The sequence below is a fragment of the Momordica charantia genome (genome assembly GCF_013281855.1).
Source record: "Momordica charantia cultivar OHB3-1 chromosome 9 unlocalized genomic scaffold, Mcharantia_2.0 BLBB01000009.1, whole genome shotgun sequence".
NCBI classification, from domain to species: domain Eukaryota; kingdom Viridiplantae; phylum Streptophyta; class Magnoliopsida; order Cucurbitales; family Cucurbitaceae; genus Momordica; species Momordica charantia.
The window spans coordinates 16,139,747-16,211,835 of record NW_028275167.1 but is presented as its reverse complement, the minus strand read 5'-3'; the positions used below and the strand labels follow the sequence as shown (position 1 = coordinate 16,211,835).

Sequence of the window (72,089 nt, the reverse complement as noted above, 5' to 3'; positions counted from 1 at the left end):
ACAATGTTGTATTAGTTAAAAAATCTAACGGCAAGTGGAGAATGTGCGTAGACTTTACGAACTTAAATAAGGCATGCCCGAAAGATTGCTTCCCACTGCCGAGGATTGATCAGCTCGTGGACGCCACAGTTGGGCACGAACTGCTCACTTTCATGGACGCCTACTCTGGGTACAACCAAATCAAGATGCATGTCCCAGATGAAGGTCATACCGCTTTCATAACAGACCAAGGTCTGTACTGCTACAAGGTCATGCCCTTCGGGTTAAAGAACGGAGGAGCGACCTACCAGAGAATGGTGAACAAAATGTTCGCCAAGCAGATCGACCGGAATATGGAAGTGTATGTGGACGACATGCTTGTCAAGAGCAAGCAGTCTATGTCGCATCTCTCCGACCTGGCCGAAGCCTTCGAGGTTCTGAGGGCATATCAAATGAAGCTCAACCCTGCTAAGTGTGCCTTTGGAGTCTCCTCGCGAAAATTCCTTGGCTTCATGGTAAACAACCGGGGAATCGAGGCCAACCCTGAAAAGATTAAAGCCGTGATCGAGATGGAGGCACCTAAAACGCTGAAACAGCTTCAGTGCCTCAGTGGCAGGATTGCGGCCCTGAACCGGTTTGTTTCAAGGTCAACGGACAAGTGCCTCCCTTTCTTCAAGGTCTTACGAAAGAAAGGGCCGTTTGAATGGCCGGCGGAGTGCGAGCAAGCGTTTCAGCAATTGAAGAACTACCTCTGTTCGGCACCCTTGCTTGCCAAGCCTATGCCGGGGGACAAGCTCCAATTGTACCTAGCAGTGTCTGACAGTGCCGTCAGCTCGGCCCTAATCAGGCAAGAGGAAGCGCGACAAAACCCGGTCTACTACACAAACAAGGCTATGACCGAAGCCGAGACTAGATACCCTCAGATGGAGAAGTTGGCTCTCGCTTTGGTCACCTCGGCCCGACGACTTAGACCATACTTCCAAGCCCATACGGTGGTGGTGCTCACTAACTTGCCCCTTAAGAGTATCTTCCACAAGCCGGAAGCTTCCGGACGCCTAATGAAGTGGGTAATAGAGCTAAGTGAGTACGACATCCAGTTCGAACCCAGAACTGCGTTGAAAGGGCAAGCAGCGGCAGATTTCATAGCCGAGCTCACACCACCTTCCGAGCTGAGCGGGTCCGACCTGCCTTAGACAGTTTATGTCAACGGATCCTCCAATGAGAAGGGGTGCGGAGCCGGGGTCCTCTTGCTCGGACCAGGGGGTGAACGATTTGAGTATGCCTTGCGGTTCAGCTTCCGGACTTCTAACAACGAGGCTGAGTATGAAGCATTTATTGCCGGCCTGCGAGTCGCTCAAGCATTGGGGGCCTCTTGTGTTAAGGTCTTCAGTGACTCCCAGCTGGTTGTGAGCCAGATCAAGGACGAATACCAAGCCAAAGACACCCGAATGGAGAAGTATTTGGGCAAGGTCAGATCATACCTCGCCCAGTTTCGAACTTACGAAGTAAGCCGGATTCCGCGGGCAGAAAATTCTAATGCTGACGCCTTGGCCAAGTTAGCATCGGCGTACGAGACCGACCTGGCCAGGTCGGTCCCCGTCGAGATCCTAGATAATCCCTCGATCTTAGAGCCAGATCTGATGGAGATTGACGCTCCAGAACCCTCGTGGATGGACCCGATCGCGGACTTCATTAGGGGCAACTCACCACAAGACCCTAAGGAGCGCAGAAAGTTGGCAAGACGGGCAGCTCGGTTCGTGGTCCGAGATGAAGCATTGTACCGACGTGGCTTTTCCCTGCCTCTGTTGAGATGCCTAACCCCTGAAGAGGGCCTGTACGTCCTCAGAGAGATCCACGAAGGAGTATGCGGCAATCACTCAGGCGCCCGGTCGCTGTCAGCCAAAGTGATCCGACAAGGATACTATTGGCCGACCCTCAGCCAGGACGCCAAGAAGTTCGTTAGAACTTGCGACAATTGCCAACGCTACGGAACCATAATCCACCAACCTCCCGAGCTGCTCACCCCCATCTCGGCCCCTGGCCATTCGCGCAGTGGGGGGTAGATATCATTGGTCCTTTCCCTTTGGGCAAGGGCCAGACCAAGTTCGCTGTGGTTGCTGTGGATTACTTCACCAAGTGGGCCGAGGCCGAAGCACTCTCCCGCATAACGGAATCCAGGGTCACGTCTTTCGTATGGACGAATATCATATGTCGCTTTGGTATACCACAGGCCATAGTGACAGACAATGGGAAGCAGTTTGACAACGCCAAGTTCAAAGACTTTTGCAGCAAACTTGGCATAAGTCATCTCAGCTCGTCCCCCGCACATCCGCAAGCAAATGGGCAGGCGGAGGCGGTCAACAAGATCATCAAGCGAGGCATCAAACTTAGACTGGACTCCAAGAAAGGCAGGTCGGCCGAGGAGCTACCAGAAGTTCTATGGTCGTACCGGACCACCCAACGGGGGTCGACGGGTGAGACCCCGTTCTCCCTGGCCTTCGGCTCCGAAGCTGTAGTCCCGGTTGAGATCGGCATGCCATCTGACAGAGTAGAGCATTACGAGCCTTCGACAAATGAGGAAGAGCTGCTCCTCAACCTCGACTTGTTGGAAGAAAGAAGAGCAATGGCCCAGCTACGCCTGGCGGAATATCAGGGCAAAATGGCCAGACATTACAATGCCCGCGTTCGACCTCGGGCCTTTTAGGTCGGACATCTGGTCTTAAGGAGGGTCCAAACGCATGTGGGTGCCCTTGATCCGGCCTGGGAAGGCCCATTTGAGATCAAGGGCATAGTCCGACCTGGGACGTATGTATTGGCCGATCTGAAGGGAGATGTCCTCGCGCACCCGTGGAACGAGGAACACCTGAAGCGTTATTATCCTTGAAATGCCAAAAGGGTTTTCAATGAATTTGTAACTACTGTTCCAAAAGCATTATGATCGGAATAAATGTGATGATTTAATTTCATGCTTCCGAGTTCGACCAGAAATTAAATGGAGGCCACGGACTCCCACGCGATCGCATTCCAGCAGTTGGTTCAAATTCAATCCTTCGAAACCTAAGGATACAAGGAACGATATGAAGAATAGCTATGGATTTTAGCCTTTTTACCTTTTTAAGTTAAGGGTGAAATGTTAAAAATCCAGAGTTGGTGCAATGTGTTGAACATTAAGAGATTCAAACTCAAACTTTCAAATTATTTTAATTAAAGGCGCGACCTCGAAAGTAAAGAGGTGCGAGGTGACATTAGCTGCAGTTCAAAGGAAAAGCAAAGAAAAGAGGTCACTAACAACAAAGTAGAAGCGAATGGGAGTCTCTTTATTGAATGAAGAGCAGACCCAAGGCTTATAGACCTTGCAGCTCTGCCCTGTCACTTACAAACAAAAAGAAAAGGGAGGGAGAACAGCGAAAAGCCTCGTGAAGGGTGGTCGCCTAAGAGCCTACTGGGGGAGCGCCCTCCTGAGTGGAGTCGACCTGGTCCTCTTCGGGATCGGAATAGTCAGAGTCCAGATCCCTGACATACTGATCCACCAACGCTTGGGGGCCAGGGGTGCCGCTAGGCCCAGACGCCCACTTCTCGGCATACCTCCTTTTCAGACCACTGAAATCGATTTGAAGGTCGGGCATGTCGGAAGCAATGCCCTTCATGAGGAACTTGAAGCCCGCGTCAGAAAAGTCTTTGGCAAATCCATCGAAGTCAGGATGTTGCCTAAACGATTCCTCTAGCAGGACTCCATTGCTGAGGCGCTCCTTCGCCGTCTCCATCTCGGCAGTCGCATGCTCCAACTCCTTATCCTTCGCTTCGAGCGCCTGGAGCATGTCGTCCTTCTCCTTCAGGAGCTAGAACTTCTCCCTCTCCAAGCCCCTGGTGATGGCGTGGGCAGCTCGGAGTTGAGCCTTGCGCCTGTCCTCCTCCTTCTTCAGTAGCTCGGCCTGAGACTCCACCTCGGAGTGAGCCTTCAGCAGCTCATCCTTCATGGTGGAGGAAGCAGCCTCCAAGGCAGCGGAGAACTCCTCTTTCTCCCTCGCGGCCAAAGCTTCCCTCCTATCCAGCTCGGCCTTTATAACCAGAGCCGATTGAATGGAAGCAACAAACGCCTGAGAAATGGTACAAGGAAAAAGTTAGATCGAACTACCTGTTGGGCGAAATCAAGCAAAAAATGGGGCACTAGTCTTACCTCGGCGGCGTAGTCAATGGTCCTCTGCAGAACGGACCCAGGGGCGCTCACAAATTTGGACGCCCTCCTTAGGCAGCGGTCCAAACTCGCAGCTGAGATGCGGGTCACCTGCTCCCTCACCCCGAGACTTGACGGCTCAATTCTGAACCGCGCCGTCACATCGGACGTCCCGCCCATCCTGGCCGCAGGATCGTCCACCCGATCAGCCCAACCTGCAGGCAAGACCCTGCAAGCTCCGACCTCCGAGGGAGAGATCGCCTTCTTTTTCTTCCTTCTTCGCTTTAGAGGGGCTTCCTCCCTCGCCCCCTCGCCCAAAGGCGGGGCGTCCGCCGCCTCGGTCTGGGCGTCCGCCGCCTCGGTCTGATCCCTGGGGCGCTTCTCCTTCGAGGGACCCCCAGAAGACTCCAGCTCGATCACCGGGGCTGGATCTTCCGAGGCAGGCCCTACCACGGCAGGGGTGGGAGGTTTCGAACTCTGGGCAGCCTCAAAAGCATGGGCTCGGCCCTTAGACTTGCGCTTCACGCCGCTTGCAAATCTGCAAACCATGGCTACAAGATAAAAACAAGGGTCAACACAAGGTTAGAGGAAAAAGGGGGAAGGCAAGTTCGGCATACCAAGTTCAGAGTTCGGCCTTGAGGATTCGATGAGACGAACTGCAGGGTTGTAATCTAGCAGCCCAGACTCAAGCAGCAGTTCGTCAGTCACCAGGGTTCCGACCTTCCTACCCCTCGGAAAGCGCTCCTTGTAGTATTTCAGAGTATCGAAGGAGGCCTGCGTAAGCTTGGGGACTGGTCGGATTGAATCTGCACGAAGACAAAATCCGAGTTAGACCTGAATGACAGAAGAAAATTACGAAAAGTAAGAACTACTCCGTACCTAGGTTCCCAAACCTAGTGGGGACGTCAAAGAAGGAACGACCTGACTCGTCCTTTGCGAGCCATTCCCCCGAAGCGTAGAACCACTTCCTCACCCATCCCTTGATGGAGGTCGGCCCCTTAACTATACCGCCTGCGCCTTTCCTTGCGCACATATAGAACCGACCAGGCTTCTTAGCTATCCTTTTCGCCTCGAAGCACGCGAGGTTCTGGTCTACGTCCAACAGCTCGGCCTCCTCACTATCCCGAGCTCGAAGCCAAAAGAGGATGGCCAAAGCGAAAATGACACCCCACCCATTGGGGGCCACTTGAGCCGGAGCCAGCCCAGTCCGGAAGAGAAATTCTTGGACAAAAGGGTGAAGGGGAAGTCTGAGGCACTCAAACATTTTGAAGTAGAGAGTGACCAATCCCTCTGGAGGATGGTCAGCTCTCTCCCCCTCCTCCGGAAGCCTGAGGAGGATGTTCTCAGGGATAGCGAACCCCCTACGAAGGGATCCGAGGTAGTGCTCAGGTATCCTAGAAGGGTATTCCAAACCCTGACCTGAAGTGGAGGCGTCGCTATCCTCCCCGTCATCGGAGATTCTAAAGTTTTCTATCTCCTCGAGCTCGGACTCTAACCTACGAGCTAAATCGGATCCTAGGTTGCTGCTAATAGAGGACGACATGGCAATTATGTTCGAAAGAGAGAGGGAAGAGACCGACCTACCAAGGGTTCGAGCTGCCTTCAGATCGAACTCCAAGAATTCAAGGAACGTAAGGTATGATCTGAAGGATTGGGGGCATTTATAGCCCGTCGGAAGAATGTCCCCACCGTACACGTGTAATCAACGAGCGGCTGGGATCCTCTCTGAGATCCGAAGCGTCGGAATATCTGAATATTCCGACGATAAATCTCCCGCGACGGTTGTATTTTCCCACGAATAGGAAGTCGCCACGTGTCCAAAGCAAGTCGAATGAACTTCTCTGCCAGGTCGAGATCGGACCAGACAGAGAGGGGGCCAATGTTTGGGGAAGGGAATACTCTAGACACGTGGAAGACCCCTATTGGTGCTCCAAGATGACTCATGAATCATGCCCAACTCGGAAGGCCGAGATGGCCGCCACCAACGCCGATAAATGCCAAGTGTGAGGGCCGAGGTGAGCCTGGCTCAGGTCCGACCCACCGGGGAGCTCGGTATGGGTCGAGATGCGCAACTGTCTGCGGCGTGATTATCGGGCGTAACCGTCGGTCCGGAGATTACCGGATGTAACCGACGGTCCCGAGATTACCGAATGTAACAGTCGCTAGATTAGCGGGACCACCACCCATAAGTAGGGGACCTCACTCCCCGATCAGGTACGACGATTTCTGGCTTCGAACTAGACTTGGAATCCGACCTATACTGACTTGATCGTCGGAGTGCTCACCTTTTTGTGCAGGTCCGCCCAAGTGGTCAGGTCGGTCCGGAGGCCGGGTTCGAGCTACAACCAGGAACACACTGTTGTGCACATCTTTGCATAAACATCGATCTTGGAATATAAGATTTGATACTACAATCAAGTCTTATGGTTTTGACTAGAATGTTAATGAGCCTTGTGTATACAAAAAGGTCATCAACAAAACTGTAGCTTTCTCGGTGTTGATGTGGATGATATCTTACTCATTAGGAATGATGTCGGTTTCCTAACTGACATTAAGATGTGGCTAGTAACTGAAATCCAAATGAAGGATTTGGGAGACGCTCAGTTTGTTCTAGAGATTCAAATCATAAGGAATCGAAAGACCAAAATGCTAGCCCTGTCTTAGGCAACTTATATTGACAAAATGCTTGTCAGATATTCGATGCAGAATTCCAAGAAAGGTTTACTACCTTTCAGACATGGAATCTCTCTGTCTAAGGAACAATGTCCTAAGACACCTCAAGAAGTTGAGGATATGAGACGCATTCCCTATGCTTCAATAGTGGGCAGCCTGATGTATGCCATGTTATGTACTAGGCTTGACATTTGTTATGCAGTAGGGATTGTCAGTAGGTATCAATCCAATCTAGGATATGATCTGGACTGCCGTTAAGGGTATCCTCAAGTATCTTAAGAGAACGAGGAACTATATGCTTGTGTATGACGCTAAGGATTTGATCCTTACCGGATACACTGACTCTGATTTCCAAAGTGATAAGGATTCGAGAAAATCCACTTCGGGATCAGTGTTCACTCTTAATTGTGGAGCTGTAGTATGGCAGAGCATTAAACAAGGATGCATCGCAAACTCCACAATAGAGGTCGAATATGTTGACGCTTGTGAAGCAACAAAAAAGGCAGTGTGGCTTAAAACGTTCTGAACTGATTTGGAAGTTGTTCCAAACATGACTTTGACCATCACACTTTACTGTGATAACAATGGTGCAGTGGCGAATTCTAAAGGACCCCGAAGTCACAAAAGAGGCACATCGAGAGGAAGTATCACTTCATATGAAAAATAGTGCAACGAGGAGACGTGATGGTCACGAAGCTCGCTTCAGAGCATAACATTGTTGATCCGTTTACAAAGGCTCTTACAACTAAAGTGTTCGAGGGCCATCTAGATAGTCTAGGCCTATGAGATATGTACAATATAGTCTAAGGCAAGTGGGAGACTTGTAAAGGGTATAATGTATGCCGTAGTTTATTGTATTTGTACTATATTGTATAACCCACTGTTGCTTTTAGCTTTTGTACACCACACTAGAGTTTAGTTCAAGTGGGAGATTCTTGGGTTTTATGCCTTGAACTCATGGTTTGTAAAGATAAAACAAATATTCATTCAATAAAGTTGTTATTGATAGAATTGCATTAGCCCAAATCCAATAAACTAACATCCTAGGTTATGTGATGTAACTGGAATAGTATATGACAAATATACAGTATATATTTCATATACAGCATATATATTTGATCTACAGTGTATATATACACAGTATATATTCGATATAAAAGTGGATATTGTTCCAGTAGCAACTTAAAGGGTCTACAGTATATGGATAAGGTTGGGTACCTTATCCTGGTAACACTATGGATATGGTCCACTTTGAAATAGTTACAAATGACTTGATCCAGGTTGTTCGTGTAGAGACATGTGAGTGGAGGTATCCTATACAATAAGTTTGTATAAGACTGGACCACGAAATAATTACTCTTTAGCTATAACACCGTTAGCTATTAGATTAATATTTCAATATGATGACCATGTAACTCGATCTCAATCCTAAGTGAGTTATGAAGTCCTGCCTGTTAGGGCTCGTTCTTTGATTTGGGTGAGAGTGGCTCAAGTCGCCGACTCAATATGCCTACCATTTTGGGGACGAGACAGAGTAGAGAACTGGGAACATAACTATACAAGATAGAATTCAGTCCTTCCCGACTTCAGGGTAAGTAGATGAATGTTCTCTTGAGTGCTGACTCTGGGAGTTGAACAACGGGCCCCACCCTCTCACTGGCCCGAGAGGGACTTCCGGTTATTTGTTGGACCATAACCGGGTTGTTGATTAAAGGATCAGCGGTACTTAAGGTACAAGATGTAACACAGGGGTAAAACGGTAATTTGACCCAATTGTGGTTACGAACACTCGTGAAGAATTAATTTACCGTCAATGGTCAAAATCCATGGACGCAAAATATTCTACAGTGAGAAGAGTGCAAATGTGGGCCTTTAGTGGAGTGACCGACAGTTAACGAATGTTGATTAATTGGTTAATGAGTTTAATCAATTAGTATCGTATCGTTTGAGCTTTCGATCTGTAGGTCCATTAGGTCCCCTTGCTAGTTCGTAAAGGATAGTTAAAAACAGTTAGTCTTGAAAATAATTTGAATTGTTCAAATTAGTTAAAGGGAATTAAGGTTAATTCTATGAAATGCAATTAATATAATGTATGTTGATATATTATAGTATAAAGTTAATTTTGAATTGGATTCAAAATTATGAGAGAAATGGATATTAGAATTTGATTCCAATATAGTTGATTAATTTAAGTTTCATTTAGTTAAATATAATTTAATTAAATTAATTAAATTAATGTGATGTATTAATTTGGTTAAATTAAATTAGATTTAATTTAATGAAATTAATAATTCTTTTTCCTTTTAATTAATTAAATTAGATTTAATTAATTATTATTTTAATTTCATTTGTTTTAATTAAAATTATTAAAAAAAAAGGAAAGGAAAATGGGATGTAACCTCCCAGTTTCTACCATTAATGGTGGTAAGTGGGAAGGTCTTTCCACTTCCCACCTTTAATGGTTGGGAGTGGGGAAGTTGTGACTTCTCCTTACTCTTCCTTTAACGCTTCCCCAATTTCATTTAACGCTTCCTCCGAATGTCAGTGATAAAGTTTTCAAAACTCTAACGAGAAAATCTCTCACTCAACTTCTCAATTTCCCTTTCAATTATAAGACGGTTCCCACAAACCGAGTTCTTAACATCCAGAGAATAGCGAGGAAGACTTTGTGGTGGTGTTGGTGTCTACATTGAAGAGGTGTCTTCAAAGGTATGTTCACTAACTTTCTTTTATTCATGCTTATATGTCTTTTCTTTGTTGAAATTCGAAGACAAGATCAAAACACACGCGTTCGTGTGCTTCCGCTGTGGGATTCGATCCTTTCACCGAATGATTTAAGTAAGCACCAGATTAAAAAGTTCTTCCATGATGTTAGGTTTTATTGATGGGATGAACCTTTTTTGTTCAAATTCAGACGTGACATTATTCTTTGCAGGTGTGTTGCTGAGCATGAACAGAAGGAGATTTTGAAGCTGTAACGCCCCGCGTTACTCAGGTTAGTTTACCCTCGAGTCTCGGGGCCTCCTTTCTTAGAAATTTCTTTTTATTTAATTTAATTGTTCCATTTCATTTTATTTCGAGCTGCTGCGGTAATTGTTATGAGTGTTGACGTGTACTTACGTATCTAATTATTGTTTAACGAGGAAATTGTTTTCTCTAAAATTGTTCTGGTTCGTTGGGCCCAAATTAAGTATCTAGGTAAGTGAGCCTTCCTTGTTTTAAAACAAGAGGGAAAAGGAAAAACCCTAGCCCAAGTGGGTCCCTTCTTTGTAAAAACAAAAGAAAGGTAAGGAGAAAACCCTAGCCCCCAAAACCCCTCCCATTCGTGAAGCACCTCTCCTTCCCCCCCCCCCCCCCCCCCCGTGTTTTAGTTTTCGTTTTTTTTCTCCTACCGGCGCCTCAACCCTCCCCGAAGCACTCGACGGACGGCGACCTCCGGGGTAGCGGCTTACCTTCTCCGGTTGACAGCAGCAGGCGGCGCGGCAGACAGCGGCGGCGGGCGACTCCAGGCAGCAACGGTGCGCTGCGTCGGGCAGCAACGGGTGCACGGTTTTCGAGCAACAGCAGGCATGCGCGGGTGCACCTACCATTTTCTCAGAGCAACTTCGTATCTCGTTTCTTATGAGTTCCCCAAAGTTGAACTCAATGCTCTTCATGAGAATGTACACCATCATCGCCCTATTGCGCTTAATAGAGGAATCGTGAGAAGTGGGGATCAACCGGTTCTTCACCAGATACATCCAAACCGTCGTTTGCTCATTGATGTCAAGGGGCTTTAAGGAAAGCTTCCCTGTGGTTGAGACGGTCCATGTTTTATGTGGTCTACAAATAAGTCTATGCGCCTCCTCCATTTTGCTCGTCTGATGGATGCACCAAAATCTCATTACCTATGGCATTAAAAACATCCAACAAACCATAATGAGTATTAATAATGGAAGGCGAGAATTTTACCACTTTACCCCGTACTCTCACTACGTCCCCTCGGTTTGGGTTGATAGCAGTGTAAAACTCTTTCACCAAGGCCTGTGATACACGCGTAATTGGGGCAAACAACTCCCAACCATTCTCCACAAGCCTCCTCCTAACATATTCTAGCACTGATTCTTGGGTTTCATCAAAACCTCTCTCAAGGAGGATATCACGTGTTGTGAAGGTAGGCCTCCTCACCTCCAATCTCATCCTTTTTACTCTTGATGGTGTTTGTTCGGTAGAATCGGGCTCCTCTACATAGGCCTCCTCAAGTGGCTCTTTTGCCCCTCTTTACACCCTAGCCATCTTGGCTTTTTTAGATGGACCAGCCTCGGCTTCTTTTTGGGCAGCCAAACGTGCTACAGCGGCGCGGGTCCTAGGCCTAGAAATTGCGCCAGGCGCGATTTCTGCTAGCGCGATTTCTGCCACTTTTTTCTTCTTTTGCGTTTTCTTTACCAGTTTGGTCAAACTCACCTCCTCATCTGAAGTCTTTGTAGTAGCAACAAAGTATGGGTCAGAAACATTCAAACTCGATAAAGAAGGGGTCTTACCTTGTGAAGTAGAGGAAGATGATTTTGTCATGGCCTCACTAGGGGCATCCACAGGACCGGATGTTTCTTCTTGCTCTTTTGTAGGGGGCTCCTCATCAACTTGCTGAGATTCGTGCACCGGAGTTCGTACTCTCGCTTCATATTAAGAGATATCGTCATTGTCTTCCTCGTCCTCAAACTCATCTCCATGCATTTCTTGGGGTAATTCTCCAAAATCTTCATCTTCTCTATCAACATTCAATTGTTCATGTGCTGCCCCACTATTTCCATCATCCTCTAATGGATCCTCTCCCCTTGCTTCACTCAACGCTACCAAAATTTCGGCAATTTTCGACATTGTCCTTTCCTGTTCTAAATCATCAAATACTAGGGGCTTTTTAGTCAAGATAAGATCTGGAAAATATGGAGACAAAATACCTTGTAGAGTGGCCGGTGGAGTCTCATCCATAATTGCGCCACGTGCAATTTGGCATTGAATTTCGACCGTGGCCAAATCTGAATGCTCTAACGGCTTCATGTCGTGTTCTGAGTCTCAACTAACCTGTTTTTGACCTTCAACATGCACAGCAACAGTAGTGGAAAGAGGGGGAGGGATAGACTGTTCTAAAGACTCGGAAACGGGGTTATCTTGAGAAAGATTCATCCTACAACGTATACTCATGCTATTTAACTCAACTTGAATCTTCTCACTCACTTTCTTTGAGTTGTTCGTGAATTCTTGCCATTTTATGTTTAGTTCCTCAATTTTCGCATAAACCCTATCATTCTCGTTATCCTTAATTTCGTTGTTTTTACTGAACATCTCCGCCCTCTCTTGAACTCTAGTTATTTCTTCATCGAAAACAGCACCTTTTTCCTCTAAATATTGATTTTTTCGAAAATAAACTTTATTAACACTTCCTAATTTCTTTTCACTGGAACCTTCTTTATTAACCCTAGCATCATTAGATTCCATATTAATTTTTTCAGAATTTGTATCACCTATGGATAGATTTCTCCTAGGGTTTATTCTTATAGCTTCCTCATATTTTCTTCTTTGTTCCCTAGGATCAAAAACTAACTTTTCATGAGAAATCCTAGGAGGTTCAAGAGGAATCATACCCGGTTTGGTTGGTGGAGGCAACAACACTCTCTTCTTTTCCTTCTCTTTGTCGTTCGACTTGGAGGAAGATGAACCTTCCATGGTTCTTGAGTTTGCTTCACGATCGACAACGATAATCCCTCCAATAAACCCTAAAGGTGCCGAAAAAGAGAGAGATGAAAGTGATTTTGAGATTCTTTGAGATTTCTTGAGAGAAGATTTGAAAACAAGTGAGAAAATTGTGGTAAAAATCGTGAATGGGGTGTTTTCAAATCTTATGGCTTCTTGTTTTATATTTTAAAACCTATTAAAGACATAATTGGGTTTAAAATTGGGCCTCCTTTTGATTTAAAAACAACTCAAATCCCATTTAAACATAACCCACATAAAGCCCACGAAAGCCCTAACCATAACTAAAAAAAAATCGATTTTGTCTCTTAAATTGCGCCTGGCGTAATTTTGACGAGGATCGGATCTTGATCCTGCAAAATTCAAATGCAAAAACAAAAATTAGATCTGGAATCTACACAAAAAAGCCTTAAATAAAATGTAAAAATTTTGCAAAAAGAAGACGAAAAATATTTTACATAAAAATGTCCTCCAAATTGTCTGAGGGACTGTTTCCACTGTTTCCTCACGAGTCTTTCAGTATTACAGAGGTTTTACCTTTGTCAATATACTCGCCATAATATTTCTTGACCCGATGCCCATTTATCTTAAAGATATTACCTTTAGAACTCTTTAAATCCACCGCTCCATGTGGATAAACATGTTCAACTACGAATGTGCCTGACCATCTAGACTTAAGCTTACCTGGAAACAACTTTAATCTAGAGTTAAAAAGCAAAACTAAGTTTCCAGGTTCTAAATTCTTGTCCATTATCTTTTTATCATGCCACTTCTTAGTTTGTTCTTTGTACATCTTGACATTCTCATAAGAAAATTGACGAAATTCATCCAACTCATGCAACTGTAGCAATCTCGCTTCACCTACAGCAACATAATCAAAATGTAGTTTCCACGTAGCCCAATATGCTCTATGTTCTAATTCTAATGGAAGATGACATGCTTTACCAAAAACAATGCGATATGGGGACATGCCTAATGGAGTTTTATAAGCAATTATATACGCCCACAAAGCATCATAAAGTTTAATAGCCCAATCCTTCCTATTTACATTCACAGACTTCTCTAAAATTGACTTTATTGCCCTATTTAATACCTCTGCTAGTCCATTAGTTTGTAGGTGATATGCAGTAGCAATCTTATGGTGCATGTTATACTTTTTAAGCAAATTACTTACTGCCTTATTCAAAAAGTGCGTACCCTCATCACTAATCAAGCATCTAGGTGTACCATATCTAGTAAAAATAAACTTTGGCAAGAAGAGAGAAACTACCTTGGCATCGTTAGTAGGGGTGGCCAAAGCCTCGACCCATTTCGAGACATAATCAACAGCCAAGAGAATGTAATTCCTACCGAATGAATGTGGGAACGGAGCCATGAAGTCGATGCCCCAAACATCGAAAAGTTCAACTTCCAATATTGGGTTTAAGGGCATCTCATGCTTCCTTTTCAAGTTACCTGAACTTTGACAGCGGTCACATCCTTGAGTGAATATATGAGCATCTAAAAATAGAGACGGCCAAAAGAAACCACTTTGGAGGACCTTTGCTGCAATCTTACGTCCAGCAAAATTCCCACTATATTGTGATTTATGGCATGCCTCTAGAATCTCCTTCTGTTCGTGCTCAGCAACACACCTACGAAGAATATTGTCAGGTCCTAGTTTAAACAAGAAAGGTTCATCCCATCTATAAAACCTAACATCATGAAAGAACTTCTTTATCTGGTGCTTACTCAAATCATTAGGAATTATTTTTCTCACCAGATAGTTCGCATAGTCAGCATACCAAGGGACTTCAGAAATAGCTAAAAGATACTCATCCACAAAATGCTCTTTAATCTCACAACTATCATGCTGCAAAGAAGACTCTAGCCTAGATAGACGATCCGCTACTTGGTTTTCTATTCCTTTTCTATCTTTTATCTCTAAGTCAAGCTCTTGTAACAACAAGATCCATATAATCAACCTACAAGCTTTTTTTTAGCAAACAAGTATTTAAATGCAGAATTATCGGTAAACACTATCACTTTAGTCCCAATCAAATATGAACGAAACTTATCAAATGCGAAAACAACAACCAAAAGTTCTTTCTCAGTCACAGTATAGTTCAACTGACTACTATTCAAAGTTTTACTTGCATAATAAACAGGATGAAGAATTTTACCTTTTCGTTGACCCAACATCACACCTATAGAAAAATCACTTGCATCACACATTAGTTCAAATGACAAGTTCCAATCTGATTCAATTATGATAGGTGTTGAGCTAAGTGCATTCTTAAGTGTCTCAAAAGCTTTCAAACAATGCTCATAAAAAACAAAGGGTCGATCCACTTCCAACAACTGACACCAAGGTTTAGAAATTTTCGCAAAATCTTTTATAAAACGGCGGTAGAAACCCACGTGTCCTAAGAAACTTCTAACACCTTTTACAGTTGTAGAAGGGGGTAGTTTAGCAATCACATCTGTTTTAGCCCTATCGACCTCAATTCCTTTTTCTGAAATTCTGTGACCTAAGACTATATCTTCACGTACGATAAAATGACCCTTCTCCCAATTAAGGACAAGGTTAGTCTCTTCACACCTTTTTAAAACATTCTCTAAGTTCTCTAAACAAACATCAAACGACTCACCAAACACAGAAAAATCATCCATGAAAATCTCTACCGTGCTTTCTATCATGTCTGAAAAAATAGCGGTCATGCATCTCTAGAAGGTAGCGTGAGCATTACAAAGACCGAATGGCATTCTCCAGAACGCAAATGTCCCATAGAGACACGTGAACGTGGTCTTTTCTTGGTCCTCCGGAGCTATAGTAATCTGGTTGTAACCAGAAATACCCATCGAGGAAACAATAGCATTCCTTCCCTGCAAGACGATTAAGCATTTGGTCAATAAAAGTTAATGGAAAATGGTCTTTTCGAGTTACCTTTTTTAACCGACGATAGTCCATACACACTCTCCAACCAGTCACTGTTCTAGTTGGGATCAAATCGTTGTCGTTGTTTGTAATCACCATCATACCACCCTTCTTGGGAACGCATTGAACCGGGCTAACCCAGCTGCTATCCGAGATGGGCTAGATCACTCCAGCATCTAACCATTTTATGATTTCCTTTTTGACCACCACTTTCATTTTCGGGTTAAGCCTCCTTTGGCATTCGATAGAATTGGTGGCTCCTTCCTCCAGGATGATTTTGTGCATGCAAAATGTAGGGCTAATTCCTCTTATATCCGCTATGGTCCTTCAACTAGCCCTCTTGTACTTTGATAAAATCTGCAAAAGCAAAGATTCATGTTCATTAGACAAATATGAAGAAATGACAACGGGCAAAGTATCGTTTAAACCCAAATAAGCATACTTTAAATGAGAAGGTATGGGTTTCTTCTCCAATTCTGGAGGTTAAATGATGGAAGGTTGCAAGGCCTTCAAATCCGCTATTGTCGACTGCAAAAACTCAAAACGCTCAAATTGGGGCAAAATTGCGCCAGGCGCAATTTTGGATTCTTTTTATGCGGCCTCCAGATCTGCTTCTATGTCTTCCAACATCATTTGCTGGAGTTCCTCCATGATTGCTCCTATTGTAGAGCACTCCTCGACTTCATTCGGGACGCATCGCATCGAGGACATTGAAGGTTACTTGCTTATCATTGACCTTCATTGTGATCTCTCCTTTCCTGACATTGAAAATTGTATCTCCAGTTGCTAAAAATGGCCTCCCAAGAATGATCGGCATCTCAAGATCTGCTTCACAGTCCAAAATTATGAAATCGGCGGGAAAAATAAACTTATCAACTTTAACAAGCACATCTTCTATTTTTTCTTCCGGTTTCTTTATGGATCTATCAGCTAGTTGTAAAGTGACAGTAGTGGGATGAGCTTCTCCTATATTTAACTCTTTAAAGACAGAAAGAGGCATAAGATTATACATGCTCCTAAGTCACACAATGCTCTTCCTAAGTTCTTACCTCCTATTGAGCAAGGAATAGTGAAACTACCTGGGTCCTTACATTTAACAGGCAATGGATTCCTTAGAGCATCGCTACTACACTTTGTCAAGGCTTGTAACGCCCCGAGTCCCTCAGGTTAGTTAGTCTCAAATCGGGAGATTTTTCTTTTAATTTTCAAAGTGAACGTTAATTGAATTTATTTATATTTATCGGGCTCTAAAATCCAATTAAATTAATATTTACCGGATCCCGTGTGGTGGGTCTTGTTTAGGAGGGGGTAGATTTCTTATCTTTGGGCTTGGATTTATTGGCCCTCCTTTGGGTTATTTTGTTTTTAAAACAAAGGGAAAAAGAAAGAAAACAAAAACAAAACCCTAACCCATTCCTTCTTTTCTCCTTTCTTCTTCTTCTTCTCCCTAGCCGGCCCCCCCTCGTTCTTCTTCGTTTTCCGATTCCCGCCGCCCCTCCCTTCGTTTTTCGGCAGCCCCTCCGACGCTCGACGCAGCATCGGTGCTGCTAACCACTCCGACCGAGACGTCACTTGTAGCAGCATAGGACGAAGGACCACGCGCGGCGGCCGGCGATCGAATAGCAGCAGCAGGCGGCGCGCCTCAACGTTCCGGCACCTGCAGCAGCGGCGGCGCGTTTCCCCGGCGTCGGCAACGGACCAGCGCAGCTCCTCTCCGCGGCGGCACACGGCGGCGACCCAGATCTGCGGCGGCGCACGGTGGACGGGTGTACAGCGGCGAACCGGCCGCGGTCGGCTGCTTCGATCCAACGGACAGCGACTCCAGCGGCGGGATTTGTACGTTACAGCAGCGTTTAGGACGTTTGGCGGCGACCCACATCCGTTCGAAGCTCGATTTAGGCTACCCACACCTTGGCAAGCTAGATCTAGGTGACCCACATCCATACGAAGTCGGTTTGGTGGTAATGTGTCATTCGAATCCTTTTAGAGTTGAATTTCGGAGGCCAAATAGGTTGTTTAATGTGCTGTATTTTCTGTTTCGGTGTGCTTAGGTGTGGATTCGGCGCAACATTTAAGGGCGCGGTTGTGTGTAAGTAGCACGGGGGCGGGTGCGTGCGTCGGTGTATGTTATTTGGTTGCCGATGTACTGTCTATGATGCTTAATATTGGTTCTGATACGTGGTTGTGCAGTGTTACTCTTGTTTATGTAGTTTTGTATGCCTGGTTAGTGTTGAATGTCTGTCGGTGTTAATAGTGTGAATTTTGAATTGTTGAACTGCATAGATCTATTGTAGAATGACGTATGATTGTAGTGAATGTTCGTTAAAGTGAATTTATTTTGGAAGTGTACGTTGTCTGAATTCGTATGAAGTGTTTGGCGTGTCTCATGAGTTTTTATTATATCTAGCAGTGTTTATTGAATATGGGCGTTGGATATTAAGTGTTTGGATGAATTGTGTTGGGCTCCAATCGTTTGAAATTTGTTGACTATGCTCCGTTATGACTAAACTCACTGCGGCGCTGGATATTAAGGGCTAGTTACGGAGTATATTTTATATACTCACCCCCCCTCTACAATGATTGTTTCAGGTGAAGGACTCGTGGGTGACCATGGTGATGGGACGGAGGAGACCTGACGAGCAAGGACCATAGGCTGCTTAGTTTTCCTGTTTAGTTTAATTCATTGGTTAGGGCCTTATGTTGTGGCCAATAAACGGCTTATTTGCATTTGAATAATTGAGAGATTTTTCCTTGTTGTTAGTCTTGCTTCGGGTTAGGTGCCTATTTGAGTTTTATTCCTTTTGTTTAGATTCATATAGATTGAATAATAAACTTGCCTCGTGAGGTGTTTCACGAATGTTGTTGAATGTTATTCCATGAGATTGGTTTATCGTTAATTTGATGAGGAGTGGAACTTGATTTTTTTATAAGTTTATGTGCATAGAAAGTTGGCAGGATGTAGCCGGGGTTAAATTTGATTAGTTGGGTAGTTAATGTGACCCAGAGGTGTGCGGAAAATTCTAGGTCGTTACAATTGGTATCAGAGCGGAGTTGTTCCTGTAGACTGTCTTAGAATCTAGGTCGTTAGTGTACGGTCCTCGTCAGTCTCCTCGTCATCACCAGGTACGTTTCCGAGTTCTGGATGTTTGATCATGAATGTCTTACATTGCTTATGATTGAGATATTATTATTGACTGATACTAGATAGGAGTTCCCTAGGTGAATCCCCAGGTGGCGTTACTAGCTGAGGCATTGCAAGTATTGCTGGATAATGCGAATGGAGCCGGTGGGGCTCAGGCGCAGCAGCCTCGCCGGGCACAGATTCAACAGGAGGAGGTCCAGTTCATCAAGGATTTCAAACGCTTCGGACCACCCGTTTTCAACGGGGTGAGTGAGAGGCCTACTGCGGCTGAGGAGTGGGTCAGGGAGTTGGAAGCCCTTTATGTGTATTTGGGATGCTCCGACGAATTCAAGGTCCGAGGAGTAGTGTTTATGCTTCGGGGAGAAGCAGTAAACTGGTGGGAGTCGGTGGCGGCAGCGGAGGATCACGCCAACGCACCCGTCACATGGGCGAGGTTTAAGGACCTACTCTATGAGTACTATTTCCCCGTGACTGTCAGGAACGAAAAAAGGGCAGAGTTTCTCCGTCTTAACTGTGGCCCAATACGAGAGGAAGTTCACTGAGCTGTCCCGTTTTGGAATGCAATATATTCCTACTGAACAATTAAAGATTGACAAGTTCATTGACGGTTTGCGTAGGGAGATCAAGGGGCTACTTGTTCTCAAGGAACCAACTACTTATGCAGCAGCATTCAGGTGTGCGTTGGTTATGGACAAATGTCTCGAGGAACCTCAGTCTTAACAAGTGATGGGCTCCAGCTCGGGGGTCAAGAGGAAATTTGCATCGTTCTCCTCCAATCAACCCTTGAGGGGACACCAGCAGCTTGTGCAAAGGCAGACTGTTTCTCCGGTGTGCCCCTCTTGTAAGAGGAGCCATGCTGGGCCGTGTTGGGCGGGAAAGAGAATATGTTACAGGTGTTAGAAGGAAAGTCATTTTGCAAGGGAGTGTCCGATGACTGGCTCGAATACCCAAGCTTTAGGCCAGATGATCCCTGCGACGGCGGCAACTCAAGGTGGAACCCATAGAGCGCGCGTCTTCGCTCTGACCAGGGGGGATGTTGAACATGCCGAGGCGGTAGTCACAGGTACCTTCTCTTTGCGAGTCTTGAGCTGTGTGTATATGCTTGTGTTTTATTGCATGCGTGTTACTTTTGCAGGGACTGTTTTAGTACTCAGTATGCCTGCTTACGCTTTATTTGACTCGGGGTCTAGTCATTCTTTCATTGCTTCTAGTTTTGTTCGGCATGCGGACCTAGAGCTAGAATCGTTAGGCTTTTTGCTGTCGGTATCCACTCCGTCAGGATCTGTGTTGGTCACTAGTCAAGTGATGAAAGGAGGCCAGCTCTCTTTCGATAGTCAGACCGTGGAGGTGAAGTTAATTCAACTGGATATGCAAGATTTCGATGTGATACTAGGCATGGATTGGTTAGCTGCCAACCGGGCTAACATTGATTGCTCGAAGAAGGAAGTTAGCTTTCGCTTGCCCTCCGGACAAAACTTTACCTTTAAAGGAGTCAAGGCCGGGGTCCCGAGGGTGGTGTCGGCATTGAAGGCCAGCCATCTGCTCCAGCGTGGTGTCTGGGCCTATTTGGCTAGCATTGTGGATACAAGGAAGGTTGTGCGGACCACGTGTGGTCAATGAGTTCTCTGACGTGTTCCCTGAGGACCTCCCCGGCTTGCCTCCGTCCCGCGAAGTGGACTTTTGTATAGAGTTGCTACCAGGGACGGCTCCCATCTCGAAAGCACCCTATCGAATCGCTCCGGCAGAGTTGAAAAAGCTGAAGCTACAGTTGGAAGAACTACTCGACAAGGGTTTCATCCGCCCAAGCGTATCCCCTTGGGGTGCGCCCGTGCTCTTTGTTAAGAAAAAGGACGGCTCTATGCGACTTTGTATAGATTACAGGGAACTAAACAAAGTTACGGTTAAGAATAAGTATCCCCTACCACGCACTGATGACCTTTTTTATCAGCTTCAGGGGGCGAAGGTGTTCTCAAAGATAAACTTGCGTTCGGGGTACCACCAGTTAAGGTTAAAGGAGGTCGACATCTCGAAGACGACGTTCAGAACAAGGTATGGGCACTATGAGTTTGTCGTGATGTCTTTTGGACTCACAAATGCTCCGGCAGCCTTTATGGATCTAATGAATCGGGTCTTTAAGGAGTATTTAGATTCTTTTGTCATCGTGTTCATCGACGACATCCTGATATACTCCAAGACTGAGCAGTGCCACGAAGAACATCTCAGGCAGGTTTTGACTACACTACGAGGAAATAAGTTGTATGCAAAGTTTTCAAAGTGTGAGTTCTGGCTGGACCAAGTGGCTTTCCTAGGACACATAGTCACCAGAGAAGGTATTGCAGTAGACCCCGCCAAGGTAGAAGCTGTTAGCCATTGGCCAAGACCTAGTTCAGTTACAGAGATTCGTAGTTTCCTCGGCTTGGCTGGTTATTACAGAAAGTTCATCCAGAATTTCTCTCGGGTAGCGGCACGGTTGACGCAGTTGACTCGTAAGAATGCTACCTTCACTTGGAGCAGCGAGTGTGAGGAGGCTTTCCAAGAACTGAAGAAGCGTTTGGTGTCTGCACCGGTATTAACTGTCCCCGATGGGACGGGAGGTTTGGTGGTTTACGGCGACGCCTCGCGAAGGGGCTTGGGATGTGTGCTGATGCAACATGGGAAAGTTATAGCTTATGCTTCTCGACAACTGAAGGCGCATGAGCTTAACTATCTCACTCATGATTTAGAATTAGCAGCAGTGGTCTTCGCCTTAAAGTTGTGGAGGCACTACCTTTACGGAGAGAGAATTCAGGTCTTCACGGATCATCAGAGTTTGAAGTACCTTTTCACTCAGAAGGAGCTTAATTTGAGACAGGGGCGGTGGTTAGAGTTAGTGAAGGACTATGACTGTGAGATCAGTTACCATTCGGGTCAAGCAAAAGTGGTGGCTGATGCTCTTAGTAGAAGGGCGGCAAGTGTGGCATCTCTGGTTGCGATCTGCAGTCCAATGCACAGCGAGTTGGAAAGCTTGGAGGTAGAGCTGACGGTGGATGATGTCTCCGCACGGTTGGCTCGACTCTCGTTGGAACCCAGTCTGAGGCAGCGGATCATTGTTGCCCAAAAGGAAGACCCTAGCTTGGCCAAAGGCTTTAGTATGGTGGGCCATGGGGATTTCACTCTCTCAGGTGAGGCAGCTTTACTTTTTCGCGGAAGGTTGTGTGTGCCAAAAGATTATTCTTTGAGGAAGGACTTATTGGGAGAGGCACACAATACTCCCTACTCGGTCCATCCAGGAAGTACCAAAATGTACCAAGACCTCAAGAAACATTGCTGGTGGCATAACATGAAGAGGGAAATAGCTCAGTTTGTTAGCAAGTGTTTGACTTGCCAACAGGTAAAGGCTTCAAGACAGAGACCTGCTGGATTGCTGCAACCTTTGAGCATACCAGTCTGGAAGTGGGACGATGTGGCTATGGACTTCATTACAGGACTACCAAGGACGGTGAAGGGATTCACTGTGATTTGGGTAGTTGTAGATCATTTCACCAAGTCTGCTCACTTTATTCCCGGTAAGGCCACGTATACAGTAGAAAAATGGGCGAAACTGTATTTGCAAGAAATTGTCAGGCTACATGGTATACCGGTATCCATAGTGTCCGATCGAGACTCGCGTTTCACCTCGACTTTTTGGCGGAGTCTACACAAGTCCCTGGGCACTAAGTTGGACTTTAGCACGGCGTTTCACCCCCAAACCGATGGTCAGACGGAGCGCGTGAACCAGGTTTTAGAGGACATGCTCAGAGCTTGCATGTTAGACTTTGGTGGTAGTTGGGACAGGTATCTCTACCTGATAGAGTTCGCTTATAATAACAGTTTTCAGGCCACGATTGGGATGGCCCCATACGAGGCACTGTATGGGAAGGAGTGTCGATCTTCGGTTAATTGGGACGAAGTCGGAGAAAGAGTTCTCTTGGGACCGGATTTGGTGCAGGCGACTAACAGTGCCATTCAAAAGATCAGGGGAAGGATGCAAGTCGCACAGAGCCGTCAAAAAAGTTATGCAGACGTCAGGCGTAGAGAGCTCGAATTTGTGGTAGGTGAACGGGTGTTTCTTCGTATGGCACCCGTAAAGGGGATTTTGCGTTTTGGGAAGAAGGGCAAGCTCAGCGCAAGGTTCATTGGGCCTTTTGAAATTTTGGAACGTATCGGGCCGGTCGCGTATAGGTTGGCCTTGCCACCATCGTTGGCAACAGTGCACAATGTGTTTCATGTGTCTATGTTGAGGAAGTACATTCATGACCCTTCGCACGTCTTGGACCCTGAACCATTACAACTGGATGAGTCCTTGTGCTACGAGGAGATACCCGTCAGAATTTTGGCAAGAGAAACCAAGTTATTGAGGAACCGGACGATTCGCTTGGTTAAGGTTTTGTGGAGGAACCACCAAGTGGAAGAAGCTACTTGGGAGCGGGAGGACGATATCAAGGCGAGATACCCGGAACTATTAGAACAGTCAACTTTCGGGGACGAAAGTTTTTGAAGGAGGGAAGCCTGTAACGCCCCGAGTCCCTCAGGTTAGTTAGTCTCGAATTGGGAGATTTTTCTTTTAATTTTCAAAGTGAACGTTAATTGAATTTATTTATATTTATCGGGCTCTAAAATCCAATTAAATTAATATTTACCGGATCTTGTGTGGTGGGTCTTGTTTAGGAGGGGGGTAGATTTCTTATCTTTGGGCTTGGATTTATTGGACCTCCTTTGGGTTATTTTGTTTTTAAAACAAAGGGAAAAAGAAAGAAAACAAAAACAAAACCCTAGCTCATTCCTTCTTTTCTCTTTTCTTCTTCTTCTTCTCCCTAGCCCCCCCCCCCTCTCGTTCTTCTTCGTTTTCCAATTCCCGCTGCCCCTCCCTTCGTTTTTCGGCAGCCCCTCCGACGCTCGACGCAGCACCGGTGCTGCTAACCACTACGACCGGGACGTCGACTTGTAGCAGCGTCGGACGAAGGACCACGCCCGGCGGCCGGCGACCAAATAGCAGCAGCAGGCGGCGCGCCTCAAAGTTCCGGCACCTGCAGCAGCGGCGGCGCGTTTCCCCGGCGTCGGCAACTGACCAGCGCAGCTCCTCTCCGCGGCGGCACACGGCGGCGACCCAGATCTGCGGCGGCGCACGGTGGACGGGTGTACAGCGGCGAACCGGCCGCGGTCGGCTACTTCGATCCGACGGACAGCGACTCCAGCGGCGGGATTTGTACGTTACAGCAGCGTTTAGGACGTTTGGCGGCGACCCACATCCGTTCGAAGCTCGATTTAGGCTACCCACACCTTGGCAAGCTAGATCTAGGTGACCCACATCCATACGAAGTCGGTTTGGTGGTAATGTGTCATTCGAATCCTTTTAGAGTTGAATTTCGGAGGCCAAATAGGTTGTTTAATGTGCTGTATTTTCTGTTTCGGTGTGCTTAGGTGTGGAGTCGGCGCAACATTTAAGGGCGCGGTTGTGTGTAAGTAGCACAGGGGCGGGTGCGTGCGTTAGTGTATGTTATTTGGTTGCCGATGTACTGTCTATGATGCTTAATATTTGTTCTGATACGTGGTTGTGCAGTGTTACTCTTGTTTATGTAGTTTTGTATGCATGGTTAGTGTTGAATGTCCGTCGGTGTTAATAGTGTGAATTTTGCATTGTTGAACTGCATAGATCTATTGTAGAATGACGTATGATTGTAGTGAATGTTCGTTAAAGTGAATTTATTTTGGAAATGTACATTGTCTGAATTCGTATGAAGTGTTTGGCGTGTCTCATGAGTTTTTATTATATCTAGCAGTGTTTATTGAATATGGACGTTGGATATTAAGTGTTTGGATGAATTGTGTTGGGCTCCAATCGTTTGAAATTTGTTGACTATGCTCCGTTATGACTAAACTCACTGCGGCGCTGTTGTTAAAATTTGGTATGTTGTGAAAGCATGTTTGGTTTATTGTTTTGCTATTAGAATAATGTTTATGTTGTGGAAGCATGCTGAAATGTGTTGGGGAGTTGTGATATGCATTGAAATCATACTAGTGGTGGTGTTGTTGATGGGCGTTGTGGTGGTTGGTGTTATTAAGGGGTTAGTACTGGAATCTTGGTTGGAGGTTAGAAACGATATGTGGAGTTTTGCAAATTATGAAGTGAATGCGTGAGTGTCAGGGCCTCGGGTATAAATGGTCGGGGACTGATACGTCACTAATTGGGTATCGAGGCCTCGGGTATAAATGGTCGGGGGTCGATACGCCAATATTGGATAAAGATGAGTGTCGAGGCCTCGGGTATAAATGGTCGGGGGTCGATGCGAGGAGTCTTTCGAAAGGAGAACTATTGGGGCCTTGGGTATAAATGGTCAAAGGCCAATAGATTGTAAGACATCGAGGCCTCGGGTATAAATGGTCGAGGGTCGATGCACTAGTGTCGGGCTCTGGGTAAAAATGGTCAGGGGCCGACACTACCAAAAGAATGGTTTCGAAGAGCTCGAATAACTGAGGTGAACATAGTTGTATGTGAGGTGTTAGGGAGCCAGGTGGACGGCAATGGTTTTTATATGATTGTGGTTAGCATCGGGTCTTGTAGAGCATGTTTATGGATGAATGTATAATGTATTAGTAGAGCATGTCTATGGTTGTTCGCATACTGTATTGATAGAGCATGACGATGTATGTTTCCTTTATGGTTATGAGCATGATGTTTGTGTGTGCTTGATGAGGGCTAGTTACGGAGTATATTTTATATACTCACCCCCCCTCTACAATGATTGTTTCAGGTGAAGGACTCGTGGGTGACCATGGTGATGGGACGGAGGAGACCTGACGAGCAAGGACCATAGGCTGCTTAGTTTTCCTGTTTAGTTTAATTCATTGGTTAGGGCCTTATGTTGTGGCCAATAAACGGCTTATTTGCATTTGAATAATTGAGAGATTTTTCCTTGTTGTTATCTTGCTTCGGGTTAGGTGCCTATTTGAGTTTTATTCCTTTTGTTTAGATTCATATAGATTGAATAATAAACTTGCCTCGTGAGGTGTTTCACGAATGTTGTTGAATGTTATTCCATGAGATTGGTTTATCGTTAATTTGATGAGGAGTGGAACTTGATTTTTTATAAGTTTATGTGCATAGAAAGTTGGCAGGATGTAGCCGGGGTTAAATTTGATTAGTTGGGTAGTTAATGTGACCCAGAGGTGTGCGGAAAATTCTGGGTCGTTACAAGGCTACTGTCTCATGCTCGCCTAACTTCTTACTAGGGGTGTACATCGGTCGATCGGTGTCGATTTTGGGCCAAAACTGATACTGACCGTCGGCCTTTAGATTGTCGATCGGTCGGTGCATTTTCATTCTTTTCCCTTTGGATAAACCGACCGATTATTGTCGGTTTCGGTCGGTCTGTTTAGTCGGTTTTCGTTGAAGATATCATCGTGTCTCCTCGGACCTCTGTTCGAAAAAAAAATACCATTGTTGCCGCTGTGGAGTGAGAAATTTTTTTGAAAGGCTTCACCGATGAAAAAGAAGAAGAGTTAGAGGGTAGGAATGAGAGAAAAGGAAGGAGAAACGGCAAAAAAACAGCTTTGAAATGGTAACGAAAATAGAGAAAGAAAAAGGAAGAAAAAAGAATAAAATCGAGAAGAATGAAGAAGGAAGTTGAGGAAGTGAAGGGAGAGAGAGATGAAAGAAGAAAAAATGGAGAAGAATGGAAGAAGAAAGTTGAGAAAGTGAAGGGAGAAGGATGAATGACGAAGAAATGAGAGAGAGAAACAATAATTAACAAAATTAAATGATAGGGGAAACGAAGATGAGAGAGGAGAAAGGAATAATAAATTGTTGTTGTTTCGAGAAAACCATGTGCAGTAGCTGTTTTTATATTAAAACCACTTTGAATGCTGGCACGTAGAAAGAGAATTGCATTGGGATGTAAGATAAAATTAAATATAGCCGTTGGATTAAATTGATGGTAAATGGATTGATGTAAAAGTCGGTCGGTCGGTCGGCTTTTCTTCTTTTGGAACTATCAACCGACCGACCGATTAATTTTTAAACTCTAAAACTGAAACCGACCGAAGCACAGCCAAAACCGACCGAACCGACTTATTTTGGTCGATTTTGGTCGGTCGGGTCTGTTTTCCAGAGACCAGTGTGCACCACTACTTTTTACGCCTAGATCTGATGTCTTTTAAAAACTTAGTGTAGTTAGGAATTTTTTCTAAAGCATCTATGAGAGGTATATTGATATGCAACTGTTTTAGAATCTCAAAAAACTTCTTAAAATGACTGTCCTGATTCTTTTTAACTAGCCTTTGGGGGAAAGGTGGAGGAATCTTAATATTACCTACCTGTGGAGTAGTGTTGGGCACTATTTGCTTACCTTTATCTGCCTTCTTACCTTTTTCTTCTTAACTTACAGGTTCTGCTTTCTCTTCTTGTTGTGGATTGGAGGTGGATGCAAGAACAGGTGTAACTGCTTTAGTTCCTTCGTCTGGAAGTGAGGGTCCATCATAACTTAATCCGCTTCTCGTGATAACAGCCTTATAGTGCTCCTTTCCCTCACGATCTCGCTTCGGGTTTTCTGTGTGTCCAGGCAATGTACCTTGGGGTCTAGATTTCTGGTCATTTGCAATCTGCCCCACTTGCATCTCTAAGTTTCTTATTGCAGCGTCAGTTCTTGTCATGAACTCTTTCATCATGGCCTCCAAACTTGCGTTGCTACCACTTTGCTGAGTAGTATTTTGACCTCTTTACTGATTATACTGTTGAGGCTGCGACGCCGGTTGAGTTGGAAAACCAGGAGAAGTGTAGTTTTGCTTGTATTGTTGAGCAGGTGCTTGTGCACTGCTACTAGCTACTCCTTGGTTACTCCATGAAAAGTTTGGATGGTGCCTCCATCCAGGGTTGTAAGTGTTTGAATGCGGGTTGAAATTCTACTGGGCACCTTGACATACATAGAAAATAGACGCTGGATTAGCTGGACAGTTCTCCTACAAGTGGTTATCACCACAATAGACACAAGATATATCTGAAATTTGTAAAATAGGAGAGGGTTTAGGTATCGCTGAAGTGATGGTTTTGGTTTCCTTCTTCATTGTCAACTGCTTTAACATCTGGTTCATAGCCGCCATTTGGGCTTGCATTGAAGCTACTGTATCTAACTCAAAGATTCCAGCTGATACTTGCTTCTTTGGTAATGACATTTCTATTTCGCCTTGGTCATTAATGTCTATCATCTTATTCAAGATAATAACGATCTCATTTATCGACTTCTCTAACAACGAACCATTGGCTGCAGTGTTCAACATCATCCTTGATGAACGATCCAATCCTCTATATAATTGTCCAATCTGCGCACATGCGGGCAATCCATGGCTCGGGCATCTTCTAAGTAACTCCTTAAAACGCTCCCAAGCTTCTTGAACTGCTTCGTTCTCCTTCTGTCTAAAAGACACAATGTTCTCTCGAAGGTCTGCATTCCTGGTCAAAGTGTGGTACTTTGCCAAAAATTTCTCCGTCAATTCCGCCCATGTGTTGATAGAATTTGGTTCTAACTCGTTTAGCCAAGTCCTTGCACCATCCCTGAGAGAAAAAGGAAACATTTTTAATCTTAGTGAATCCTTAGAGACACCAAGAAGCTGAAATGCATTAGCTATTTCAATAAAGGATTTGAGATGGGAGTAAGGATCTTCGTTAATCAATCCTCCGAACTGGCCCATCGTCTGTAACATCTGGAACATGACTGGCTTGAGCTCGAACTGTGCGGCTTGGGGTAAAGGATTATTTATCCCTGAATTTAGGTTGTGGAACGCATGAGTGACATAATTCCGCATGGCTACATCTCAATTATCTGCTAGAAGGATTAGATTAGGAATTTATCCTGCTCGGTTTGCTGCTCCTTCACCTGCCATATCTCCATTCACAGATGGATTTTGTGGCGGGGGAGGATCTTGTGGATTTCTATTCATCTCGATGGTCTCTTCTTCTTCAACTTTTTTCTCTTTTTTACTTTCTTTCTCTTCTCTCAACCTCTGCTCACGCCTTCTCCTCTTAAGGGTTCTTTCAATCTCTGGATCAAAGGTCAACCAACCAGACCCTGTGCTCATATACAACTCCTTTAAAGGTTAGATATAACAATTAAGTCCAATGATAGAGGTATGCAACAATCACACAATGAAATAATTCACTTGAAAAAAATATGATTTGAAAACTTAAGTCCCCGGAAACGGCGCCAAACACTTGTTAGAATTTTCTCTATCTTTAAAAAGATTAGAGACTCGTGCAAGCGCACACAGTCACAAGTAATACTCGGAAGTAATCCAAGGTCGAATCCTCAAGGACTTGTTGCTTTTCAAAATCAAGTAATGCAGTGAAATGGTTCAAATATGCAATTGTGATTTAGGAAGAAAATAGTGGTGAAATGTTGTTGTTTGGGGTTTTAACTAACAAGCAATTTAATGAAACTCAACCTCCTTGTCTCCTACCTTAGTTTTGATGCAAAACATGGAAAACACACTATGTTGGGAAAATGCACCAAGTGCAATTTCTGACTTTTCTTGGGATTTGAGTTCTATACTTTCACTACCGCTTTTGGTTGCTGCAGAGGCTAGGGTAACCTACAATCATATTCCTATGTGTGATTACAATCCTAGAGAATATCTACCAACTCATTTGTATTATGGGTCAGAGGGTCTATGCCTAGGACCATGTTTTATGCGCTTATTCCTAAGTCACATCCCATATTGGTTTCCTATTCTTTTACCTAACTCACATTTCCCAAGGTTGGGCTTTGGTGTATAAATTAAGTTCCCACTGACCAAATGGAAAAAGACGTAAAGATAAGTTTTTAGAAACCAACCCAAAAAAGTGTCAAGCGCAATCTGGCCAAAATCCCGAGCGTGTTGAAAATCAAATCATTTGACTAAGGCATTCCACAACGAGGTTGATAACTAATTTAGAACATAATTAAATGAAAGTAAATGCACGAAAACATAAAGAAAGTATTTTTCATTGAATTTAAATGAATAAATAAGCCGTACAAGGAGTTCTAGCTTGACCCTCTTCTCTCTCGAGCGTGAGGGGAGTTGAAACTCACTAAAGAACTTTAAGATAACAGAATGAACAAAGAACGGAAGTAAGAACTTGAATTAAAAGCATTACGAAAGGTAAAAGCGTGAAAAACGAAGAAATGAACAACTAGAACATGAACATAAACCCTAAAAACGTGTTCTACAACTAGAGAGCAACTAAGAGAAGATGAAATGAAGCTTGGAATGGATGATTTGCTGAGGGATGGATGGCTTCCTTTTATAGCACCATAGGTTGGTTGAAACTCCCCTCCATTTTAAGTGGAAACGGGTTGAGATTCACCTAACCACCTCACTTGGACTTGGACTCACGGTTTTAAACATGTGGGAAATGTCATCCTTGCCAATCATTAATCAAAACGTGTGTTTTGACAAATTGCCCTCCAAAAATGCGCCAGGCGCAATTCTGCAAAAAACAGAATTCTGTTATTTTCTTCCAACTTTGACCGCATTTATCTCATATTTTTCCTAAAGTGCCATAGTTTGACTTTTATGCAGAAATAATCTATGTATGTTCTACTTTAAAAATATGTGGTCCTTTTTGGCAAATAATAATCGGAAATGGGTCAAAAAAGTGGTCAAACAGGGCTACCGAAACATGTTTCTACAGTAAAAAGTCAACCCTAACAATACACCCCACTTCATCAACAAATTTGTAGCATCATTACTGGTGAAATACAACATCATGCATAAAGTCTCCACAGCATTGAAAGGATGTTAATCCCGCAGCGGAAGTAAGGAACGTGTTCTTGAATTTTAAGGATACAAATACATCATATTGAAGGAAAATACAGGGGAAGGTAAACTTAAGGAAAATACAGGGGAAGGTAAACTTACTTTTGAGAAACCTTTCTTCAAGAAATCACAAACGAACACCACCACCGATCTTCTCAACTGTTCTCTAGGTACGAGAATCTGCTTGTGGGAGAAACGAACTTGGAAATTGGGTTAGAGAGAGATCTTTAGAATAGAAAATTACAGGAAGAGGTTTTTTCTTCTTAAGTTTTGTTTTATGCAAAACCATTCTGCGAAAACCAATATGACGTGAGGAGTTATAACAAACCGGGGAGTGTTTAATATTAATATTAATTCATATTAATTAATATTAAATATATTAAAATTAATAAGTAATAAATAATATATATAAAGTTAATTAATCTTATTAATTTATTAATTAATTATTAATCTAATTAATAATTAATTATATAAATATATATATATATATATTAATTAAATAATTAACACTTAATTATTTATTCCCAAAATAGAATCATATTCTAAAGCAATTCTCTCGTATAACCTATAGTTGTAATGTAAATCGTATGCACATTATTTTTAACCTATAGTTTTAATATGAATCCTATTCATATTGAATTTTATTTGAATCTCATTCAAATAATTACTCTCATAATATATACTTTCAATTTAGAAATAACCATATATTATAATGTATCAATACATATAATTCCTTGAGCAATTTGAAAATTTCAAATTCTTCCAAGAAACTAGATCCTCATTTTACCCGTTGTGAGCTAGCAAGGGGACCTAATAGACTTGCAGATCATAAGCTTCAACGATACGAGATTAATCGAGAGTAAATCAACATTCGTTAACTTTGGATCGCTCCACTAAAAACCCGCAAATGCACTCTTCTCACTGCATAATGTTTTTAGTATCCATGGATATACGACCATTAACGACAAGTCAATCCTTCACGAGTGCCTGTAACTCAAATTGGGTCAAATTACCGTTTTACCCCTTAGTTACATCTTACTCCTTAAATACCACTGCTCCTCTAATGAACAACCCAATTATGGTCCGACCAATAACCGGAAGTCCCTCTCAGGCTAGTGAGAGGGTGTGGCCCCTTGTTTAAGTCCCGGAGTCAGCATTTGAGAGAACACTCATCTACTCCCCTAAAGTCGGGAGGAGTGAATTTCATCTTGTGAAGTTATGATCCCAGCTCTCCACTTGGTCTCATCCCCAAAATGGTAGGAATATTGAATCGGCGACTCGGGCCACTCTCATCCATACAGATCAATGGACGAGCCTTCACGGGCAGGAGTCCATGACTCACTCAGGATTGAGAATGAGTTGTCTGATCATCCTATGAAATAGTAATCTGTTAGTCAATGGTGTTACATCTAAAGATTGGTTATTTCACGGTCTGGTCTTATACAAACTTGTTGTATAGGATACCCCCACTCGCATGTCTCCACACGAATGACCTGGATCGGGTCGTCTGTAACATTTACAAAGTGGGTTGTATCCATAATGTTTCCAAGGTAAGGTACCCAGCCTTATCCATATACTATAGACCCTTTAGATTATTCCTGAGACATTATCCACTTGTATGTCGATGGTATATCAATTATATACCCGGTATATATATGTCCCGGTTACATGATAAAAACCCTGGATGTTTAGTTTATTGGATTTGGATAATGCAATGCTATAAGTTCAACAACAAATTGATTGAATATCAAATCATAACTTTATTGAACATAAATTTCTTTTTACATAAATACAATCTACGAGTTTAAGGCAACACACCCAACAAGTATATCACCCTCAATCGAATGGTCAAGCTAATATATCAAATACGGATATAAATAGTATCCTTGTGAAGGTAGTCAGTACCAACAATAGAGATTGGGCAATGAAACTTGACGATGCTCTATGGGCCTACCGTACAACAGTTAAAACCTTGTTGGGAACCTTTCCTTATAAGTTGGTGTTTGGAAACCTGTCATCTTCTGGTGAAGCTAAAGCATAAGGCATTCTAGGCCTTAAAGAAGCTAAACCTAGACTATGCTGCAACAGAGGATTTACATCACTTACAAATGCTGGAGCTTGATGAGTTCAGGTAAGACCAAGCGATGGCATGACGCAAAAATCCAACCTAGGCATTTCAAAAAGGGACAACAAGTCATCTTGTATAATTCACGATTGAAACTCTTTCCAAGGAAGCTCTAACCTAGATGGTCTAGACCATTTTTGGTATCACATGTGTTTCCCATAGAGCTATCATAGTACAAGAGGCTGATTCAGGAAGAAAATTCATTGTTAATGGTCAGAGGCTGAAGCACTATTATGAAGAGCAACTGGTGAGAGATGCTGGAGCTCACCAGTTCGTAGTGAATTACCATAATGCAAGAATGAATAAATGGAATAGGATGCTTTGTCAAATCATTGTATTGCTCCAGCATTGACTTTTGTGTCTTTCCTTCGTTTTCTTGTTTCTGTATATTTTGCTTAACTATAGTTTAATTTTAAATCTCTTTTTTAGGGGAAATTTAAATCAGTCTAGCCAAGCAGTTTGCAAAAGAAAGTGGGAGGCAGCTTTGATAGGATGTGTGATGTTAGGGTTGACTTTTTACTATAGAAACATGTGTCAGTAGGCCATGACCATGTTTTTTACCCCTTTCCCATCATTATTTCCCAAAAAGAATTACATATTCTTAAAGTAGAACATGCATAGAACATTTCTGTACAAAAGTCAGACTATGGTACTTTAGGAAAATTATGAGAAAAACGCGGTCAAAGTTGGAAGAAAATAATAGTTTTATGTTTTGCAGGAATTGCCCCTGATGCAATTTTGGAGGACAATTTTGCCAAAACATGTGTTTTGATTAATGAGGTGCAATGTGGACATTTCCCATGTGTTTGAATCAAAGTATAATCGTGAGTCTAAGTCAAGTGGGAGTGGTTAGGTGTATCTGAACTCATTTCCACCTAAAAAGATAGGAAGTTCAATAACTCCAAGGGCCTATATAAGAAAGTCAATCTTCCACTTGCAAATCATCCCTTCCAAGCTTGTTTTCAACTTCATTTACTTTCCCCTTCGTTGTAGAACTCATTCTTAGGCTTTAGATTCAAGTTTTAGTTGTTATTTCCTTGTATTTTCATATTTTTTTCTTCCCTTATCGCTTTTAATTCAAGTTCTATCTTTTATTCTACATTTATTTTGTTCTTCTTACGTTCTTTAGTGAGTTTACACTCCCCTCACGCTCGAGAGAGAAGAGGGTAAAGCTAGAACTCATTGTACGGCTTGTTTAGTCATTTTAATTCAATGAAAAATACTTCCTTTATGTTTTCGTGCATTTTCTTTCCTTTAAAAATGTTCTAAATTAGTTATCAATCTCTTTGTGGAATGCCTTAGTCAAAATGATTTGATTTTCAACACGCTCAGGATTTACCTAGAATTGCGCCTGACACTTTTTTGGGTTGGTTTCTAAAAACTTCTCGTATTTTTTCCATGGCCAGTGGGGAACTTGATTTATACACTAAAGCCCCAACCTTGAGAAGGGTGAGTTAGGTAAAATAATAGGAAACCAATATGGGATGTAACTTAGACATAAGCGTATAAATTATGGTCCTAGACATAGACCCACTGACCCATAATGCATGTGAGTTGATAATTATTCTCTAGGAATATAATCACACATAAACATATGATTGTAAGTTACCCTAGCCTCTACAGAAACTAAAAGCGGTAATGAAAGAGTAGAACTCAGTTTCCGAAGAAAAGTTAGGATCGAGCCAGGTGCATTTTCCCAACATCGTGTATTTTCCATGTTTTACATCAAAACTAAGGTAGAAAGCAAAGATGTTGAGCTTTATTACATTGTTTCATAGTTAAAACCCCAAACAACAACATTTCATCACATTTTTCTTCCTAAATCACAATTGCATATTTGAATCATTTTACGGTATTACTTGATTTTGAAAAGCAAGAAGTCCCTAAGGATTCGACCTTGGATTACTTCTGAGTATTACTTGTGACTGTGTGCGCTTGCATGAGTCTCTATTCTTTTTTAAGGTAACGAAAGTCCCAACAGGTGACATAGGTGAAGAGATAAGAGATAGGGCAGGTGAAGGCTTTAAAGCTTAAGAAAAGAGCGTGGCATGCATGCAGGGCCTCATTATGGGAGAAACGGCATAAATTAATTTGGGGAGAGAAAGGTGAGTAATCATTTTGATTATGGGAAGGATAAACGAATTTGAAGGGATTTGCACATTAATGATTATTGGAGAGAATTTTCAAAATGAAAAAAAAAAATTGTGGGAGGGATTCATCCCTATTTGACCCACGTGTGTCATAACCCACGTTCTCCATATCCTCCCCCCTCCCCCCCATTTTCTCCTTATTCAACTCCCCTCAACGCCAAAACCCTCCACTACTCTTAAATTCCCCTAGCTCCTTTTTTCCTTGTGCTTAAGCGAAACCATAAAATCCTACTCCATCACCGTGCCACGTATCAAGCACAAACCTAATATAAAAAGAGCCCTGGAGGTTCAACTCTCGGAGAGTGAGCACTTCAGCAACGAGTTTGAGTAGGCGCATGACACCATTGAGAGAGTTTCTTTTCTATTTAGAGGAATGCTTAAGAGTATTGTTTTCTTGTTCTATGTTTTCTTCAACAGAACAAAAACTTGTGACGTGGGGAGTTACCCCACGTCACTTAACTCCCCACTCCCCTGCATTTTTGCAAGGGAGTTATTAATTATAATTATATTAATATTATTAATAAATAATAATAATTAATATATTTATTTATTTATTTAATCATATTAATTAATAAATAATTATTAATTATTAATCAAATTAACAATTAATATATATATATATATATAAATCAAATAAATAATTAACACTTAATTATTTATTGCAAAAATAGAATCATATTCTATAGCATTTCTCTTATATAACCTATAGTTGTAATGTACATCTTGTGCACATTAATTTTAACCTATAGTTTTAATATGAATCTTATCCATATTAATTTTTATTTGGATCTCATTCAAATAATTTCTCTCATAATTCATTTTGAATCTTTATCCAAAATTTTGGATAAATAATTTTATACATTCTCTCATATTTTCTCTCATAATAATAAATAATTTTGGATAAAGATTCAAAATTAATACATATTTATATATAATGTATCAATATACATTATATACATTCCCTTCTATAATTTCAACACTTCAAATTATTTCGTAATTCTTGATCCTCGTTTTACGCGTTATAAGCTAGCAAGGGGATCTAATGGACCTACAAATCAGAAGCTCCAACGATGTGAGATTAATCGGTCAAACTCATTGACCGAGTTAATCAACATTGGTTAACTACGAGTCACTCCACTAAAGACCCACAGCTGCACTCTTCTCACTGTAGAATATTTTCGTGTCCACAAATATACGACCCATTAATGGCAAGTCAATCCTTTACGAGTGCTCGTAACTCAAGCTGGGTCAAATTGCCGTTTTACCCTTGAGCTACATCTTACTACTTAAATACCACTGCTCCTCTAGTGAACAACTCGGTTATGGTCCGACCAATAACCGGACGTTCCTCTCGGGCCAGTGAGAGGGTGGGACCTCTTGTTCAAGTCCAGGAGTCAACATTTAAGAGAACACTCATCTACTCCCTAAAGTCGGGGAGGAGTGAATTCCATTTTGTGAAGTTATGCTTCCAGCTCCCCAGTCGCTCCCGTCCCCAAAATGGTAGGAATATTGAGTCGGCGACTCGGGTCACTCTCACCCATACATATCAAAGGACGAGCCCTCACGAGCAGGAGTCCATAACTCACTCAAAATTGAGAATGATTTGTCTGGTCATCCTAAGAAATAGCAATCTGTTAGTTAACGGTGTTACATCTAAAGATTAGCTATTTCGCGGTCTGGTCTTATACAAACTCATTGTATAGGATACTTCCACTCGTATATCTATACACGAACGACCTGGATTGAGTCGTCTGTAATATTTACAGAATGGGTCGTATCCATAGTGTTGTCAGGATAAGGTACCCAGCCTTATCCATATACTATAGACCCTTTAAGTTATTCACGGAACATTATCCACTTGTATATCAGGGGTATATCAAATATATACCTAGTATATCAAATATATACCCAGTATATCAAATATATACCCAATAGATATATTGTCCCGGTTACATGATAACAACCTTGGATGTTTAGTTTATTGGATTTTTGACAATGCAATGCTATGAATTCAACAATAAATTGATTGAATAAAACTTTATTGAATATATATTTGTTTTTACATAAATAAAAACTACGAGTTTAGAGCAACACACCCGACATTTAGACTAAAGGAGACGCCACAGTTTGTGAAGGATGGCGCTCAGCAACTCCCCATTCTTATGGTAGTGAAGTTAGTTTGCAAGTTCTAAACGAACTTAGATCCTGACAGAGTGGGGAGCACAATCGTTCGCGATGTGGAGGTAGACTGGTACCCCAGAAAAATGGAAGTCTAGAAATGAGATGAAGAAAGATCAAAAGAGTTTAATCTTGAGTGCATCAATAAGATGCTAAAGCTCCCCAGCATTTTCGGAAGAAGAGCTAACGAACAAGAGGATTGCTACTGCTACCATTATGTGCTGGTGTCTCCATCTGCGTTTTCTTTACCTCTTTTTTTGAAATGGGTTGTATCTTCCCTCTTGCCCATTGTGTTTTCTTTTTTCTTCATGAGCTAAACCCCATTTTGGGGAAGGTTTATATGTTGTAACTACTGAACAACCAAAACTCTAGTCATTATTAATTGCTATTTAATATAGTTGTGCTTATTTTCTTATTTTTACTAAGCATTGTTAGCCACCTTGTTTAGTTTTCTAGCTTCTGTGTGATACGGAAGGATATATAGTTAGTCGATCTGCTTTGTTTGTGATTAGCCATTTTTCTTTAGTGGGTTTGAGGATACTCAAGGATGTGGTCCCCTAATCATGCTTATAACTTGTTTTTAATGCTTAGGTATCTAGCAACAGGAGTTGTGGGTATCCTTGTTTGGGTGTATCAGAAGGGAAACATGTCGAGTTGAGCAATAGTGAGTGATTTCAGGCTAGAGTCGAGGTCGAAATGTAGTGAAAGCATAATAAATCTTTCCCCTTTTTTCCACATATGTTAACCCTTTTTTCTACTTTTCTATGCTAGAGCTTTTTCTTGTTCCTAGCATTTTTATGTTTGTTCGCCGTTGGTGTCATTTACTTCTTTTGTTTATGCTATTCCAATTACTGTTTTTGTACATTCTTATTTTATTATTTTCTTGCACCATTGGTATTCTCATACATAACCTAAAATATTACTCCAAGTTCCTGTGGATTTGACCTCGTTCGTACTACAATCGACAAATATAGTGTACTTTTGCACTTGTATCCATCATTGTTGTGAGGACGCAACAGTGGCGTATGTAGGTAACAATGTGCAAGTGCCTATGAAAGCTATTGGTTCTTGCAAGTTAAACATGCGGAATGATGCAATTTACTTCTACATGATGTGTTGTATGCACCTAACATACGACGAAATTCACTTAACATCGTATGACTAGATTGGCTAGATAAGGTTTACTAAGTCAATTTGACAAAATTGAATTACCTTTATGTGAAAGATGTATAGCAGGGAAAATGACAAAAAACCCATTTGGTAAAGTAAAAAAGTACACACAGGATTATCTGTAGGGGCGGATTCAGTAAGGGACTATGCCTCCTAAATTTTTTTTATATATAATACATTGTGGTAATTTTGATCGGCACAAGGCTTTTGGCCTATTGGCTTCGTAGGATTTATTAAAATACAAATCAAATTCAAATTTGAATTTGAATTTGGAATTGAAATCGAGGAGCCCTGAAATCTCTCCTCTCTCTCACACTACATCCATGTGAGTGTGGGATACGAGGTGTGTATGATTCCTGGAGAAAAACAGAGAGAATTCTAGGAGATGGATTTTATACCCATGAAACACAGAGACATTAAGGTTCTCAAATTCTTCACCACTTGAAGAATTCAGACTGTGAATCGTGAGATTTTTCTGTTTGTGATTGATCTCCGACTACGACTTGATTTTCGTAGATTCTGCTGTGATGCTACAGAAGGTTACTATCCTATCCCACGAAAAACCCAACAGGCTTTCATGTCAAAATGTTAAGAGGAGCCATAGGACAACATAGGTTTTGAGCCTCTGGTACTCATATTGTCTTCTTTTATGTTTTTGTCAGAAATTGTGATGTTTGAAATAATTTTTCATTTAAAACAAGTTATTTTTATTTTATTTTTGGCTAATATTTTGTATATTATTCTACTTAAAAATATTTGTAAGAAAATAAATTTAATTTTAGTAAAAATATTTTAATAAATATTTTAACTTTCATTATCTTTCTTTGTTATTTCTTAATACACATTATCTTTCTTCTAATATTTGTATAGATAATTTAATTATATTTTCATTTGAACAAGCTAATAAAACGAAAAGAAGCTAATATTAAATTATGTATATATAAAGTAATAATTTTTTTTATTTGTTTTACAATAACTTTTAGCATTTATACTAATCAAACTAATCTCATACATAGTGATTTTGTTATAGTTTACTTTTTACCTATTACTTAATCTACATGTTTAATTATAGAAAATACATCAAAAATTATATTCGAGAAAAAAAAATCACTTTTTTGTTGGGTACTCTGTCCTAAAACTCGTAGTTTGTAAACAGTGATCATTAATGTGAGGTTATTCAGACAAATGTTGTTAAATGAAAGTGAATTTATTTTTTTAATAAATCCAATAAACTACGAACCCTTGGCTATTATAATGAGTACTTGGACTTTATGTGGAGACATAAACTGGATCAAGTTCAAGTAAATAGCCTAAACAGTCTATAGTACATGGATCAAGTTGGGTACTATTTCCTAGAGATACTATTAAATACAGCCCGCTTTATGATTGTTACAAATGTTGTAAGGTGTCATAAACGAAGTGATCCTGATTCGCTCGTGTAGAAACATGTGAGCGGGGGTGTTCTACACAATGAGATTGTGTAAGACTGACCCTGAAATAATCACTGTTACGTATTAACACCGTTTACGGATAACACTGATTAATTTCGTTTATCGATGACCTAAATAACTTGATCTAAATCCTGAGCCATCTATGAACTCCTATTTATTCAGGATTCTCCATTGATCTGCATAGGTGAGAGTAGGCTCATCAGCGCTGCTCAATATGCCTCCCATTTCAGGGATAAGACTGGGTAGATAGCTGGGGACATAGAATTAGCAAGACGGAATTCACTCCTACCCGATTTAGGGGTAGTAGAGAGGTTGTTCCCTTAAGGGCTGATCGGGGTCTTGAACAAGGGGCCCCATCCTCTCACTGGCCCGAGAGGAATTGGATTTAGTGATTCGATCCTAAATCAATTGTTCATTAGAGGGATAGTGGTACTTAAGGAGAAAAGATGTAACTCAGGGGTAAAACGGTTTTTTTTTACCTATCTGAGGTTACGAACGGCCTGTGAAGGATCAACTTACCGATGACGATTATATCGAATGGACACAAATATATCTATAGTGAGGGGAGTGCATCTACAGGCTATAGTGGACAGTCCTATTAGTTAACGAATGTTGATTAACTAAGTTAAAGAGTTTGACCGGTTAGTCTCGAATCGTTGGAGCCCATGATCTGTAGGTCCAACGGGTCTCCATGCTAGCTCATAAAGGATAAAATTGATGAACTAGGTGAAACAAGAATTTGAAGTGTTCAAATTCGGTTTTTAAGGGAATATTGTATTTTATATGAGATATAATATATAATCTAATTGACATTTAATTATTATGGAGAGTATGACTTATTTAAATTAGTTTTAAATAAGTTCAAAGCATGAAAAAGAGTTGTAATTTGATTAATGTGATTAATCAAGCTTAGGTGTCAAAGACCAATTAATATGAGATATTGATTTGGCTTGGTTTTTGTTTTAATAGAAAATTTATATTTCAATTTTCGTTTTTATAAAAATTAGTTTTATCAAAGTTGGATTTTCCCACTAACTAGTGGTTTTTTAAGTGTTTCTTCAAGGCAATAACACCTATCTTTTACATGCTAGTTGTAACGACCCAGAATTTCCCCCACACTTCTAGGTCACGTTAACTACCCAACAGTTTAAACTTAACCCCAAACGCAAGATGCCAACCCCCTATGCAACAATTATATAATAAATCAAGTTCCACCTCTGGTCAATTCAACAATAAATCAATTTCATAGAATATCAATCAACAACATCCGTGGACAACCTCACGGGACAATTTTATTATTCAAACTAGGCAAAACTCAATGAATGGTAGAGAACTAAGATAGACACCTATTCTGAAATAAAATCAATAACAAGTGAGAACCTCCCAATTATTCAAATACGAACAAATAGTTTGTTGACCATAACATAAGGTCTTAACTAATAACTTAAGCTAAGCAAGAGTGACTAAGCAGCCTATGGTCCTCGCGCGTCATGTCTCCTCCGTCTCATCACCACGGCCGCCCACGAGTCCTTCACCTGAAACAATCATTGTAGAGGGGGGCTGAGTATATAAAATATACTCCGTAAGTAGCCCTCACCAACAACACACACACACCATGCTCAACTAAATCATGAAACATTCATAGTCATGCCTTTCATCACATTATGCATTCAAACAGAGACACATTCCATAAAATTTGGTGACAACCACAACCAGGAACACGTTAACTACCAACCCCTAGTCTCCCTAACATCCCAAGTACCTCTACGCTTATCACAGCTATCCTAGTCTTCCACAGTTAACTCCTTCGAGTAGAGTCGGCCCCTGACCATTTTTACCCAGAGCCCCGACACTGCTACATCGGCCCTCGACCATTTTTACCCAAGGCCCCGATGACTTCACCATCTATTGGCCCTTGACCATTTTTACCCAAGGCCCCAATAGCCTTCCTTCCAAAGAACTCCTCGTATCGACCCTCGACCGTTTTTACCCGAGGCCTCGATACTCAAATAGTGACGTATCAGCCCCCGACCATTTATACCCGAGGTCTTGACACTCACTCATTCATTCCCTCCAAGAATCCAACTCTCACCAGAGTCTTACTATATACTTTCTTAAGCCACTACCCCTGCATCTTTCAACTCACAAATACAATTCAGCATGCTTCCACAATATATACAGCTTTCTAATAATGAGATAATAACTCAATCATGCTTAATATCCAACATCATTATTTAACAAGCATTACTAAGTATAATAACTCACAAAACACGCCGAACAATTCATGCATATCCAGGCAACAAACATTACCACAGCAATACTCAACAGTTTAGCAAAGCAGAAATCTCACCATCTTCATCGACAAATATCCAACACTACTCCAAGTATATCGACTAACACAACGAGAATTATTTAGCACAATGACGTAACAAAATTAGTATTAAACGCCACAAAATCAGCACATTAGAGATCATTTAGCCTACATTAACGCACGCACACGCCCCTTGTCTACTTACACACAACCGCGCCCTTAAGTTTTGCGTCGACCTCACACCTAAGCACTAAAACAGAAAAATACAGCAAGTTACGTACACTATTTAGCCTTCGAAATCAATTCTAAAAGGGTTCGAATGACTCATTACCACCAAAACCGACTTCGTATAGATGTGGGTCACCTAGATCTAGCTCGCCAAGGTGTGGGTAGCCTAAATCGAGCTTCGAACGGATGTGGGTCACCGCCAAACATCCTAAACACTGCTGTAACGCATAAATCCCGCCGCTGGAGTTGCTGTTCGTCGGATCGTAGCAGCAGGTCGTCGAGGTTCGCCGCAGATCCGGCCCGTTCGTCGTGCGCTGCCGGTTCGCCGCTGTAACAACCCGTTCGCCGTGCGCCACCGCGGATCTGACCCGTCGTCGTGTGCCGCCGCGAGGAGGAGTGGTGCTAGTTCGTTGCAGACCGCCGGGGAACGCGCCGCCGCTGCTGCAGATCGCCGAGACGTCGGGGAAGTCGCGCCGCCGCTGCTGCTGCTACAGATGCCGCCGCTGCTGCTGTTTCGAGGAGGCGCCGCCGCTTCCGTCGCCGCCATGAGGTGTGGTCGCCGGTGAACAAGAAGAAGAAGAGGGGTGGGTGACGGCTAGGGCAAAAGGAAGAAGGAGAAGAAGAAGATGAAGTCCCTCCCTTTTTCGTTTTCTTTTTCCTTTGTTTTAAAACCAAATTAACCCAATAGAGGCCCAACAAGTCCAAGCCCAAAAGATAAGAAATCCATCCCCCTTTAAAACAAGACCCACCACACAGAGTCCGGTAAATATTAATTTAATTGGAGTTTAGAGCCCAATAAATATAGATAAATTTAATTAACAATTAATTTAAAAATTAAATGAAAAATCTCCTGATTCGAGACTAACTAACCTGAGGGACTCGAGGCATTACACTAGTGGAGTTTGAAGTGGAAGGCATGCAAGGCATGTCTTTGCATGTATTTGGTCTTTATATAGGTGATGAAGATCACTTGGATAAGGTTAATGCTTACTTGCATAAGTGCAGAATTTTTCCACTCAAATTTCTATTATCTTCTCCTAGCCATTAGTGTTTTCCCTTTGTTTTCACTCAAAATTCGGTCCACAACCGTGTTCATCAACCCGAGGATAGCACAGATTTGTCGTTGGTGGTCCCATTGAGTTAGGAGAAGAAATTATAATGGAGGTCTTCAAAGGTATAAAGTTAATATTTTTCTCTTTACCTTTTTCATCATTTTTTCAAGCATGCTTATTTTAGTTAAATTGCTTCATTAAGTGTATTATGATCCTTAGCTTCCGCTGTGCATGTCTAAGAGTTCTATCATTTTTACTCCTAAACTTAGTAAGTTGTATGAAATTTTATCATAAACATTCAATATGACAAATTAAATCCTAAATTTTGATAAGTATTGCAATAATCGACCTCTATTAAATTTTCACTAATTTACCCATTAAGTTAAAATAAAAATTTATGTTAAAAACTCAAAAACAAAAAAGTCATTAATTTAATGAAAATAAAACTTATAAATTTGATTAATGCACAGATAATTAAACAACTCTTCAACTTACAAATCAAAAAACAAAAAAACAGTTCTAATGTTATTTTTTCTAAATCCTATCAATTTCTTACCTTATTTATATTTTATAATTCATTTAACACATACGATACTAACAAATTTTCTGCCAACATGAGCTTAGTTCAACGGTGATTGGCACCTGCTTTTTCCTTTGAGATCAGAGGTTAGAATCCTCATATCCCAAATTTGTTGTATAAAAAAACAAATTCTCAAATGCAAATCTAGCCTAGGATAAAAATTAACACTTTTTAAAATTTAAAGTGAAGATTGAAACACTTATCTAAGTTTAAGTTGCAATTTGTTGAAATAAAAAGTTTATGGTAAAAATTGATATACCTTGTCACGTTCGGGTTAGATTTGGTTTATTCCCCATTATATGTATATATAGTCGTACCTCTTGAAATCACATCATGGATCTGCCACTTGTTATCTGGCACATTTTTTCTTCTCACTGGTAAACACTCTCAAGTACACAACCATTTTATATATAATATGTAGTAAAAATTTAATTTATCTAAGGGCAAAATATCTGTGATCATTAAAAATAGGTCATGATCACAAATATTTGCCAAGTGTTTGAATCAGTGTTTTGTTTGTCATTATTTTCTATAACAAACAAAACACTAAACAAAACACTGATTGTAAACTCCCCTGAACAAATTAATTTTTTACTACATATTATATATAAATTGGTAGTGTACTTGGAGGGTTTTTATGAGTTAGAACGAAGGTGTCAGATAACCCTCTGTGTGCTTTTAGGGGGTTTTCTAACACATTTTTCCTTATCATTCATCAAAACTCTCTTAGTACACTACCATTTTATATTTAATATGTAGTAAAAGAAACTATTTGTTCAAGGGCAAAATATCTGTGATCATTAAAAACAGGTAATGATCACATATATTTGTTAAGTGTTTGAATAAGCATTTTGTTTGTCACAGTTTTTCTGTGACAAACAAAACACCGATTACAAACTCCTCTGAACAAATAGTTTGTATATGATTACACCCAATGATGATGATGAGCCAAGAAGTGTTCAGGAAGTTCTTCGATGTCTCAATAGAGAGGAGGGGATGAAAGTAATGGAAGAAGAAATGGAGTTGATGAAAATTAATAATGTCGGGAGTTAGTTGACCTCCCGAAAGGATGTAAAACAATTGATAACAAGTGGATTCTTAAAATTAAGCATAAGACTAACTACTCTATTAAACGGTATAAAGCCCGACTTGTAGCAAAAGGATCCATACAACAGGAAGGAATAGACTGTGACGAGACTTTTTTCGCCCGTCATGAGGTTTACCTCTATAAGACTCATCCTAGCCATAATCGTCAGTTTAGATTTGGAATTACATCAAATGGATATGAAAACAACTTTTCTAAATGTTGAATTGGAAGAAGAAATTTACATGCAACAACCCATTGGTTTTGTTACCAAACTACTAGAAGATCAAATATGTAAATTAAAGAGGTCAATTTATGGCCTTAAACAATCTTCAGGACAATGGTATATTAGATTTCACCAAGTAATCATCCATAGATTTCACAATTTTATTAGAGATATGATTGAAGAAAAAGAAGTGAATGTGCAATATATCAATGAGCAACATGGTTGTGGACCCCTTTACTAAGCCTATTCCTAAAGATGTTTTTAATAGGTCATATTAAATCTTTTGGATTGCGGAGGCTTTAAATACATGTTTTTGAACATATTGTGTTTGGGGAAGGGAACACCCTGGACACGTGGAGGACCCCTATTGGTGCTCCAAGATGGCTCATGAGTCATGCCCAGCTCAGATAGCCGAGATGGCCACCACTAACGTCGACAAATGCTAAGTATGAGAGCCGAGGTGAACCTGGCCCAGGTCTGACCTACCGGGGAGCTCGGTAGGGGCCGATGTGAGCAACTGTCTGCGGCGTGATTATCGGGCGTAACCATCGGTCCCGAGATTACCGGGTGTAACCGACGGTCCCGAGATTACCGAATGTAACCGTCGCGAGATTAGCGGGACTACCACCCATAAGTAGAGGACCTCACTCCCCGATCAGGTACGATGATTTCTGGCCTCGAACTAAACTGGGAATCCGACCTATACTGACTTGATCGTCGGAGTGCTCACCCTTTTGTGCAGGTCCGCCCAAGCGTTCAGGTTGGTCCGGAGGCCGAATTCGAGCTGCAATCTGTAACACACTGTTGTGCACATCTTTGCATAAACATATTGTATTGCTTATTTGAATTATGAAATAAAGTTAGGTACTTTATTATGTATACATACAAAATGTTTAGTACATTTAATAAGAAGTATGACGAACAGTAGATTGACCATTTCACATGAGCAATCGCTTCTATGACTTGTGTGTTAGTTAGACATGAGATAATTTTAAGCAATTTTATTGTTATAGCTGGACAATAAAATATGAGAGCATATGCTAGCTTAAAATAAGACATTACTTTGATATGGGATCAAGATGAGATCATACTACGATCAAAGGTGACAAATCCCATTATTTATCTTAAACTATCTTTAAATGGCAGATAGAAATCTTGTTATCATTCGTTGATAAAATATTAAGGTAGAGTTATAGACTCAAGTTAGATATTGAGTATATCTAAACTATTTCTATACAGTATTTAATTGAGAAATTCGCTATAATGAAAAAGAGTAAAATACTGTAACATGTGTTTCATACCATGTGTACAAAATGTGGCTAAGCTAATTAATCCCTACTTCTTTGATGCGTGAGACATGAAATCTCAATAAATACCCAACCTTTTGACTAAAAATTTGAAGTTATGCTATAATATTAGTTTTCTTAGGGAGGCTCCAATAGTCATGAATGATTCGTTCTAATAAGACCTATCTATAAAGTAGTAGTTTTGGGATGAAAATTTTTTAGGAAATGGAAAAGATCATTTTGAGTATCACATTATAGTGTATTAACAGGTCGAACAATTATATTTTTTTATAATATAATTATTAATACACAAATAGATGACATTAATATTTCAAAGATATAATGAATTATCGATAAATGTAACTAAATGACTCTATGACACTTCATACTGACTCTACTCAATTATTCAAGCCGCTTTACATACTTAACAGTTGTTAAGTGACTCACCCTCAAAATTAAAGTATGTTAGTCACACTGCCTATTTTCTTATATGTATTTTTTTGGATTCTAATGAACGGGAATGTGTTTCCTGATTTTTGAGACACGAAAGAGTCCTATAAAAAGATGAGACGTAGTGTATTATGATCCACCCATGACAAAATATATTATGTATGAGTGAGAGATGTGAGATTTATCAATGGTTTAAATTGATTTAAATCCAATTTTGAATTTAGAAACTGTTACCACTTCAAATCTCTCCCTTTTAGTATTATGATGGGAGTGTGTCATCCGTGTGCATGTGTGCGTGAGTGTAACGCCCCTTGTTCCAAGACTAGTTTATTTTAAAACTTAATTCGTGCATTTGAATTTTTTCCTTAAGTTGTTAATTTAGACTGTTGGATCTTCTAATTCAAATTTTTAAGTTTCATTTTGTTGGAGTAAGATAAATTAAATTTTCGGATTTGGTAAAGAAACTTTATTTAAATCTTAATTCAAAGTTTTGGAAATTAATTTTTTCATTTTAGACTTTATTCTTGAGTTTTTAAAATAAAGTTAATGTCTTAAATAAATTTGCCAAACCTTTTTAAAATGATTTTCTTCTTAGAAAAAATGATTTTAAATGAGTTTTCTTCTTAAAAAAATTCCCTTTATTTTTTTTTAAGAGCCATCAAACTTTATTTTGTTATTTTGTTTTGAGTTATTTTTATTTGTAAAAGAAAAAAGAAAAGAAAGAAAACAAAACAAAAATAAAACAAGAAAATCATAGCTTTTTTTACCCTTGCCCTAGCCGCCACACCCCTCCCTTGCTTCTTCTTCTCCAGCAAATCCTCACCGGCGACGGCACCCCTCCGACGAGAGACGGCCTTCGATTCCCACGGCGGCCGCGTTCCTCGATACGGTGGCGACGACGCCTGCAACACGTTGCTCACGAACCCGACAGCATCTCCACGGCAGCGCGACTGATTCTGCACCGGCGCGTCTCCTACGGTGGAAGCAGCAACCAGACGACGGTGCTTCTCCACCATCGTCGGCAGCACCCACGCGACAGATATCCGATAGCCGCGACGTTCCCCTGCTGCGGTGCATCTCCCTCGTCGTTTCACGACCTTCGCCGGCGATCCGAACACGCGAAGGTCAGATCTGCAGAAGCTCGACGACCAGCGGCAACCCACAACCACGACGCAGCGCTTCAGTGACCCCGGCGCTTGGATTCACGATAACGCCCCTCCCCGAAGCGGACACAAGCGTTTCAGTAGGATTTTGGCAAGTTTCGACGCTTACCCACACCCAAATGGAGCTCGATTTGCGATACCCACCCACTCCAGCTTTAATTCGGCATTGACTCACCTCTATTCGAACTCAAATCTGCGTTACCTATCACTTTTCGATATCGGACCAGCAAGCCCGAAGTCTTTCGAACTTGTATTTGGGGGCCCGAACCTTCTCGACGTCGACCAACTCTTGATCCAAGAGGTTTTAGTGTGAGTTAGGAGGTAACGACTCATCTAAATTTAGTTTCGATTAAATTTAAATGGTTCTAAGTGGATTCTAACCCAAAATGTGATCTCGTTTGTTGTAGGAACCCTTCAATAAAGCTTAATAGCGCATTAGGACTTTGGTGGTAAGTAGTTCTTACTTAGAGAGATGTTTGTTGTGTGCTTATGCATGAATTGCTTGTTTTAATTTGTGCACTTTATATCTCTTAATGCTTATTGGATATTGTTGCTAGATGTTTCTATAGATGTTTGTTGTGTGCTTATGCATGAATTGCTTGTTTTAATTTGTGCACTTTATTATATCTCTTAATGCTTATTGGATATTGTTGCTAGATGTTTCTATGCGATGTTGGAGGTTGATTATAAGTGTTCTAGATGAACTATGATTTGTTCTAACTATTTATAATTGTTTGACTTTGCTCTGTTATGACTACAATCACGGTAAAACATGTTGTTGTTGCTTTTGGCAGTTGCGGTGTAATTCTTTTCTATTCGTTATCTTAAGAATACATATTTTGACTCTCTTGAACGTGGAATGACTATTTAGTGAACTAATTATGCTCCAAGAAGGAGACAAGATGTGCTCTTCGTAGCCCTCTCCCTCTCCATCCCTTCGCCCGTCCCCCACCCACGATCACCGCCCCACAGCCATCTCAGATGGACCCTCCTCCTACTTTCCCCCCTTTCCCACTGACCCAGACCTCCCTTTACCGACTCATCAAACAACACGAAACTACCAGACCTGAAAGGTTAGGATCGAACAAAAAACCTTCACCATATCGGTGGATGAACACTTTCGAGGTAGCTGTGCTCGTCTGTCCGAGATTGGAAGCAATACCACATATTCCCTCTCCCTCACCTCTGCCTCCACTCATTGGCTGTTATCTCCTATCAATCTATTGATAGACTCGCCCCTCACCCACAAGTTCTTTAAGGAACACCGTAGTGACGACTATACCATGGACAGAGAAACTGAGCAACAAAAGAGGTTACTAGCTGGAGATAAACAAATTAGACTGCAATGGAGGAAAGAACAAACTCATGCTCCCATCTTGAGAAGGGAAAGAAGGATGGAAAACTTTCATAAAGCTTCTCCACAACTACCCATCCGCAGACAAGCCACAGAAGTCCCCACCAACCTCCATCCATTCAACACCCAACAGACTAGCCTCACTACGTGCCCCCCACCCCCCCCCCCCCCCCCCCCCCCCCCCCCCCCCCCCCCCCTTGCCACCACCCACCAAGCCCATCACCCTTAATACGGACACCCACACAAAATCATCTCTATTCCCTGAGATATTTGCTTGAAGCCGATGGATTATAGTACAATGTCATTCGTTTCATAATGAATGGTACTCCATCCTTCGGTCTCTACAAAAAATGGTGAGCGACTTCTGCTCCCTTAGCCCCATAAAGACAAAGCTCTCCTGAGGTGCGAAAATAGTGAACAAGCAACTGCTCTCACCAGCCTTTCTGATTGGCAGATCTCTAGACCCTACAAACTTCATTCCTCCAATGGAGCACCAAAAACATCATATCAAACCGTCAAGTTCCTTCGTATGGCAATTGGATTACCATTATAGCCCGTTTGGTTGGGGTTTTTTTGGGTGGGAATGGGTATGGACAAGTAAAGCCCTTGTTTGTTATACAGATTTGAAAACTTTTCCCGAGAATAGCTTATTCCGAGGCATCCCTTATTCCCATGGACAAGGACTTTCTTTTCCCTCCCAATTTTATGGGTTTGTCCATGGTTTTATGCTAGATTCTATCTCTCTTCTTTTAAATAAATAATTTTTTCCTTGTAATTATTTACTTTATTTTATACAAATTAATTAATTAAAATTAGTTAAAATATTTAAATTAAATTTATAATTAATAAAACAACATTAAAATTTTATACTAAATTAATTATTCTATTGTAATAAATTAATTTATTAAAGTGTATACTTAATTTTTTTTATCAAAAAATGTAATTAATTGATGCAATTAATAAGATAAAAATGATTAATTTTGTTAAACACATAAAATGATAATTATTAAAATTGATTGCTAAATAAAATCAACGATATATTATTTATAATATATTTATTAACGAGTGAAACTTAAATTAAAACATAATTTCTTAAAATAATAATTATTTTAACTTAATAAAGATAAATTAATTAATGTAAATTAATTATTGGGAGTTAATTGTGATGATTTAAAAGCTTTATACAAATATATCCTAAGAAGCACGGACACAAATACGGGACACGGACACGGACACGCTAGGACACGGCGATACGTCAATTCCTAAAAAATTAGGACACAGGTACGTTGGGGATACGTTTATTTTTTTTAATATTTTTTTAGGATATATGTAAATTTAACAAAAAAAAAATGCTAAATACAATAAAATGCATAAATATAATTAATACTCTCATTCTTGGATTTATAAAATATGTATAATTAAATTTATAAAATAAGAAAAAAAAGAATAAACAAAGACTAAGTGGACATAAACAAAATGCACGAGGAAAAAAATATCATTTTACTCAAAATTGGGGTTGAAAAAAAAGAAGAAAGGGACGTAAAAGAGAATTGTTTTTAGCATATGAAAATGAAAGAAAAACAGAGGGTTAGACAAAAAAGAGGTTATTAAAGTTTACCTATGAAGCAAAAAAACAAAGAAAAACAGAGGCAGGGGCGGCGTCGGCGGTGGCAGCAAGGGCGAGCATCAGTGGCGACAAGGGCTAGTGGCGGCGGCGGCGGGAAAGAAGGCGTGCAACAGCGTCGGCTTCTGGAGTGGGTGGTGTGTTTTGTTTTCGTGGGTGGGTATTAGGTTTTTTTTATCATTTATTTGTTTTTTTTTAATTACTAACGGACATTGGGCCTTTTTATTTGGGCCTAGAAATCAAAAATTACCATCCCGTGTCCAAGTCGTATCCTACCGTGTTCGATTTAAAAAAATAAATAAATAATAATGCGTGACACGTGTCCAGCACGTGTCCGTATCCGTGTCGGACACATGTCCGATACAGATACTTCGCCCAAAAATGTGTGTCCGTGTTTCCTAGTGTCCGATACAGATACTTCGCCCAAAAATGTGTGTCCGTGTTTCCTAGAATATATCAGTGTGTTAAATATGTATATACTGAATTTTAGTTAAATAACATTTAATATTAATTATTCAATTGATTATTGTGCTAAATTGTAAATATAGCTAAACTGTGAATTTAAAATTTAGAATGCTAATATAAAATAATTCAATTTATATTATTTATTTAAATTTGATTTGCTATTAATCAATGTTTACAATCACATAAAATGCATATCTTTAGAGTAATCACACAAAATAAACATATATATAATTTATGTTTAGACATCTTAATCCCAGACATCTTAATCCCGAACGTATATACAATCAAAACATTGTTATCTTTGTTTCCCAGACATCTTAATCCAGACATATTTTTTGAAACCTTATCCCAGGATCTACCTCTACACATTTGGAATGATACTATTATTCCATTCATTGGAAATAAATGTGGGGGCTTCATAGAAGTATCCAAATCATCCTCTAGCCCCAGAAACCTCATGGAACTCAAAATGAAGGTCAAAGGAAACGACAACGGTTTCATCCCCACCACGGTGGAGCTTCCATCATACATCACAGAGGAGGACCCTCTCACAATCACCATAGATCTTTTCTTTATCGATCGGAACTTGGTCGGATCCCACGACCAAAAACTTGTTACTCCACGGCACTACACCATGGGGACTATCGGAAAAAAAAGCTCCCTTCCTCGGCCTGTCATCGGAGCATCGTCGACCTAGCCGACGAGAGCCACCCAGAGGATAACAGCAGAGTCCTCGATGCACCTACACTTGCTACTGTTGACACGCTGACAGGAGTTGCTTCTCCGCCGAAAACGTCCCTAACCTTGGCAAAAGGAAAAGAAAAAGTCTCTAATGTTCCCTGTACCTTCTGTCCCGACCCACGTTAAGCTGGTACAAAAGCCATTAATTATTCACGATGGAGGCAAGCACGTGACTGACAAGGAAAAGACACAACCCACCTCTCTCCTCGAAAGAAGGAAACCTAACCCTATCAAAGCAGCTCAATCCTTAATGACCTAGATGAAGTTGACTACTTTTCCAGCCCGCTCTCCAAGGTTAGTCCTATCTTGGCTATCTGCAACAGCCCATCTACACCCTTCATCCCTACCATCCTTTTTGGTCATTTACCCACCAATGAGACAACCATCTATCAACCTATCATCCATCCTATCCCTATACACCTAGCTTCTCCAATCAACACCCACCCCAACATAGACCCTCCACCCTCCCCCTCCCAACCCCTGAGGCTGCTGGCCTCATTAGACCCTCAATCAATGCTAGCTCTGACCTTGCTGATAAGATGCCGACAAAAGAACACTTTTCACCAAGCTTCCTCCAAAGATACATAGCTAGTTACTTGCAGGAATCATGCCTTTGCATTATGGCCATTCCCTAGGTGGAACCAAAGGTGCTAAAAAACAGTTAAGGCACAAAAATTGAGAATGGGCTCACGGGAGCTAAAAAACCTCTCATCCTCTATCAATTATGAGAAAAGAAAACTTCTATAGGGGTCTATCCTCCATGAGATGAAGCTTCTCTCATGGAACATGAGGGGATTGGACTCATGAAAGAATAGAGCCTTTATCAAGTAGTTTATCTCCCGTATAAATCCAAATGTGGTGATCCTTCGAGAAACCAAGTTGTCCAGTATAAACATTTTCATTGTCAACTCTCTTTGGAGCTCCCATGGGATCAATTGGGCGGGCTTAGACGCGTTGGGATCGGTTGGAGGGATTCTTATTCTCTAGACCGACCCGGATTTCACTACTAATGAGATCATTGAAGGTGCCTTCTCTCTCTATGAATTTTTGTCTAGCTGAAGATTTCTCCTTTTGGATTATAGGCATCTATGGCCCATCCACTATAGAGTTTCGACATTTGGTTTGGAAGGAGCTCAAAGATCTCTCCTATTTCTATGACTACCATTGGTTATTGGCAGGCGATTTTAATGTCTCCAGATGGTCGTGGGAGAAATCCAACGACAGACCTCTCACCAATTGCCTTTAGCCAAAAGATTGGTGCGAACCACATCAGACCACTTCCCCATCCTTCTAGATTTTGGCCAAAACAATTGGGACCTACTCCTTTCAGATTTGAGAATATGTGGCTGGCACACAAATCTTCCTCCCTTTTATAGATTCCAGGTGGAAGAGTAATTCCATTAAGGGATGGCCTGGACACGCTGATGATAAAGCTAAAAAAATCATTGAAAGTTGCTCTGAAGTCTTGGAACACAAAACACTTTGGGTGTCTCATCACGCAAAAGGATAAGCTTATACAGACTATCAACTCCCTGGATGATCACGAAAGTATCCACCCTCTCCCCCCAAATAAAGCTCTAGAAAGGAATGCAGCCCGTGAGGAACTCATCTCCCTAGCAGCCAAAGAAGAAATTTTCTAGAGGCAAAAATGCAAGCAAAAGTGGCTGCACGATGGGGATGGGGATGAGAACACTAAATTTTTTGACCACTAAATTTTTTCACCACTCCCTTGCCAACAAAAGGAGAAGTGCCATCACAGAAATTCTTTCTTGGTAGGGTAATATCCTAACACAAATTAAGGATATTGAGATGGAATTCCTTGACTTTTACACAACCCTCTACACAAGGAAAGCTGGTCAACGAAGCTGCCCACACAACCTTCATTGGAATCCCATCCCTGAAGATAGTTCCTCTTTGCTTGAACTCCCATTAACTAAAGAGGAAGTCTACAAGGCGGTTTGTCGTCTAGGCATTGAAAAAGTCCCTAGCCGGATGGATTCAAAACAGATTTTTTCAAAAAATCATGAAACATTATCAAAGCCGACATTATGATGATGTTCCAGGATTTTTTAAAAAATGGAACCATCAATGTTGCCCTAAATGAGACCTACATTTGCTTCATCCCTAAACGGAGAAATGCCAAAACAGTCCATGACTGTAGGCCCATCAGCCTCATTCCCTGCGCCTACAAAATTCTTGCCTGTGTCCTCTCTAAACGCCTTAAAAAGGTCTTGCCCTACACAATCACCAATAATCAATCTGCCTTTGTGGAGGGCAGACAAATTCTTGGCTCTTCTCTCATAGCAAATAAGATCATCAATGATTGGAAAGCTCGAAATTTGGAAGGAGTGGTGATCCAACTCGATCTAGAGAAGGCCTTCGACATGGTTGATTGGGACTTCTTAGACATGGTTTTGCTTCACAAGGGATTTGGGGTGAAATGGAGGAAGTGGATCCGAGCTTGCATATCCACAACAAGCTTTCTATCATCATTAATGGAAAATCGAGGGGCAAATTCACAGCCACTAAAGGATTGAGGCAAGTGGATCCCTTGTCCCCCTTCCTCTTCATCAGCGTCATGGATGTCATGAGCCACCTACTACTAGATGGAGAACATAAAGGCTTTTTCACAGGTTATGTCTCAATGCGTGGCTTGATATCATCTTCTATGTCTCAATGTGTGGCTTGATTAAAATTAATCATCTTCTTTGTGCAGATGACACTCTTCTCTCCACAAACAAGGATTCCACCAACATCAAAAACCTTCACAAGGTTATCAAGCTTTTTGAGATGGCTTCAGGACTCAACATAAATTACAAAAAGTCTACTGTGTTCGGTATCTCTACAAGTCCACAGGCTATAGAACATATTGCAAAGGATTGTGGATGTGCTTCAGGAATCTAACCAAGTACTACTTGGGCCTCCATTAAATGGTAACCCTGGAAAGGAGGCTGTTTGGCTACAATTATTGAAAAGATACAGAATAGACTAAGCAAATGGAGCAATCACTTCATTTCTAAAGGGGGAGACTCACCATCCTACAATCTATACTCATTAGCTTACCTCTCTACTACCTCTCTCTCTTTAAAATTTCTGGAAAAGCTGCAGGAAATTTGGGCAAAATTTTTTGAGACTTCCTTTGGGAGGGGCTGAGATCCAATGGCAAGCCACATCTTATCAATCGGACAAGAACCCAGCTCCCTTTCAACGAAGGTGGTCTTGGTGTAGGGGACATAAAGCATAGAAACCGTGCCTTCCTATCCAAATGGATTTGGAGATATATCACCGAGCCAAGCCAGCTATGGAGGAAGTTCATATTGGCCAAATACACTGGCTCCCTCTCAGATACATGGCCTACCATTCGTCACGAGTCCTACAAAGAGCCATGGACATGGATCATACAACAGACCAGCATTATTAAGACCTGTGCAATTTGCAAAGTGGGGGTAAATAGCGCAGTTTTTGGAACGATAGATGGCTCACAAAAGGAACTTTGGCCAGCCTATTCCCGAGCCTTTATGCTTTATCAATGAATAAAGAGGCCAAAATTGCCAATCTTTGGTCAATCACTACATCCTCTTGGGATTACAACTTCCGTAGACCCCTAAAGGACGAGGAATTAATAGACTGGCTTCGTCTCGCACACCTATTAAATGAGTCTACCCCTTCCACCGATGATGACTTATGGATTTGGCCCCTAGAAGCAAGCGGATCCTTCTCCACCATATCCACATACAACATCCTTACTACCAATGACAACCAACCGGCCTTAACCCTTTTTCCTAGCATCTGACATGGAAAATGCCCCAAGAAAGTTAAATTCTTCTGTTGGGAGCTTAGCGATGGGGCGATCAACACACACGACAGAGTTCAGCGAAAGCTCCCACATTTAGCCCTATCTTCCAGTTGTTGCCACTTTTGCTTCGGGACATCTGTCAAGGTCACCTCTTCATCCATTGTGCCTTTGCTGTTCGATTCTGGAACTTTCTCCTCTCGGTTTTTGGATGGAAACCAGCCTTGCACTACAAACCATCCCTCTTCCTAGACTACCTTTCTGGTGGGCCATCCCTTCAAGAAGGAGAGATCTACTCTCTGGATTCAGTTTGTTCGGGCTTTCTTTTGGAGTTTATGGTTGGAGCAAAACAATAGGGTCTTCAAGGACAAAGCCCTACCTTATGATATCTTTTTTGATAGAGTTACTTTTCTAGCTCTTACTTGGTGTAAATGTTACTACCCCCTCCAATAGCTACACCCTAAATGATCTCACTACAAGTTGGAAGATGTTAAGCCCCCAATCGTCAACACTTATACTAGGAGGGGTAGATTGGGGAATTGACTTAGAATCGTTTTAGAGGCTATAACGGCCAAGAGAGAGAAAGGCTTGTAGGGAGAATAAAAGGCAAAGGGGGAGGCTAGTTAGGGGGATATCGAGTATTTTGTGGATTTCTTAGCAAGGCTTAGGAGGAGAGATCACCCACCCTCTCGAATTGGTGGGTCAGCTATAATCCCTTTTGGGGAGTTTTCCTTTCTCTATTGAATTCCATTGAAGGATACCTTACAGTTTGGTATCAGAGCGGTTCGACTTGGAGACTCGAGGAAGAATGGCGCAAAGGGAACTAGAAAAGCGATTTGAGACGACAAAACATGACATCGCTAACCTGAAGGAAACAATCGCTGCCATGAATATGAAAGCTGATCGGCAACAATAGGCAACAGAGGAGTTACAACAGACGCTTAAGGCGTTCATTGCTGAGATTACCGGAGAGCAACGATCGGCGCTGCCGACGTCAACCGTAGTGGGAGAAAGTTCAATGCCAAGAGGAAAAGCGGCAGAAGGAACGGGAGATCTGGCAACCCAACCGGAGGGAGTAGGTGACCGTGACCGGTTTAAGAAGGTAGAAATGCCGATATTTGCCGGACAAGAGTTGTAATCCTGGATATTTCGAGCTGAAAGGTATTTCGAAATACAAAAACTCACCGATGTGGAGAAGATGATCGTCTCAGTGATCAGTTTCAAAGGAATCGCCCTGGCCTGGTTCCGCTATACCGATAATAGGGACCGATTTCGTGATTGGAATCGACTTAAAACCCGGATGAGAGATCGTTTTCATCCATCGAAGGAGCGATGCCTTTGCGCTAATCTGCTCTCCATCAAACAGGAAGGATTGATGCAAGATTACCGCGAACAATTCGAAGCATTAGCGGCAACACTTCCTCAATTATCGGAGGAAGTTCTGGAAAGCGCTTTCTGAATGGTTTAGACTCAGTGGTACGTGCGGAAGTTCTCGCTATGGAACCACAAGGATTGGACCAGATAATCAAGAAGGCACAGTTGGTTGAGGATATCACCCTTGCCGTCCAAGAGGCAGCAAGGGAAACCGCCAGACTGACAGTGAAAGCCGGCCCGATTCAGAACAAAGTGGTTCAGAGAGGATCAAAGACCTTGGCTACCCGAACTGTAACCCTTGCTAGCAAAAGCCCTAGCCCAACGCAGTCTTCGACGGCGCTGCAAACTACTAGGAAAGATCCACCATACAAGCGATTGACGGAATCTGATTACTAGAAGCGAAAGGAAAAAGGGCTCTGCTTTCGCTGTGAGGAAAAATTTACCGTGGGCCATAGGTGTCGAAACCAAGAACTGTGGGTTTTCGTAGTTCACGACGACGACCTCATTGAGGGGGGCCAGGAGATTAGCGCAGAAATTGGAGATAGTACGGGCGAACCGGAGGAAATGGTTGAATGCAGACTGAATGCCATCAACGGAGTATCTACCCCAGGTACGATTAAGTTGAAGGGTTTATTGCAGGTCGAGAGGTAGTTGTGCTAATCGTTTGTGGAGCAACCCACAATTTCATCTCGCTGCCTTTGGTTGAGGAACTCCAATTTCCACGAACGGACACTCTAAATTATGGGGTGATCATGGGATCCGGAGCTGCTGTTAAAGGGAGTGGCATTTGTAAGGGGGTAGTGATTACTCTACCAATGTTTACTGTCAAGGACAACTTCCTTCCCTTGGATCTAGGCACACTTGATGTTGTCTTAGGGATGCAGTGGTTACAAACCATGGGAAAGATGGAAGCAAATTGGCCAACATTGACGCTGTCTTTCAATAGAGACGGGAAACAAATTGTGCTAAAAGGCGATCCCACTCTGACTAGACTCGAAGTATCCCTTAAGCGTCTATCACGCAGATGGGAAAGGGATGACCTGGGATTACTAGTCGAGTGTCGTGCTCTAACTACCCACGTGGTGGATGAGGAAGCAGTTCGCAATCAGTCATCTATAGAGATACAAGCTTTTTTACCCAAGATGGTCCGCGATCTCCTAACGGAATACACAGACATATTCCAACCTCCACAAGAACTACCACCCAACAGGGTTGTTGATCATCAGATACCTCTTAAAGAGGGGCAACCACCGATCAATGTTAGACCATATCGCTACCCTCACTACCAGAAGACCGAAATCGAGAAACTAATTGGAGAAATGTTAGCTGCCGGGATAATAAAGCTAAGTGTTAGTCCCTACTCAAGTCCAGTCATCTTGGTGAAAAAAAAAGATGGAAGCTGGCGGTTTTGTGTGGATTATCGGGCTTTGAATGAAGCAACGGTGCTAGACAAGTTCCCAATTCCAGTGATTGAAGAATTGTTGGATGAATTGCATGGATCCAAGGTATTTTCGAAGATTGATTTATGCTCGGGTTATCATCAGATACGAATGGCTGCAAGTGACATTCCCAAGACCGCGTTCAGGACACATGAAGGCCATTATGAATTCTTAGTTATGCCCTTCGGCCTTACAAATGCCCCAGCCACTTTCCAATCCCTTATGAATCAGGTATTTCGTCCGTTTTTAAGACGATTTATACTAGTCTTCTTTGATGATATATTGGTGTATAGCCCTGACTTACAAACCCATCTAACACATATGGGGGTGGTTTTTAATGTGCTGAGGGACAACTCCTTATGTGCCAACTACAAGAAGTGTACCTTTGCCCAAGAAAGAATTAACTACCTCAGGCATTGGGTGTCTGCACAAGGAGTAGAAGCAGATCCTGAAAAAGTCTCGGCAATGTTGCAATGGCCTCAACCAACTACATTGAAGGAGTTGAGGGGATTTTTGGGACTCACGGGCTACTATAGAAAGTTTGTGGCTGGATATGGGACCATTGCAGCTCCCCTTACTGAGTTGCTCAAAAAAGATTCGTTTGTGTGGACTGAACAAGCAACCAGGGCTTTCGAAACGTTGAAGCAGGCTATGGTAACATTGCCGGTTCTAGCTCTGCCGGATTTTAGCAGCCAGTTTATTATTGAAACAGATGCTTCCGACACAGGATTGGGGGCAGTGCTCACTCAAAATCAGCGACCAATCGCCTACTTCAGCCATACTTTATCCCCTCAGAACCAGTTGAAATCAGTAAATGAAAGGGAATTGATGGCCGTTGTTCTCGCCATCCAACGTTGGCGTTCGTACCTTCTGGGTCAGAAATTTGTGGTTCAGACGGACCAACAAGCCTTGAAGTATTTGCTTGAGCAAAGGGTGGTTCCATCGGAATATCAACAATGGGTTACGAAGTTGCTTGGATACGCCTTTGAGATCCGTTACAAACCTGGGCCAGAGAACAAGGCAGTCGATGCTTTGTCTCATTTACCTCCTCTGCCTCAGCTGGCTCATATTTCAGCCCCTTCGGTCATTGATGTGGAGGTAACTAAAGCAGAGGTGGCAGCGGACCCCCATTGGACTAACATCCTTAAGGACCTGGATGAGGATCCTGACAGTGTGCCGCGATATTCATTCCAACAAGGGACACTTTGTTACAAGGACCGTTTGGTATTATCCCGCACTTCAAGTCTGATCCCAGCCATATTACACCTGTTTCATGATTCGGTGTTAGGTGGGCATTCCGGATTCCTTCGCACCATAAGAGAATGACTAGGGAACTCTACTGGCCCAGCATGAAAGTCGATATTAAGAAATATGTGGAAGAATGTGAAGTGTGCCAACGCAATAAAACAATCGCCGTGGCACCTGCAGGGTTGCTACAACCTCTCCCATTACCCGATCGCATTTGGGAGGATTTGTCTATGGATTTCATAGAAGGGTTGCCTAAATCCCAAGGACAGGACACCATCCTAGTGGTTGTCGATCGACTAAGTAAGTACGCTCATTTTCTATCCTTGAGCCACCCTTTTACCTCGAAAACAGTTGCTTCATTGTTTGTAAAGGAGGTCGTTCGTCTACACGGTTTTCCTAGATCCATTGTTTCGGATCGAGACAAGATATTCATCAGCCACTCCTGGACTGAGCTCTTTCGGCTTCAGGGCACTAAACTTCAGAGGAGCACAACCTATCATCCTCAAACGGATGGCCAGTCAGAAATCGTGAATAAATGCTTAGAGGTTTATCTTCGTTGTTTTTGTAGTGAAACTCCTCGACTGTGGGGACAATGGTTAAGTTGGGCGGAGTATTGGTACAATACTACTCACCATAGCTCCCTGGGGGACACCCCTTTTCAGGCGGTTTATGGCAGAGCCCCACCTCCTCTTATCTTGTATGGGGACCAACGAACTTCTAATGCAAATCTGGACCAGTTGTTAGCAGAAAGGGACAGTGCCCTCGAACGAATTAAAGAGCATCTTCGGCTAGCACAATAACGGATGAAAAGGCAGGCTGATAAGGGCCGACGGGAAAAAGAGTTTGCCATTGGGGATCATGTTTATCTGAAATTACGCCCCTACCGACAAAAGTCCATAGCTAAAAGATGGAATGAAAAGCTACGGCCTCGGTTTTTCGAGCCCTACATCATCCTTCAACGCGTGGGAAAGGTCGCGTACCGCCTATACTTGCCCTTAGACACGACCATCCACCCCGTTTTCCATGTATCACAGCTGAAACGAGTACTTGGGAATGCTGCAGTTTCACCCCAAATTCCCATTCAGCTCTCTGAAGACTTAGTTTGGCAAGCTGAGCCAGAAGCCATACTTGCCCTTCGCACCAATGAAGAAACTGGGGACAAAGAGGTGCTGCTGAGTTGGAAGGGTCTACCGGAAGAAGAAGCTACATAGGAAACCTTCCAGGATATGTGCAAACAATTTCCAGCATTTCACCTTGAGGACAAGGTGGTGGTGAACCCGGGGGATGTTGTTAAGCCCCCAATTGTCAACACTTATAGTAGGAGGGGTAGATTGGGGAATTGACTTAGAATCGTTTTAGAGGCCATAACGGCCAAGAGAGAGAAAGGCTTGTAGGGAGAATAAAAGGCAAGGGGGAGGTTAGTTAGGGGGATATCGAGTATTTTGTGGATTGCTTAGCAAGGCTTAGGAGGAGAGATCACCCACCCTCTCGAATTGGTGGGTCAGCTGTAATCCCTTTTGAGGAGTTTTCCTTTCTCTAGTGAATTCCATTGAAGGATACCTTATAGAAGACTTTCTTGTAATTGCCTCGGGGCCTTTTGTATATTTCATACCATGGATGAAATATTTGTTTCATATAAAAAAAAACATGTAATTTATTATGTTGTGGAAGCGGACTGGTATTATTGTTTCATTGTTGGCATGTTGGTTGTGGTTTAAGAAGCATGCTGAATTATTGTGAGATGTTTATTGCATGGGACATGGCTTAGAAGCATGTAGGACTCTAGTTGTGAGTAGTTCTTACTTGTAGAGATGTTTGTTGTGTGCTTATGTATGAATTATCTATTTTAATTTGTGCGCTTTATTATATCTCTTAATGTTTATTGGATATTGTTGCTGGATGTTTCTATACAAATGTTGGATGTTGATTATAAGTGTTCTAGATGAACTATGATTGGTTCTAGCCCAAGTAATTTTTTGGACGATCTCAAATCTGTAATCCTCTTCATTCTAGGACTATTGAGTGTTGAGTCTAAAGAAATGACTACATTATTATCTACAACGGAGTTCAGTCCGAAGCTCGCCCGCAATAATATCTGTAGTGGACTAAACATTCGAGCACGACCTCACCTGTTTCCAGGTAAATTCACCCACCCTTTTTCTCTCGTTGCTTCACTTTCTTATTCATAGGGTAAATGATTTTGAAGAAGTGCTTGTTTTCGTAGGCTTCATTGGAGGGGGAATTGCACAAAACAATCGAATTCCGCTTATTAGCTTAGCCGTAACCAAACTAACTGCTCAGACGAGTACTGAGATTCAAGGAAAGGGCAGAAAAAATAATCAGATTTTGAGCGAGGGAAGAGATGAGGATGAGAAAAAGGGAGGCATATGTCCCGGTTGTGGAGTTTTTATGCAACATCAGGATCCAAACCTTCCTGGATATTATCAGGAAAGGAACGTTTCAATGACACAACCAAGAGAAGAAGATGACTTCTATGAACTTGTTGATGATGATATCATGTATGAACAGGGAAACAATGATGGAGAAGGAACGAGCGATGAATTCGATTGGGATTCAGATGAATGGGAGGATAAGCTCATGAACGAAGAAAACGATTTGGAACTCGATGGCTTTGCTCCTGCTGATGTGGGCTATGGAAACATTACGGAAGAAACAGTAAAGCGAGCTGAGAAGAAGGGGATATCGAAGTCAGAGAAGAAGAGGAGAGCTAGGGAGGCTCATAGAGAGCGAGAGAGAGAAGAGGTAACTGTTTGTGCAAGGTGCCATTCATTGAGGAATTATGGGCAGGTGAAGAACCAAGCTGCAGAGAACTTGATTCCTGATTTTGATTTTGATAGATTAATAGCCAATCGTTTGATGAAACCCACATCAAATTCGAATAATATTGTTGTTATCGTCGTTGATTGTGTTGATTTCGATGGTTCTTTCCCAAAGAGGGCAGCAAAATCATTGTTTAAGGCTTTGGAAGGGAATAAGAACGACCTCAAGGTCAGCAAAAGGTTGCCAAAGCTTGTTCTTGTGGCTACAAAGGTTGACTTGCTCCCATCACAGATCTCACCCACAAGGCTAGATCGATGGGTTCGGCACCGTGCCAAGGCTGCGGGGGCTCCTAAATTAACTGGAGTGTATTTGGTCAGTGCTCGTAAAGATATCGGTGTGAGAAATCTTTTGTCCTTCATCAAAGAATTGGCTGGTCCACGAGGGAATGTGTGGGTCATTGGTGCTCAGAATGCAGGGAAGTCTACTCTCATTAACGCATTAGCAAAGAAGGAAGGGGCTAAAGTGACAAAGCTTACGGAAGCTCCAATTCCTGGGACGACACTCGGGATCTTGCGAATTGCGGGGATTTTATCAGCCAAGGCGAAGTTGTTCGACACTCCTGGTCTTCTACGTCCTTATCTACTGTCTATGAGATTGAACAGGGAAGAGCAAAAAATGGTCGAAATTCGAAAGGAGCTCCAACCAAGGTCTTATAGAGTGAAGGTAAGCTGTATTTCTATGTTCTATCCAATTAGTATTCGACTTGGGACATTTATATCTATAATGGGTTAATTTAACCCACATTTCACGGTGAATTTAAGTCAAATTGTTGAGTTCGAATTCCTATCCCTACGTTGTACTCAAAGAGAGAAAAAAAGTTAAAAGACCATCGATTGGAGAATGTTATACATGAGACATGCTTGTTTTCCTTACTTGATAATGAATTCATTTACAATTGATGGAATGAAGAATTTCAAAATGTGAATCATTCTTCTCTTTAAGTTGGGATTTTTGACATTTTGTTTATTACTGCTCCATTGCAAATTTTGATTATTTTTAATAAATTCTGTGTGTGTGCAGGTTGGACAGAGTGTGCATGTTGGTGGTTTGGTAAGACTTGACCTTAACCAAGCTTCAGTAGAGACAATTTATGTTACGGTTTGGGCATCACCTAATGTTTCTCTTCACTTGGGAAAGATTGAAAATGCCGATGAGATATGGAAGAAACATGCTGGTGTCAGGTTGCAGGTAACTTCTTTCACTGCTTCCTTATCAACTATTTGTGCCAACATATTTTTTTAAGTGCTTTTTTTGCACCAAGGTTCTTTTGACTTGTTCCCAAATCACTGTATATTACTCCCAAGCATAGCATGTGAGTGCGAAGTAATTTTGATCATGACATAGCCGAAGTTATGATCGTCAGTTGATTGTTGATTTTATTTTTTCCCCTCAGCCACCCATTGGCGTGGACCGTGCTTCTGGAATTGGCGAATGGGGAGCGAGAGAGGTAAAAGTTTCTGGCACAAGTTGGGTTGTGAATAGCATTGATATTGCAATAGCAGGTTTAGGTTGGTGCTCTTTGGGTCTCAAAGGTGAAGCAACCTTGACCTTATGGATACATGATGGCACGGAAGTAACTTTGGGAGAACCGTTGGTTCTCGACCGAGCACCGTTCCTCGAGCGACCTGGCTTCTGGCTACCAAAAGCCATATCGGATGCCCTTGGCAATGAAACAACACTTGATGCCAAGAGGAGAGGATCTCTAGAAGATAGTACATTGGTTCGATGATCAATATTCCCCTGTTGGAGCCCATTCTGGAGGTTTCTGCACAGATAACATAATGATACATTTTTCATTGCCATAAAGTAATCGTGCTAGGTTACTTAAATTTTGAAATTGATGTTTGTTCAATCAACTTTTGAACAAGCTATCATACTAGTTAATGGGTAGGCATGTAATGAGGTTGTAGAGTTTTTGGCTAATTTATTATTAATTATTTTTGGTGTGTTTATGTTATTACTTTAGAATGTAAAATTATGACCATGATAGTTTTTGAATGGCCTAAATTGGAGTTAAAATAAAATAGTTATGAAAAAATTAGAATTTCTTTTTTTAATTTGATTGGAGGACTTTTCATGAACTCATTCGAGATTAATCAACGTTTAAATTTTGTGGTTGAAAGATAATATATGAAAAAAACAAAATTATCAATATGATAATGACAAGGACAATATGTGATGTTTGACTAAATCACGAGGATTCAATTGAAATTTTTTAAATTATAGGTACTAAATTGAAAGTAATCAAAGGACTAAGTTCAAACTATATGAATTAAATTAAAACTTTTAAAACGATTGGACCAAATTCAAATTTTGTGCAAACTATAGGGCCAAATTTGTAAGTTAATTTTAGGTATTTTATTTGTGAAACTGTTTTTAAATTTCAAATAAATGAGGGTTGCTCGTGAATTTGTAAAAAGTGCATTGTAATGCTTTGATTTCGAATCGAGAAAAGAATTAGATTTGTTCTCCCTCCTCGAAAAAGAATGTTGTGAAATTGGGATTTATGACCCCACCGATAACAAAAATTGGATTAATGAACCCATTTTTTAAAAACCTAATTCGTGATCCCACCTCCACTTAATTTTGACCCCTTAAATTTTTTATTCTTGGAAAAAGACGAATTTACCCTCATGGTTCATAAATATGCATTTATGATACATTACATTTCCACCACACCATCCCACCAAACTTTAAACTCATATTTTACCTATGTTTTGAATTTGAATCCCATGATCCATAATCATCACCGATCACGTTTTTAAAATCCTCTAAAAAAACATTGTTGTCCACGTGTTTAATCATTGTCCCCACACTATAAAAAACCATTATCCCTGCATTTTCACTTTTGAAAAGTAAGGTACATTACACTTACAACCTTTTGTACTTTAAAATTGCTCAAATGATTTGAAATATTTCCCCATTCATACATTCACTATTGGATTGAATTTTGAAAAAAAAAATAATAATAATTCAGATCGTTGTCCTGGACCTATACTTGGTCTGGGATTGAATGTTCAATCCCGGTATATTCTGGTTCGGGACATGAACCGGGAAACATCTCAGACTAATCCCGAATCAGGACTGGTCCGGGATATGTCTCAAACCAAGACTGGTCCGAGACGGTCTGGGATGACAGAGTTTTTTCTTTTTTTCTATTTTTTATTACTATTATTTGTTTCAATGATAGATTTTCTTATCCCACTTAGTTTTTATCTATTTGCAGGATGCCTCGTGTTTTCATAACATTTGGTGAAGAATGGAACGATAGAGAAAAAGATTATGTCGGGTGGTCGTACGAGAGGATTGACAGTGGATAGTACAACTACGTACGGAGAATTTCTAGGTCACGTGTATAGATTGAGCAATATAAAGCCTCTACAGTTTGATTTTATAATTAGACGCGTATATCATTTTAAAACTAAAGTTTGTGTAATGGAGATAACCGATGATAATGACCTGAATTTTTTTTTACTGGTGAGGATGTATTTAAATTGTCTATATACATATCTACTGTGACAAAGGAGCTACATGAGAATGAAACGTATATGCCTTCTTTCCCATATTATGTAGGCAAAAATATGTCATTGATTCTTATGCCCACAGCTTGTATTCCCCCATTCTAAAGACTCATATATCCTATACTCTCATTTCGTTCATTATCATCGAACCCGTCTTCTTCCCAATAGCCACACCCCTCCTACAGGCATATAGGTCATGATATAGCGAGTTTAACACCATTGAGATCAGATGTTGTTCCATGTAACCTGGGAGATGACAGGGTATGTAATTGGGATGTGTCGGGATTGTGGAATGATAATGAAGATTAAAGTGATGAATCATATGACCCATTGGGAGAGTCAGAAGGAGTCTCTGAAGCAGAATATGGGAATGATGACAATGACGATGCACTTGATGAAGAGCCTGAGCTTGATGTGGAATAGGTACGCACTGAGATTTGCAGTGATGAAGAAGCGGTCCGACAAACGAGGTGTAATGGTCTCACTGGACAGCCAAATGATGAGAAATTGCAACTCATAGTACAGTCTTCTGGAACAAATGATGTTAAGGAGGGCGAAGTATTTGATACGAAGGAGTTGATTTTTGAAATGTATTTATTTGAAATGCGGATGAATTTTCAGTTTAAAGTAAAAAAATTGATGCCAGAACTATATATACTGTGCTGCGTTGATACTAGTTGCATGTGGAAACTTCGAACTACAAAGCTGAGGGACTGCAATCTGTTCAAGAGTAAAAAATATTGTTTCGTAAATACATGCAATGTCGGAGTTTTGAAACAGGATCATAAGCAAGCCAAGAGTTGGGTGGTAGAACATCTTGTCCAAGTGAAGTTTACAGAGGTCCCTCGCACGTATAGACTGGAGGACATTATACAAGACATGAGGAAGGAGTATGGTGTCAATTTCAATTATGATAAAACGTGGCGGTCCAGTAAAGAAGCACTTCAACTTATTACAGGGGATCCAACATCGTCATATGGTTTACTACCAGCTTATGGTGAAGCATTAAAAATCATGAACCCAGGTACTATTTTCGAATTGGAACTAAAATGTGGCAAATATTTCAAATATGTCTTTATGGCTTTGGGTTAATCGATTAGAGGTTTTCTAGCTTGTATTCGACCTGTATTGGTTGTTGATGGGACTCACCTAAAGGGGGAGTTCAGAGGGGTATTGTTAACAGCTTCTGTGTGGATGCGAATAACCAGATTTACCCGGTAGTATTTGCTATTGTCAAAGATGAGACCGTAACATCATGGGTGTGGTTTATGATTCAAATAAAAAGTACGCTCGCCGTAGTGAACAATTTGGTTTTCGTTTCTGATAGACATCAAACCATTTGTAAGGTAATTGAGAAGGATTTCCTACTGCATTTCATCACTTTTGTATACAACATATTAAGATGAACTTGCTAGAGAAATTTAAAGACGATGTGAAGGCAATCGAGGAACTATTTCGAAAGTCTGCGAAGGCATATCGAGAGTCTTATTTCAACTCAATCTGGGTCCAACTTGGTGTGTACCCTGGTGTGAAGGAATACCTGAACGACATTGGGAATGAGCGTTGAGCTTGTTGTTTCCAAACTGAATTGAGGTACACACAGATGACCACTAATAACGCGGAGTCCATAAATGTCCTCTTTAAGAATACGCGTAAGTTGTCAGTGACTGCTTTACTGGATCATATTAGAGGTCTGTTACAGACTTGGTTCTACGATTGATGGACGCTTGCTTCTGCCCGATCAACCACATTGTCCGACTATGCTGAAAATATGTTCGTTGAATACTCGGATAGTGCCAGGAGACACGTTGTAGCCAACATCGACTAGTGTCATGTCTAGGTACGCGATGACGACCTTGACAGGATTGTTGATTTCAACTTCAGGACATGTAGTTGTCGGGAATTCGATTATTTTAGAATTCCATGCTCTCATGTTATTGGCGGGGCGATGATGCGAAACATAAATCCATACACTCTGTGTGACGAGGTGTACACGAAAAACTCTCGGATATAAGCTTATGCAGAACCAATATTTCCAGTTGGACACTCATCAACATGAAACAGTTCGCCAGTGTTTGTCAACATACAGGTGGAACCACCAAAGACGGTTCCTAGAGTTAGCAGGCGGCAGACAATTTGGATTCCATCCATGAGCGAGGTGCGCCAAACACGTAAGTGTGGTCAGTGTGGTACGTCGGGACACAATCGCAAAACATGGCGCAAACCCCTAAACATAGTGTGAATGTATGGTATTATTTTTTCCTTACGTTTGAAAATGTATCAAGTGGACACAATAAAAATGAGAAGGTAACTTATACCCCAAACAAGCAACCATGCATGCATGCTTTAATAACCATGTGTGTTTTAGTATTATTATTATTTGTTTATGGTGTGTATATATGTTTCATATGTCTTATGCTACGTTGGTGATTGTGGAAAGTATGAGGTACTAAAATGAAACTGAACCATATATATTATCAGAAAAAAAAAATGGGCCAACGCGTGCACATTCAGTACGCCTAAATAGTACAACATTTGCTTGGGTCAGAGAGTCCATCTTTGACCCAGTAACATCGTACTCGAAGAACCTCATACAGAATATCCCACAATTCGTCGCGCTACTTTATTGGGGTGCGCGAACCCAAACGCACCCTCCATGGCACAACTAGCAAGTTCGGTCGTACTGCAAATATGCTGCTGTAGTGAAGCACCGCTGGGAGGATCGTACACATCGACTTGAGCTCCTTCTCTAGAGCCTCTAGTGGGGTGCAAACTGTAGCGAATCCCATACAGTTAGGCCACCCTCCACAAGATCGATGCTGAGCATCACCCAATGATTCCCACCAATCTTAATTAGGGTATATACCATGTCTGCATCACTCCATGGCGTGTTGTGGTTCGATTGTCTACCGAACAAGTAACGAAATATGGTTTTCTCCTTAGGCCATTCATACTTGATCCTTGAGGTCAGAACTCCCGACTTCATGGCAGTGTATGGACTGTCTATGCGGTTTAGCAAAGTCTGTGCATAAATATGATTACATTAGACTTTCATAAATAATTGGAACAGACACTTTATTATGCGGGCATATTAAGGTAAAAATTACTTATAGAGAGAAGTACGTCGCCATGCAAACCTCCTACGACATAGATAGAGACACTTATCCAACTTCTTTGCTGTAAACAACACCAACGCATCGATCACCTGTTTCATTTAATATATTCACAATGATGTAACTAACATATTTACAACATCATACTTAAGGAGTAAGAAGTCCTTATTTCATCCTTCAATTCGATAGTCTGGTTTAGTAGATTGCGATACCATTCCTTCGTCTGCATTCCAGTTGCAGTAGACCGCGATACCCCATACGTTAATGGGTCATCCAACCATTTATGGAATTGTTTGCTTAACTGTGGAGGAATGCTGGGTTGTAGCTCATCACTTTCCTCCCACGCTTTCCGGTTGGTGTGTACATTTCCTTAAGCTTTCATGAGTAATAACGCATCCGTAGCCCTTGGCCAGTTGGAGCCTCATGAAGGCCAGGTTCAACCTAAAATACAATTTAACGTGAGTTCAGTCATGCTCAACCTAAAGCACAATCTAACATGAATAAGAAGTATCATATTAAGTGTACCTTAATGATCACTTGCGGTATTCCTGCATTTTGCATATCGGGTCGCATGTTTGGTTGCCTACGCCATCGCCTAACGGGTTGCCTATCGGATAGACCATCGGGTTGCCTATCTGATAGACCATCGGGTTGCCTATCGATAGTGAGATCCTGATATACAAAAATTATGATATCGTAGCATGAAAGTATACTATCACGATAAAATAAGGGGAAGTACGATAAGACCATCGGGTTACCTCGATTATACCCACTCAAGTGTCATGATCCTTTGACTGGTCGTCTGTAATGTCACCGGGTTACCTGTTCGATCTAAGGTCCTGATATTAATGAACATGATCAGAGGAAGTCGTGAGTACATGTGTCAGTTAGCATGAAATAAGTTACCTCAATTACACCAACTCGATGACCAAGGAAGGCCTCCACTACTGCATGGTACTCATCCATCTTCAGATCCTCGTCCATGTCTTTCGAACTCTTATCCGTCTTCGGATCCTCGTCCATGTTTTTCTGACCCTGGTCCGTCTTTGGATCATCGTTCGTATTCTTTGATTCATCGGGAGACTTCAGAACCTCATCAGAATACGGTCATCGTCCATATTGCTCGGACCCTATCTGTCTTCGGGTCCTCATGAGGCCTTTCATCTGAGGGACCATCTCCATCGGGCCCACCCCCACCTCCAAAATATTTGCTCGGATCGGGGAACTTACCTTGAACAAAAAAATCGATCAACAAGAGTTATTGTGGTAAAATAGTAAAATTTAAACTGAATTAGGTTTATATAATAAAAATTGCATACCTTTGACATTTTCTTAAGGTACCTCTAGATACCTTTCAGGGGGACTTCAATGCCACTCAATGTGGCCTCAATAGCACTAACTCGATCATCGAGCCTCATCAACCGTCTACTGATCCTCTTCTGGGATTTATTCTTTCTTGTCTTCTTATATGGTGCTTGCATGTCATTTCCTTCTTCATCGGCCACGCCATCGTCCACTGGACGGGTCTCTTCCCGAACTTCCTCTTCTACCAGATCGTCTGCAATCTTCTTCCATTTGTCCCTTGCTTTTGTTGCAGGATTTCCCCTTTTCACAGTGGGAGGAATTTCAACAACAGGTGGATCAAGTCTTACGTCAACGTCGTCTCTTGGAGGGGATACGATTCGAGCTTCCGGTGGAAGCATGATACGGTTCATGTGTTGTTGCTCAACATCTGTCCACTCCAAGTATTCCACAACCATGGACTGCATAGAACCAATCGTTAGATCCAAATGAAAAAACAAATGTCAAGCATACGATCATTTGAGAATTACTTACCCGCGTGTTATCAAATACATCACTCGCCAACACATGAAACCCGTAAGAATAGGTGCACGACCATCTGAGAAGTCGAGGAATGGCATCGTCACTCAACATCCTTGCTACTTGCACACTCAACTTCAGGATAGTCTGATACGCCCATACTTGGAATCACATGAAGTAAAATAAATAATGTAGTTAAATAATCAATTTAATTATACAGTTGACTTAAACCTCACTAACCTAAAATGCGTACGGAAACCCGTAGAGACTATACGTCTTAACGTATGCGGGGTCGTCTCTTGCCTTCTGTTGGTACACCGGTAGTTTATCCTTTAGAGTGTTCTTTAGGCTCCAAATTGTCCTTTCAAAAATCATCATACTCCAGTCATAGTTGCAAAATAACTCCGACTGATCCACTGTGCCTAACAGGTTCGTATCCATGTACTGATTCCTCTCCTTACCCATCATGGCAAGTTCTACGAAGTAAACTACGGCCACCTTGACAACATCCTCGTCGTTGTCAAAACCCTACTCCACAAAAATCTTCTCCAACTCCTTACACATAACCCTCACATTATTCTTAAAATAATGTGCTCTAAGTCTTCGGCGAGGAATATCGTTATCTACTCTATTCATCCTATGTTTGAGCCCGGTGATTAGGTCAAACTCTTGCTTGTCGAAAGACACCTTTTTTCCAAACAGGTTGAAGCTAAGGACATCGTGCCTAGGCTCTTCAACCTCTCTCAACAACAGGTGATGGATCAATGGACCGTTAAATACAACGTCCATGTCCAGAACGGGACCAAAACATGTTTGCTTAAACATGTCTAATTGGGTTGGGGTTAACCTAGCCATAATAGTAGAACTGGTTTTATCTACAT

General features: G+C 41.6%; 3 protein-coding genes, 2 long non-coding RNA genes and 1 other non-coding gene across 6 annotated transcripts; 4 read left to right on the top strand and 2 right to left on the bottom strand.

The window, feature by feature from the left end:
• Nucleotides 1–22,552: 22,552 nt before the first annotated feature.
• LOC148209083 (uncharacterized) lies at nt 22,553–23,131 on the top strand. Its single transcript, XM_088117413.1, has one exon. It carries the CDS (start codon nt 22,619–22,621, stop codon nt 23,129–23,131), a length of 513 nt encoding a protein of 170 aa, XP_087973539.1. The 5' UTR covers nt 22,553–22,618.
• Nucleotides 23,132–27,964: 4,833 nt separating this feature from the next.
• LOC148209082 (small nucleolar RNA R71) lies at nt 27,965–28,071 on the top strand. Its single transcript, XR_015787476.1, has one exon. It is a non-coding gene; the product is annotated as a small nucleolar RNA R71 (small nucleolar RNA).
• Nucleotides 28,072–45,151: 17,080 nt separating this feature from the next.
• Nucleotides 45,152–47,620, bottom strand: LOC148209081 (uncharacterized). Its single transcript, XR_015787147.1, has 2 exons — nt 47,479–47,620; nt 45,152–45,776 (listed from the first exon to the last, which is right to left on the bottom strand). It is a non-coding gene; the product is annotated as an uncharacterized LOC148209081 (long non-coding RNA).
• On the top strand, nt 47,445–64,710 carry BPG2 (P-loop containing nucleoside triphosphate hydrolases superfamily protein). The gene is made up of 6 exons (XM_088117285.1): nt 47,445–48,195; nt 48,282–48,323; nt 61,926–62,051; nt 62,137–63,416; nt 63,774–63,941; nt 64,147–64,710. The coding sequence occupies exons 3-6, from the start codon at nt 61,952–61,954 to the stop codon at nt 64,480–64,482; spliced, it is 1,884 nt and encodes a 627-aa protein (XP_087973411.1). The 5' UTR covers nt 47,445–48,195; nt 48,282–48,323; nt 61,926–61,951; the 3' UTR covers nt 64,483–64,710.
• Nucleotides 60,716–61,123, top strand: LOC148209080 (uncharacterized). Its single transcript, XM_088117412.1, has one exon. It carries the CDS (start codon nt 60,716–60,718, stop codon nt 61,121–61,123), a length of 408 nt encoding a protein of 135 aa, XP_087973538.1.
• A 4,677-nt stretch (nt 64,711–69,387) lies between the features above and the next one.
• On the bottom strand, nt 69,388–70,608 carry LOC148209079 (uncharacterized). The gene is made up of 3 exons (XR_015787401.1): nt 70,146–70,608; nt 69,913–70,059; nt 69,388–69,828 (listed from the first exon to the last, which is right to left on the bottom strand). It is a non-coding gene; the product is annotated as an uncharacterized LOC148209079 (long non-coding RNA).
• Between the last annotated feature and the right edge of the window lie 1,481 nt (nt 70,609–72,089).

Coding starts and splice junctions, on each gene's coding strand:
- LOC148209083 (XM_088117413.1), top strand. CDS start 22,619: ATGCAAGTCGCACAGAGCCGTCAAAAAAGTTATGCAGACGTCAGGCGT.
- LOC148209080 (XM_088117412.1), top strand. CDS start 60,716: ATGAAAAGGCAGGCTGATAAGGGCCGACGGGAAAAAGAGTTTGCCATT.
- BPG2 (XM_088117285.1), top strand. CDS start 61,952: ATGACTACATTATTATCTACAACGGAGTTCAGTCCGAAGCTCGCCCGC. Junction 63,417..63,773: donor CAAGGTCTTATAGAGTGAAG/GTAAGCTGTATT, acceptor GTGTGTGTGCAG/GTTGGACAGAGTGTGCATGT. Junction 63,942..64,146: donor ATGCTGGTGTCAGGTTGCAG/GTAACTTCTTTC, acceptor TTTTCCCCTCAG/CCACCCATTGGCGTGGACCG.